At 40.7% G+C, this 72089-nt stretch overlaps 5 protein-coding genes across 5 annotated transcripts in view; 2 read left to right on the forward strand and 3 right to left on the reverse strand.

Annotated features, from left to right (window-relative positions):
* The window catches only part of irx4b (iroquois homeobox 4b), a 2586-nt gene extending 877 nt beyond the window's left edge, over positions 1-1709 (forward strand). The window contains exons 3-6 of the mRNA XM_073463567.1: positions 9-121; positions 489-645; positions 867-1020; positions 1132-1709. Coding sequence (XP_073319668.1) covers positions 9-121; positions 489-645; positions 867-1020; positions 1132-1709 — 1002 coding nt within the window. The remainder of the gene's footprint in view (positions 1-8; positions 122-488; positions 646-866; positions 1021-1131) is intronic.
* An 8364-nt stretch (positions 1710-10073) lies between these two features.
* On the reverse strand, positions 10074-11732 carry ndufs6 (NADH:ubiquinone oxidoreductase subunit S6). Its single transcript, XM_073463587.1, has 4 exons — positions 11557-11732; positions 11210-11263; positions 10664-10786; positions 10074-10208 (listed from the first exon to the last, which is right to left on the reverse strand). The coding sequence occupies exons 1-4, from the start codon at positions 11698-11700 to the stop codon at positions 10140-10142; spliced, it is 390 nt and encodes a 129-aa protein (XP_073319688.1). The 5' UTR covers positions 11701-11732; the 3' UTR covers positions 10074-10139.
* A 4301-nt stretch (positions 11733-16033) lies between these two features.
* lpcat1 (lysophosphatidylcholine acyltransferase 1) lies at positions 16034-38818 on the forward strand. The gene is made up of 14 exons (XM_073463390.1): positions 16034-16205; positions 24880-25019; positions 25212-25426; positions 26217-26329; positions 26549-26609; positions 30442-30500; positions 32278-32312; positions 32825-32879; positions 34193-34275; positions 34409-34534; positions 35435-35588; positions 37218-37316; positions 37393-37534; positions 38427-38818. Exons 1-14 carry the CDS (start codon positions 16119-16121, stop codon positions 38555-38557), a joined length of 1500 nt encoding a protein of 499 aa, XP_073319491.1. The 5' UTR covers positions 16034-16118; the 3' UTR covers positions 38558-38818.
* Positions 38819-42469: 3651 nt separating this feature from the next.
* Positions 42470-46465, reverse strand: LOC140993445 (uncharacterized). Its single transcript, XM_073462881.1, has 2 exons — positions 45673-46465; positions 42470-42834 (listed from the first exon to the last, which is right to left on the reverse strand). Exons 1-2 carry the CDS (start codon positions 46412-46414, stop codon positions 42686-42688), a joined length of 891 nt encoding a protein of 296 aa, XP_073318982.1. The 5' UTR covers positions 46415-46465; the 3' UTR covers positions 42470-42685.
* A 16761-nt stretch (positions 46466-63226) lies between these two features.
* Positions 63227-66630, reverse strand: nrsn1l (neurensin 1-like). The gene is made up of 3 exons (XM_073462929.1): positions 66571-66630; positions 65068-65220; positions 63227-63631 (listed from the first exon to the last, which is right to left on the reverse strand). Exons 1-3 carry the CDS (start codon positions 66628-66630, stop codon positions 63227-63229), a joined length of 618 nt encoding a protein of 205 aa, XP_073319030.1.
* Positions 66631-72089: the final 5459 nt, after the last annotated feature.

The raw sequence follows: 72089 nt of genomic DNA on the forward strand, positions 1-72089 counted from the left end.
AATTTCAGGCGCCACTAGATCCCAAAGACGGAGCTTCATCTGTGCATGTGGGGACCTCTCAGACTGCCTCCTACTACCCCTATGAATATACATTTGGACAGTATCCCTATGACAGATATGGGTAAGTGAAGTTTGTGCTTTTATCTCCCTCTAATTAAACTTTATTTTCTCATCTAAAAACTGTAATATAAAATCAGACATCCTCGGTTAAGGACTGCTGGCTCCCTCATAAAAATATTCTTGGCGAGTCACCACTGTAGTGACCTCATTCTTTTATGTCTCTGCATCACTATATAAGCATTAACTCTAATCTCCTTACTGGGATTTAATGTCTAGAACGGGTACAAGGTTGCATGTGTGTTTTTTGTACATTGTGACGTCCTTACTGTGTCAAAAGTGAGGGAGGCCTTTCTTTCTAGAAAATGTCACGCACTTATTTTTGGTCCAACACAGCTGAATATGATTTGGATTGTTATAATCTGGCTCAGGTATTCCTGTACTGACGGTGCCTCCCGACGTAAAAATGCCACCCGAGAGACCACAAGCACCCTGAAGGCTTGGCTGCAGGAACACCAGAAGAACCCGTACCCCACGAAGGGAGAGAAGATAATGCTCGCCATCATCACCAGGATGACCCTCACACAGGCAGGTTTAAGCAAAAGATTACAGATTTAGTGCACTCAGGATGGCTACGTCCATTTCCTTGTGTTTTATTTACTTATTTTACACTTTCTCTGACACTTCTTTTGTTCCTTTAAGAAATTGTTTTACCCCTTCCTTCCCTTGTCCTCTCTTCACTCCTGTATGTGTCCTGTTCGTATGATTTTTTTTGTTCCTTTCTGACCTCATTCCCCTCCCTCCCTCAGGTCTCCACTTGGTTTGCAAATGCGCGCAGGAGGCTGAAGAAGGAGAACAAGGTGACGTGGTCACCGCGGGCGTGTAAAAGCTCTGATGACCGAGGCTGTGATGATGACAGTGACGAAGCTGAGAAGCCACTTAAAAATGACAAAGACCTTCCTGGTGAGCAGGAGCTAAATCAATCTGTCAGCACATTTTGCATGTTTCAAGGTTTGCTCAGAGTTCGATGAGCATGCACAGACTTAGTGTTATCTGTATGATGCATTATTGCAGATCAACAGTGTGCAGACCTGCAGAGTGACCTCGAGGACTTCGACCTGCTCGAGTCGGATGGTTCTGACTGTGAACCGAAGCCGCAGTTTCGTTCTGAGGACGATGGCGCAAACAAAAACACAGACCTCCCACATCTCACGCACAACCCAGACCCACTGCACGGAAAAGAGAGATTGTCCCCAGACTGCCCCAAACTCACACCGGTCCAACAGCAAAACAACGGCTTCTACCCTAATCCAGACCTTCGAAGTACGGACACCAAGCCGAAAATTTGGTCCATCGCCCACACTGCTGTGTCTTTGGATGCCAGCTTGCAGCCAGAATACCCTCCCTGTATGATGTCGTCGACCGGCTCCTCCTCGCCTGGGTATCCGTCAAATATGGCGCTGACAAAGGCAGAGAGGCAACAGGAATCGCCAGTCGCCACGCTCAGAGAGTGGGTGGACGGAGTTTTCCACGGTCCTCCTTTCCAACAGCCCAAACCAGCTGAGGTGTGGAAAGGCTTAAACGATGGCGTGATAGACAGCAGACAACCCGGACAGTCCTTTGAACTTGTTAGGTCTGCATCATCTTTGTAGTCCAACCAACACGTCGTCAACGGAATATTTCAAAGACTGCTGGACTTAAAACAAAAAGTCTATATTTTGTTGTTGTGACTTGACCGCTCGCTAAGCACCAGCCAACCTAGTTACTGTTGTCTCACCTGTCAAGCTTTCTATTCTCACACAGAACGTATGCAGTTTACCATCAAAACTTTTAGTAATTTTTTAAATAATGGGTTCTTAATTTCAGGCCTTTTAATTCTAGTCAACAACCGCCTGAAATGTTAAGTTTTGGTGCCAGATTTTACTAACTCTAGCTATCTTGCTAATTAAGATAACGTTATCTCAATGAGTCCATCAGAAAACCTGACTTTTTAATGTTTTGGCTCAATCTTGTGATGGGGTCTTAAATATGCGCTTGTTGGCTACATACATGATACTGTGCTAACTGACCGAGGCTATAAAGCTTCATGTCCCAGGCCAAAGGTCAGGATATAGTCACCAGCTGATGATCCATACAGAAAACTAACCAATGCATCTGGCAAATGTGACGCTATCTCACATAACGTTAGCTTGGAAATCCAGTAAAAAGCAGGACAGAGCTGCTAACGTTAGCCAAAACTTTCAAAGCATCCAGGTGTGACTTCTACACAGTGGGAAAACACAACACAGTGGATGCGATGGTCATGTAACGCAACAATGCAACCCCACAAATAACGTACTTCAGGCTAGTTAAGAAGAAGTTCACCCAAAAATGAAAATTCAGTCATTTTTTAGTCGCCCTCGAGCTGATGGAAATGTGGGGGAAGTTTCTTAGTGCATAAAACATTTCTGGAGCTTCACAGCAAAACAGCGTTGTAGAATTTTCGTAAACAACTGAAGTAGATGGGGACTTTTAAAATGTTAAAAAAAAACATAAAATGGCTCGGTACAACTCGTCTGGCAAAATTCAAGTCTCCAGAAACCTGGAGATCCCACATTGATTTGAAAAGACACCCGTTATAAAGCCAGAATCTTAACTGTAGCTGCTAAGCTAAAAGCTAAAAGCGCACACCCCGTCTGAAGTGGGTGCATGAGCTTGACCCTCGCATCAAGGGTGTAAATAATATCTTTTCAAATCAATTTGGGATCTTGGGGCTTCAGAGACTTGGATTTCCCCGGACAATCACTGTGGAGCTGTTTTTATGTTTTTTTTTTCCATTGTATTATGTTTTAAAACAAGTCCCCATCCGCTTCAGTTGTTCAGCAGAATGCTGGAAAGCTGTTTTGCTGCGAAGCACCAGAAATGTTTTTTGGACTACGAACCTCACTTTCTATCGGCATGGAGATGAGTACACAATGATGGGATTCTAATTTTTGGGTGAACTTATCCTTTAATGATGATTTCTGGTTACTGCAGGTAAGCTAGGTAGCCGGACATGCTAATTCAAACACACTGTTTGATCTACTTGTTAAACTTTTGCTCTTGAGTTTAGTGTTTGAGTGTATTGCAACTCAAAGCAGTGCTATGTACACCACTTCAATATGTGGAGAAATCCAAAGTTTGGCAGACCTGTGTGCCCAGTTACGGTTGCGTAGGGGTTTAGCGAACGGTCAGTTAACAATTTATGATCCTGTTTTGGCTTTTGGATAGGCCCTCACCCTTTTCCAACAGACAAACTCTTATGGGCCCCGTCAATGGTCAAATGTCTTCGAGCAACTGTCACCACACGTTCCTGCAGCAAGGTTGTACTGCTCTCACACATGAAAAATATACAATATTGTACACTTGCACTATAGCCTGCACATGCACTGAGTCACAAAAATAAAAGGTGTATTCCGTAACATGGGAAGTTCTCTGAATGTGCCCTCACATCAGCCGTCTGCTGTGCTGCAGCCGCTGCTATCACTTCAGATGATTGTTCAGGAATAGTGGAAAATACCTCCGCAGCTCTAGATCTGTGTGTGTGGGAGTGTTTGTGTGCGTGTGTGTGTTTTGAGGGAGTGAAAGGGGGGAAGTGGGTGGTATTCAGCCGTGACTAATGGAAACACACAGAGGAGGGTGCTGCTAAATTGTTAAATCGATGCCACTTCCACCTCGGCTCCAGATATAGCTGCAATCAGCGATGCGTCCCTTTTCATTAGGCGGCTTTTGACTTTGTCAACCTGGGACTGCAAGAAAATCCACCACGCACAAAATGCTTCATAAAACCTTTTAAGTAATTTTAAGTAAGTGTCACATCTTTATCCACTTCGGTGACTTTTTCATACAGCCAATAATAAGAAACATCATTGAAATAAACAGAGAAATATGGCTGGCATCATTAGGCCTAAATGTTTTTATGAAAAATGCATTTCCATCAACTTGAATTATTGAAGCAAACTTCTCAAATTTAGCAGTGAAAACATTTAAACCAACACTTTCCAAAACAAAGCACAACAAGAGACAGTGAGAAGTTATTTTTTCAGCCCCCGTCTTTCTCCTCCTCCTGTTTTTCGATTTAGGAAGAGTGATAAAGTATTTATCAGAACAGAGGAGGGATCTGCCTGGGCTTTGTATGGAATTAACCATTTCAGATTAAATAATTCAGGATGAATTCAACCGAGAATTTCATTCTGTTTCTGCCTCATAAATAAGTTAGATTTAAGATGATAAATAATGGCATCTGACTTCTTATTTCTGTAAAGTTTTCTTTCTTCCACTCGCTGTCCGACAGGATCTCATTGTGGCTGACTGCAAGTATATTTTTTTTACATTTTTTGCTCAAGCTTTTCCTTTTTTTGTATCCAAGTTTAATGTGCTGGAAATTATACAATTTTGTTTCCTTTTGACAAATCTTGAGGTGGGTTTGACTTCACAAGAAGAGGTGGCTGTGTCATGAAGGATATAGAATGGCAGTCAGATAAGAGGTTGACCCAGTGCTGAGTGGGGTTAAGAGATATAAGGTTATACTTGTTCGCACCCTGAGCTGTTTGAGACATGACTTGTCCCAGGGGTGCAGAGCATGGGGAAAACTGCAAAAGCACATATATACAATGCAATTTAGTGTTCAGCATAAAATCTGATCCAACTTTCATTCATAAAAGGTCCGTGCTCACTTGTTTTCAGTATTAAATCCAGTGTACTATCCTTATCTGTTTTTCAAAATAATGGCATTTTCTTAGAGAATCCCTCAAATCTGTACGGGTGTTTTGTACAATCATGTAATTATTTCACTCTCTTAAAATTCTCATTTAATCGATAATAAACTTAAAAGTTTTTGTTTAGTTTTACATTTTAATAGTCAAAGCAGGCCAAAACCTAAACTTTAAAAGTTAAGTAGAATTTTAGTTTAAAACAATCAACAGCCCAGTTAACTCAACAGTTTTGACAGTTTTGACGTTATGTTGAAGATGTCTGTGCATGGTGTTATGCTAGTTATGCTAACTAGCTTTTCCTAAGACACTTCCTTCCGATAGTAAACAACAGCCAGCCCTCCCAGCTCCCAGTGCAGGCAGAGTTGTAGAGCTAATAGAAGCGCTAGCTACATGGCTAGCTGAACTAACTTGCTTACGGTAGCTACAGTTAGCAGCAGTTAGCGATTACTCCGGTACTCTGCTGCCCCCTATTCGTTTGGAGTATGCCTTTAATAACTTAGGCAGTGAAAATGAGCTCTAACATACAACTTTTTTTTACAACTAACATATTACCAACTAAAAACAAATGTAAGTATGGGCTGGACATGGAGTAACTTTATCACTCATGTGGAGCATTTCTGACTACCTGGTCAATGTTCATCTCCTTTTGGTTTGTCCTGAGAAAAGTACCCGGCTGCTTTTTTTTCAGCTGCTTAATGCTCCTCTGTGCTCATCAGTCTGTCGTTACGTTTGCCTGTCTGCTGTTTAGTGGTTCGGGTCAGTTTTTAGAAACTTTAGAACTTTTCCCCTAAAAATAGCTGCAGCCAAAAAAGATTTTATGAGAGCGGACCAGTGAAGTTGTGGGTCTCAGGACGAGCTGTATGGATCCACGTTACGTTTTCTTTCACTTGTTTTTTTTACATTTTAAAACAAGTCCCCAGCTACTTCAGTTTTTACGCAGAATATTGCAACTCTGTTCTGCTGTGAAGCTCCAGAAATGTTTGGTGGACTACAAATCTTCACCTGACTTTCCATCAGGATGAGGGTGAGTAGATAATGAAAGCTGCATGACATTTTTTTGTTCATAATAGCTTTACAAACACTTTGACTGAGTTTAACTCATCTTTTATGTCGTTGTTTAACCTTTATTAAGCCTTTCTGTTGCTTTATTTGGATTAGTACAATTCTATAGTCTTATTAATGTTAATAAGAGTCATATAAGGACTTTAAAAGGCCTAATTACTATTAACTCATTATTATCACATGGATATTTTGTAAAGCGTAACCTAAACTACACCGAAAGGTTTTCCAAATCAACCCTCTTAGTGAGGTGTTGAGTGTAAAAATGGTGGTGTGAACTTTAAAATGAGTAAAGATGTAACGTCAAGTAGAATTATGACACAAAATACTGATTATGATTTACATTTCTTCCCGAGAGGGTGACCCTCCATCATCTCTCCAACTCTCTCTCCATCTTTCTCAGCTCACCTCTCACATTTCCCCCTCTTTACCCCTCCAGCCATCGCCCATCTCTTCTTCTTCTTTCGTCGTTTCCTTCCCATTCCCCGTCCTCCATATTCCCCCTCGTCTCTTCTCCTCCCCCACCTCCCACCCACCCCACCCTCCTTCCTTCCCTCCACTCATCTCACCTCACCTCTGTCTGCTCTCGACGTACAAGTGAGCCACTCAACAGCCAGTCTGACACGAAGGCCTGCTCCCTGGGCCATATAATGTGATTAAGCCTCAGTGTGTTGGTGTGCAGGTCGGGGAATGTTAGAGCCACTGTTTACTTGTCTGGCTCACATCACCGGGAATTATTTAGCCTTTTTAAGTCTCATGGGAGAATTGACGAAGGCTTGATAGGACTTTTTATTTCACTCCGAAGAGTAACCCATGAATGTTTTGCTTAAATGACCCGTTGATATTCTCCATTCTGCACTCTGTGACCCTTTTTCTCATTCACCTCTACTTTTCAAATTTCCAATGGAATGTCGGCACAGGAAGTATCGACAACTTCAAATTACTCCTCTCTGCACCATCCGTCTGACACCTATTTCCTTTCAACACCGTCTGTGTCTCTGTCACATACTCAACACACTCACACACACGCACACACACACACAGCCTGGCATACATATGCGCACAGTTCTAAGTCTCTTGCGTCTTGTCACACACACTTTGGTTTCCGGGCCTATCAAAGTGCTGAGTGCAAACTCTCTCCTCCAAAAACTGTCACATGTCGCCAGAGGTGTCTCGCTCCCTGCGGAAACCCTCTGAGCTCCTGGCACAAGAACAACTCATTATTTCCATGGTAAAGGTCAGGAGCTCTGTCACCTGACTCTAAAGTGGAGCTGAGTGGAGTTGCCCCCCCAGACAATGACCAAAGGTCAGTTTTCTGTTTTGCCTCTCATACAGTAAGTGTGGATAGGAGAAGCACGGGCTGCTCCCAGATCTGCCTGTGAGCTCCTTTTGGTCACAGTGGCTTCCAGACATGGAGGTTCAGATAATTGGCTGCAGGGAGCTCCATAATGAGCCTGAGGGCCTGTAATATGACACATCTTCAAGGAGAAATGTTTTAATAGGGCAATTACAGCGACGAGGAGGATGTTTTGTGTGGAGTGAGTGATTGTTGTGGAGGGGGCGCTGTGTTAAGGAATTCAATGGCATTTAACTCCATTATCTATTGTGTGGCTGAGATTTTCGATATGATCACAGTCTCATCTGAGCTTATTTTGGTCTGAATGTTCTGACCCAACAGTGCAGGTCATATTATGCTTAAGTGCAGTAAGAAAGTGGATAACTGGATGTAGCCACAGACCCCTCCAGTGATTTGACAGCTTAAGGTTGAACCCATGAATGAGTCCGTCTGCAAATTGGTCGAAATCCAGCTTTATGATCTGGAGTTACCTGACGTAGGTGATGTTAAAGAATATCCTCTGACTCCGGCTGATGCATTTAAGCAGCAGTGAATAATTAAACGGTGCGGTTAAATCCAGCACAAAAACACTGCGCTGTTTAATTCAGCACGATTCATATGCTCAGTTTCATCTGAAGATTTTGCCCCCGGCAATGCCTCCAACTCAACCAACCACCACCTCTGAACCACTCAGACTTACCAACCGCAAGAACCAACCAGTCAGCTCTCTGACACTGACCCGGCTCGTCTGCCTCATTTCAACAATACACCTCTCTCCCCTTCAATCATCCAAAGTGGTCTGACTATAGATGAGGTTAACTACAGCATAAGCCTCACTTCCAGGAGTCACCAGGGCCAATTATATCAGCCTGACTACTCTTCCCAACCTGAGCTCTATGGTGTGGAAAATGCAGTTCCACTGGCTGCATCACTGGGGACAGAACAGGCTAGTGCTGTCTGGAGCCTGAGCCAAGCGCAGGCCAATTTGGCATGCAGAGGTCTATGGAGAATAAGCCTGATGAAATATATATATGATCTTCTTCAAACATGTATTGTTCCGCGCTACTGTGTCTTATCAGGCTGGCTCCCTCCTGATGTCTTCCAGGCTTGGCAGAGCGAGACTCTACAGCGCAGATTGTGTGGGACCGATGCACAAGGAATGCTAAGGTCCTCCTTACAGTAAACAGCAGAGACGAGCCGTATCTTGCCTGCTTATTGATGAAAGCGAGTTCAAAGCAGCGCGATGGCAAGAAATCAGTTATTCATGTATGAGATGAATCCCACTCATGCAGATAACAATGGAGCTGAGGACACTGCTGAGGTGCAGTGCAGCTTTCATCAGCTGGTTTATGATAGTTCAGACCAATTAAAGCTTAAAACACACAAACCCTTTAATATACTCTCTAAAAAAACTGTTTGGATTGGGAGGTAAAACTTGAGTTTTATTGTAACAGCCTTCCACCGTTTGTGTACTTCACAGGACTGAACACATGTGCAGGACACTGCTGACCTCTGCCTGTCACACAGGGGAACTACACCCACCAGTTCTAACTGAATAACTAATCCAGTGTCCCAGAAATAGGCTGCATTCATGTGCAAGTCGTTGTTCCGACTTCAGTGTGTTCATGATGCATCAGCACGCAATGTGGGAGCAACGTGGACGATGATTTACATTTGACCACTCAGAGTGTTTAAACAACACATTGACAGCCATTTCCAGTATTTGAGTGACAAGGAAGAGCAAAGAAAACGGATCATGTAAGCCATGAAATATATTTCACAAACATGCATTTTACCATCAACCCGTGTGCCAAAATGTTCGTCGTCTTTTTGCTCTGACTTGAGGGGACAGATGAATTTTCCCAGTCAGAAATATGTTTTCCTGGATCATCACAACACCACATGAAAACACTTCTACACGACTGCGCTGGCATTCCCAGGTCCAGTGTAAGATTTAGTGGCATCTAGCAGTGAGGTTGCAGATTACAACCAACTTAACATCCCTCGTCTCACCCTCCACTATAATGTAAATGTGCAGTAAAAATGTGAAAGGCCCTCTCTAGAGTCTGGGTGAGTTCAAATTGCATAGTTTGCAGCTGCCCTTACAAAGTATACAACTGGGACATACTACTTCGTCATGACAGTGCGCCTTGAACTTTGACCCACTTGCTCCTATATGCGTCGCAGCCTTACCATGACATTTTGGAGTACAAAGAATGTAGTACTTACAGTTAAATGTGCTTTCATCGGTCATCGTGGTGTCATTCTGACAAATGAGCTGTCGATTGTTTGTGCTCTCTCAACTTTGTTTATATTTGTGTGACACACTGTGACGTATGTGACATATCTTGCACAGCGCAGAGGACTGTGGGTCAGAATAGCCAGAAAAGCATGCCGGCTTGCATACTGCAAAACAAGACTGGATGTAGTCAGACATCCTGGTATTTTTGGAATACTGCATTTCACATACTTCATATTGAGACATACTAAACATTTTTCTGGCATACTTAATAGTATGGTAGTATGGGTATTGGAACACAGGGTCTGTGTTTGGTTAGTTCATTCACCATGGCGGACTGCATGAAAGAAGAACTGCTCCTTCTGTAGGCTCATTTAAAGGTCATAAAAACACACATTTTTTAGTTTTGATGAAAACACAACTATGAATATTTTATTCCATTTCAGCCAATAGATCCCCCTCAAGCCAACACATTGGAGCTTTTAAATGGGACATGAAATGTGTCACATAAAACCTTTAAAAGAAACATTTGTACATTTTTACCTAATTATGGTCGCATTATGCACATACAGCACTATGTAGTTATAAATAAGTGATGTGTTGCAGCATTGATTTCAACAGGCTGCAATAAGGAGAATGCACTCTCAGATAGACAGACATAATTTATTAACCAATATGGCGATTTATACAGAGAAGCAAAGACAGAAGAAATGTTTCAGTGATGATGCTTCTGCTTGAACTGTAATCCACAGTAGCCACATGTGCCCACTTTTGTGTCTTTATCCTGGAGAAACAAAGAAAGACAGAAAATGATGGAGTTAGTACCTGTAATCTGGGTCATCTGCACCATCTGCTATTAAGGTGATTATAAGAATAATCTAATTATAGAAGACACCATATAAACAGTTGCACATTCTCTTGTCTGGGTAAAGCTATGTTTGCATCATTTAATATTTAGGTTGGATTAGATTTATTATTGTCATTTTAAATCTTACAAGTAAAAAGACAACAAATGCAGTTAAGCATGTCAACAGAAGTGCAAAACAGACAAGGTGCATATGTACAGAAGAAACAGTGAGGAGCAGATATGAAAGTTTTAGGGCTTCACGATATGAAAGATTCAAAATCAAAGCATTTTCTGATGGTAAAGAAACCAAGCCAATAAAGGCACTGTTTGGGTTTGGAATGGACCGAGTCAAATCATTTCATCATATTTGTGTGTGCAGGGCCGGCTCTTACCAGGTTGATGTAGACTTTGGGATGGCCCAGGGCTCCTCCACCTCCATCACAGGACACCACTCTGGCCCCAATGTCAGTCACCGGCTCCTCTGCCACCAATTTAATGGCAAAGTTCTGGTTCACCTTGACACAAACGATTTGATACCTTTTATTATCGGCTTAGTAAAATGTGGTCTATATAGGAAAGAGATACGCCACACAGAATTTACTGAATTTTTAGTCTAGTTTACATTTAATTTATACAGCTTAGTTTATTTTTTGGTGTTGTATTTTTGGTAACCTGTACTGGTTTGAACATAATGTGAAATAACACACAAATTGATTTGTGAGCATGATATCCGTATTTGTCCAGATTAAAATAATCGTATGACACAATATAAACGTGTGAATGGGGTTTAAAACATCACCAGTGATGAACATTGACAGTATTATTGTTTCACATTTGTAAGGTTGTCATACATCCAATAAGACACCTAGATTTGCTAAGAAATACCTTGTTACATCTAATTTAGCCACCATCTGAGCTTTAACTTGCTCGTTTCTTACCTCCTTCTGTCTGCCAACGAATCTGACTCTCCTGGGGTCGTTCTCATCGTAGACCTGAAAAGTAAACACTCGTGTTATGAACTGGAGTAGAGGCGACACATAATGCTGAGGCATCAGTTGTCCTTTCAAACAATGATGAATAATATCTGTCTACACTTGCTGGATGTGTTACAGTCGATGGCCGAAATTTAAATGTGAAATGAAAATGTTATTAGCCAGGTCATATGGAGGGCTGTCCGATATTGGACTTACGTGAATGGACCTACTGGCTAACTGACGCAAGGCTAAGCTAATGTTGGGCTACCCGGTAATACCAATGCGAGTGAATCAAAGACTTCGACGCTTACCTGTCCGGTGTGAGTAATGGCCTCACCGGTGCTGGAAACTTCTACGCTGTAACGATGAACAGGTACGACGGACAGCCTCAAAGGTGAAACGAGCACCTTAGCATTTTTACTGAAGGACAGAAGTCTACCCACTGCGGCCGCCATGTTTACACCAGCCAGTTTTCCCAAGCTGCTTTGCGGAGAACACTTGTGATTAGATTTTACGATCCCCGAATTTTGACTCTCAGGTCCAAAGCATTTCTATATTGTCTTCTACCCCCAACCAGCTTTCCAGTTTAGAACCTACATTTATATATGTTATTAAAGATAGTAAGTAAGTGTACGGTTATTTCATTTGTAGGCTCTACTAAAGGCGAGGGAGGTGCAATCTTTTAAAAGCCAGTGAAGGAAACTGTCTGAGAGACTAAAATGAGGGCTCAATAATCCAAGTGTATTTCTCAAACCGGAAGCAGTTGTATCCCCACAAGCAAGAACAGCATAGCGGTCGTGTTGTGTCGATTAAAACGTAACATTTGGGGACATATGCCCTGTTTTAAAACCTCAAGGAATTTCTCAAAGGTTTGTCCGTGTTCTTTCATTTTGTGGTACCCCTTTGTCGTTTGGGAAACGAATATGTCGACCGTTTTATGTGTGGCTTTGGGTGCTAGCAGGTCAACCCATGCTCGTCTCCTTGGCATGTTGCATAGCTAACGTTATCATACAGTGGTATCAGTCTGTAGTATTTACATTTGTTATAACTTTTGAATATGCTACATGAAAAAGGCCCAGGAAAGACTCCGTGTACCTTTGCAATAGGTCACGATGTTTTGGGAATCTTGCTATATAGGATTTCAGTAGTTCTTGTGATAAACATTTGAATGACACTTGCTATTTATTTTGTTAATGCAGTAATATTTCTGGTGTCGTTGCTTTTAATAGATATCCCAGGATACATTATATAATGTTGTCTATTTGAGAAATAAACACATTTTTCAAATAAAAGTTGTTAGTCACTTACATCATTTTAGAAAAATATTTTCTTTAATGCAGCCTTGAAAACCATAAAAAGCAACACTTAAGTCACATCATAATATGACTTTCCAGACCAAAAATAAAGTTTATATCATAATATTGTTAGAATGATATATAATATTGCATAATACTAACTTTTGCAACTGCATATGAATGATCCCTTTTTATCCACCTCTGCAGCCTTTGCCACCATGGTGCCCCTCCTCTTGAAGCACCTGGCTTCCTCCCTGACCCGCCAAGTGGCCCAGATGACCCAGTTAAATCTGACCTTCTCCTCACCAGCAGCAAGCGCTTACAGATGTCTCTGCACCCTCACCACAGCTCCACGCACACTGCTCCTTTCATCACCAAGAATCAGCTCAATCCAGCCCCCTTCGACTGGCTCCTCTGCTCAGTGTGGACCATCTCTGTTGGGACAGTGTCAGCATCTTCCCTGCATCCAGCCCTCTGCAGGGATGAAAACCAAGTCGGCCCTGAGGAGGCGCTGCAAAGACTGTTTTGTTGTTCGACGGAGGGGGCGTTTGTTCGTGTTCTGCAAGACAAATCCGAGACACAAGCAGAGGCAGGGTTAAAATGTAGAGGGAGTGTTGAGAAGATTGCTTTGAGATCGTTGATATTTAGAAGAAATGTGCTGCAAAAATAAATTGTTTGGCTGAAGACTGTGCACTGCTCTCATCATATGTCTTTGGTTTCCTTATGCAGTAATTGCCAAAAATACATCTTTTTTTTCACTGTCACGAAATGGAAATATAGCATTCACTCAATCATCATTTTACAACATTTATATGGTTAACATAGCTAATATGAGTACGGCGGCAAACTGTTGATTATTTTCTTGATTAATTGGTTAGCTGCTTGTTCTATAAAATGTTAAAAATGTTGAGTAAAAAGGCCTAGGTGACATCTTCAAATGTCTTGATTTGTCTACAACCCAAAGATATTCAGTTTAGGAGTAAATGAACCAGAGAATATTCGCGTTTAAGAATATGAAATCAGAGATTTATGACTTTTTTTCTTAAGTAATTACTGTGACCAAATAAACAATTGTTTAACAAATATTTAACACATAATATATTTGACAAAAAATGATTAATTGTTGCAGCTTTAATTGTTAAATTAATATGAATTTACTATAGCTTCTGAAATAATTGCTATACTTTATTCCTGGTGAATAAATGAAAGCCTAGTCAGTAAAGCTTTGAACATGTACTGTAGATCAGAGTTGCATGCACAACATTGACTTGACGTGTTACATGCATATTCTGTTTCTGTTTCACGTGCATGGGATAGAAATAATTAACTTGGGTCTAATATTTTCTCATACAATCAGATTCCTTTCCATTGTTCTTCCACAAGAGGGAGCCAAAGTCTATGCTACATGAATACAGGATCCAACCTTCCATGTAATACATGTCTAACTACTGATACCTATTGTAAGTTGTCGCTGTTCCCCTGTGTTTCCTACAATTCAGCCTTTATCATCATCTTAACAATACTGACTCAGAAAAACTGTACTGAATCTTGTGTTCAAAAAGTTATCAGGCTTTCATGCTTTTGAGGCCTTTTCAGAAACCGGCTGTTCTTCCTAAAATCTGTGACCTATCTCTGCATTATTGTATGCTCACAATAGCACTTACAGACTGTAGCAAGTGATCTTGCAAGTGAGTTATGCAGCCAATGAAACTCAACTGGTTTGAAAGATGTTTGGCAACAAACACTGAGCGTGCGACTGCCACCCTGCGTGAATAGTTTCCCTGAAGGTTCATATTTGCTGATGGAACAAGGAACAGCTACATACCTGCATGTGTGCACACAACAGGGTGACACTGATCCAATATTTGCCAGTATTCAATGGCATTTCACTGAACTACATGGTCATGGACAAACACATACTAATGGCTTCCTGTGCATGTTAGCCTATGTGCAGAATCCTATTATAAACCCTGTGTGTTAGTGAAATAATGTAATGAAGTGCGTCAGTATTGTTTGTTAGATGGAGTTCACATGTGATAATGACTGATCTCAACTGTGATTCAGTGAGAAACTAGTTCCCATTATCAGCTGCCTGTACAGGTTTACAATGCCAGAAAGAGGCAGAGTGTGTGGAGTTGATAAACCAGTCAGATCCAATGTACAATGTAGACCGGCCAGCTGGGGCTTTGAAACACAACAAAGTCTGTTTATTAAATGGGAAGTTGCTGTCATCTACAAATAAAAGGCACTGTAGAAATTGATGGGTAGATCAAACCACGGGAAGAAAGTCGACTTCAAATGCAAACTGAATCCCACTGAAGGAAAATCACCTCAAACATCTCAAGCACACATTCCACTGACAGTCACAGAGTGCTATTATCTTCATCTTCTTGTTATCAGTGTGTGTCAGGCCATGTGAGCGTACGTGACAGTCACTTGGATGAGTGACATAAATATTTCAGATGTCCAATTCTATTCAAAGGGTTCATGTTGTTATGAACACAATTTCATACTGTTTTACTTTGTTTATATGTGGTGGACCCTGCCACCTTTCTAGCTCCAGTGTTCTGGGGACCTTATTTCCCTTTGTTTGTATTATTATCCCACTATTGTAAATATTAAGATTTGTTCTCCAAAATGACATAGTGCCCCTTTAATAAAATCACATCGTACCATTTCTAGGGCTCTAGCATGTCTGTGGTACACTGTTGGGAGTTTGCGGTGACATTTTCTACAGTGCATAGATTTACAGTTGTATATGTAATGAGTTAAACTGGATGATTTTAGGCATCCAGCATCCTTTATTTGCTGAATCAAAATACAATAAATAATGTGACAAGCTAACAAGAACGAAAACAAAACAAAATAGGGGTACACTTAAATTGAAAACATTTTTTTTAAGGCATTGTAAACGACCATACTCCTCCTGGTGATGACTTTCTGGTTTGTCAGTCCTTTCAGTGTTTCAAAGTACAGTTTCATTTCATATATGGATACAGAACTTAACATATAAAATAAAGATTTGATATAGATTCATGACTTCTGCAATTTTTCATTTAATTCCTCATAAAAAAAGGAAACATGTGACAGGGGCGTGTGCCACCAGCTTTCCGCATTTGGTCGTTGCTTTCAAAATAAAAGTGCCTGTGTGCGTTGTATACTCCTGAATACAACAAGAATGTTTCGGTGTTATCTTTTGGAGGGATATCATTGCAGCCTCAGAGAGGAGAAATGTTTCAGCCTTTTTTATTTCACAGCACGCTGTACATATATAATGGGGCACACTTATTTTTATTGTCACATTTAAAACATAACGCTATTTTGTCTAATGCCCACCACAGGCACAGGAGCTTTATTTTGAACCCCTCAACCGGAAGTCCCGTCGCTCCACCTGGCTAGCTTGTTGTGAACGAGCCCTCCTCCACACCCAGCATGAGTCTCTCCTCTCTGGACCCGGCGGTCAGTCACAGGAGGCTGGGCTGAGGACTGAGGAGGACACACTGGACCTACAACGAACTCAAATAACGTTACGGGAAAATTTTGGACACGACTCTTCCTTGTTTTCGGAGGTGCAGGCCATGAAGTCGTCAAACAGTCGTCCCTCCAGAGTGGGTAGAAACCCCTTCGTCCACAAGCTGAAATTCACCATGAGTGAGAAAATAAAGGTAAGACAATTAAGATAACCAATTATAATTATCTTTTGTTTTGTTAATGTTAAACACCGTTCCCTCTAATATTAAGCTGCTTCCTTTGTTTATAATTCGAATGTACGAGTTACAAGTTAACCTGACTCACCTTGTCAGAGCTGATGGGCCAGTTCACACTCTGGTGATAAAACATGTTAGCATGTATGAAGTTACTTTAAAATTATTTTTTTAAACGTAGGAAAAGTGAAGTTATGTTTTATCTAGAACATGTTGTCCTTTTTTCTGCTTGTAGTCAGACAGAGTTAACTTCATTAGGATCAACCTCAGTCCTCCTACAGTGGAGTTGCACTCTTTATTGTTAAGTGTCAAGGCAAAACAAGCACACAGATCCATGGTAAATCTTAGGCTCACTTCAGATTTTATTGTCAGAACCCCTACTGTAAAATGTAGTGTTTTAGTTTAGATCTGTTACCTGTTTGGCCTTCAGTAGGGTCTGTATTATCCACAGAGATAAGAGCAACACCTGTGCACTCTCACATGAAGCTCAGATTGAGGTGGGAAATGAATAGCTAACAGTTTTGGATCTCACGCGTATCATATTTTGTTCATCAGTTACGTGTAACTGCCATGCTGCCCCATATGCTCCATTGTGGGTGTTATCTGACACTAAGGGGCGAGCCTCTAGTTGATTTTTGATTGACCGGATTTGCATGTCAGACATTTGCATTCGATTTTTAACTAAGCACCCTTCGGCAAGTACACAACACACTCTAAACAACTTAAACCTGTACGTTCAGTCTTGACATGATTGCATTGTTTTCCTGTCATACTGACATGCTGAGCAGGATAACAAGCACTTGAGTTCCTCCCACATGCTCCCCCTGTCAGTCTCTGTTTCTAGCTGTTTCCTTTGATTCATCCACTGGAATGTGCACACATGCACACACATACACGCACACAGTGTTTACACTTGTGTGCACTCAGGTAGTCTTCAGTAGCATGGATCAGTTTACAGGATAGCACAGAAAGAGTGACTAATGGTTCGGGTTAAAGTCAAGGTCAGTCAGGGCTCTTCTAGGTGCGAAGGCCGACCTGCGGACTGATACTTGTGATTGTATAAATACAGATGTTAAAGCGAGGTGTAAGCTCCAAACATGGCATGGAAGTGGTAGTAGAGATACTCTGCTACAGCTGTGGCTACATCCTAAATCAACCGTTCAAATCGATGGTTTGTCATTGCTGGAGGAGGGCAGTGCCTCCTCATCAATCAACCAATGGATCAATAGCTTCTCGTAGTGATTTGTGGGGTCTGCCGACAGAATGGCTACCCTGGACACAAACTGCTATTGTGCCCCATCTTACCTACGAAATGAGTGATTTCATCTAGTTTAATGCAACTCTGAAACTAACATTTTTTTTCTTGTAGAGAGTTCAGAATGAAGTTGAATGAAACAAGTTGCACTCAAAGCAAGTTACACAGTCAGACCAGAGGAGGAAGTATACTTCCTGTGCTCTGCCCGATCAGGTTTTTCTGTTTCTCCATAGCTCCAGGGCCCAGAGGTGCCTGCCTTTCATTGAGAGCTAAACATACAAAGCACAAGGCTCAGGAAATTGGCCTTTATGTTGGTACTGTCGGTTCCCAACAATTAGGCTCCGCTGAGAAAAGTGGTAAACCTTGGCCATTTGCCTTTTTGGTTCATGCTTGAACAGCAGTAAACCATGCCTTTAGACACGGCTTTGTGAAGACCTTTTTACCACTCCAGTTTGGGTTACCAAATACTGTAACTACACTTTTCCCAGCGTAATTCCTGCTGCAAGAATGTCTTTAGTACATGTCTGAGTTTGCAGCAGATTGCAAACAGTTGTGTGTCTGTGCCAGATGACAGCAGCAGTCCAGTTAATGTAAACTGGACCATGTGTGCATGTGTGTGTCTGCTTCACACCTCCCACCGCCTGCTGGTAATGTGGTGATGACTGAAGTGTGTTTTTCCACTTCCACACAAACACGTGTGGAGTAACTTGTTCGCACGCAGAGAGTCCCATGTAAACAAGCATGAGCTGTGCCTACACAAAAACTTGAGTTCTTTCTGTTTCTCTCCTGATGTCTTATTGTTTCAAAATAAAAGAGAAAGTTGTGGTTAAAAAATGTACTTATATTGTTCTTTAAGCTTTAGATTTATATAACTGCATGGCATGTGTGTTTCTAGGTATGTGTCTGCTTTTGAGTCTGTTGGTTTGTCAAGTGCTGCTTGATGCATAAGAACATCCGCCCCCCCTGGCATTTGGTCGTGCTGGATTTTTTTTTTCCTGACTTCCAGTAAACATGATCAGCAGGACTGTAGACCAACTAGGTCAGCAACTGAAACAGACCGACAGACAGTCGCGCTCATTCCAGCTGAGTCACACATTGCTGGACAGTGAACATCATACAGACATGCCTGCCAACTCAACAGCTTGCAGACAAAATATACATTATATAGAGCTGCAATGTGCAGAGATTGATTTAGGACCGTTGTCAAGTATGAATATCTCAAATAATGCTGGAGAAATGGTAAACATGTTTTTTTGCATTTGTAGTATTCTATTCTGTTCTATTCTGTTCTATTCTAATTTCTTCGAGAATGTCAGCAGATCCTAATGATATATTGAAACAAAAATCTAAGCGTATAAAGGTACTGTACATTTCAATAGCATACATATTTCAAATAGGCAAAAACAAATCTTTGATACCAGATATGACCTAATTTAATACCTTTGTTTTGGATTTTCTTTCTTCCTGCCTGACACACAAACGACATCTGTACACCAACAACATGACAAACAGAAGGACAGGTAGAGTGCTTCCTGGGCTCCCATGAGGAAATCAGAGCACACCTTCCTTGATTCATTGAAAAAACAATTAACTCGGGGCAATTAACCTTCACTGCAGGGTGCATGGAGCAGTTAAACGGGTGCTGGGCCACAGTGCACATGGGATTTGGGTGTTATGTGGCATGGCTATGGAAAAGTATTTAATTGTCAGTCAGTGCAGGGCTGGAAATAACTTGATATGATGAAAAGTTACGTAATGTTGCTTTAATATCAAAATGACAATACTTCAGATAAGTAATTTAGTCAGGTATTTTAAATCAGGTTTATTTCTAAAAATATATTTACTTGTGTGTACTGTGTGTGTGTGTGTGTGAAGAAGGCATACATGTAAGTGCCCAGCTGTAGAATGGGCTGAGTGCCTTAATGGCCCATAACAGCTTTAATGTTGCCATATGTACATACAGAGGGTGTGTGTGTTTGTGTATTTGGAGACAATGGGACCATCATGGCTTCCCAGAGCCTCCTGAATATTTAACATACAACAGAATGGCCCAGCAAGTCACTAAACATTACCCTCAGGTCAAAAGACATTTGCTGCTATTTGGTCTACATAAGCATTAGGGGTAGACAATAAGACATTTCCTTTGTTCCTTTAGGCATTTTGTGTGTGTAAAAGGTTATTACTCTTAAAGTGGCTCTATGTAACAATTTGCACCAATATACATGTATTAATCACTTCTTTTATTAGCCATATGTGAGTGGATGGTAACATGACGTGAAAAATGAGACCTTCGCCGTCTCTCTCGGTTGCCTATACAAGCCTGTAGATGATTTGTTTAAGTTGCTTAATGCTGCTGGACTGGGAATCTTTTGCCACAGTCCAGTGGATGTGACCTTATGCACGTTCTCAAGTGCTTCATCTCTACGCCGCTCTCCACACCGCCAACATAACGTAAGAAGAAGTTTCACAGAGCTCCTTTAACTTCTGTAAATCAGATGAAAGTGATTTTATCCCCCAAATTTGGTGACTTTTCATTATAATTATAATCAGTCTTTAACTACTTGAAACCCATGAAACCACAAATATCCAAAATTGAAACAATAAATTAAAGATAAAAAATATATAATGTGATAAATGAATTATTATCATTACTGTGAAATGGCAATTCAACTGTGGTTAGCTGCTGCTTTCATCTGAATGAGTCAGCAGCTGATTGTATCACTATCTCTGCCTAGTTTGTCTGTTAGTTTGATGGACAGACTTAAACTGTGATTAAAAGTGGTCTTATGAAAAGAGAAGTCAGACGGGGTAGTGGCGTTGTAAAATAAAAAGGAGGAAAATGGAGATAAAAACGACCTGTGATGAACTCTGTTATTGTGAAAAGCAGTAGAATGAAATACCATTTAATAATAATAATTTCAAGCGGTGGGTTAAGTTTTTGTGTTACTGAACTCTTTATATTGAACTACTTGACAAACAAATCTGCTTATAGGTTCATTGACTGTTGTTAGAAGTGTTCTTTCTCAGAATTTTTTCACTATTTTTATTGTATTGTCACTAGTAAAACCATAAAGTGGTACTCCGGCAATTTAACAGGACACTTCCATTAAAGGGCAGTGCTACTGCATATGTTAAAAAGCAATATAAAGCCATTTGTGGCTCCAGAGGGGGCTGTGTGAAGTCTGATAAAATGCCTGAAGTGATGTGGCTACTAGCACCAGAGGAGTGTACCAAGCAAGATTCATGGTTTACTGAGTTATGTTGATGCTAAAGCTAGTGTTGTCACGAAGGTGGCTGTCTTTTAACCTGGATAGATCACCACTGTAACTAATGCTTCACACCTTACCTGGTCTGGAGGAGGTTATTCACAGAGTCTTGGATTTAAAAAGGCTAAAAATAGTGCCGTCCCTCTTTTACTGATGATATTATCTATGAACAATATAGATTCTCAGTTGAGGGAATATGCTATATGCAGACTTGCTGAGCTGTACGTAAGTAATGCCAGTGAACAAAGCCATGCCATTACATCAGCACAAGCTGTGGCCTATGCGTTGCATTGTGTTTTTTGCCACGTGATGCAGAAAAGTTTACACAGCATCCCATACACTAAAAGAATGATGCCACAGCAACTACATACCGCTTTGGATTTTTATTTCTTTAATCTTGGTCCTGATTTGCTACCAAGTCTGTTTTACACTGCAGATATTGTAGCTAATAGAACACCGATTAAAAAAGTTGATTAGTCTGTTAGTCAGTTTGATCACTGATAATATGCAGTCACTAAAATTGATTCATTGTAGGACAGTTTCAGACCGAAATGCAGTTCTTAAGGATAATATTTAAATAACAAGTTTCAAGTTTAAGAGCTTGAAGGGGCAGTTGTCACATTAGATAGAAACCACAGTCATTGAGAGTGCACTGAGAGGTAAAATAAATACATTAAAATGATCAGCATTTTTCTGCCAGCCATCTCCTCTTGCCTTATTTGCCTTTTGTGACAGTGTTGCTTTTTGCTGTAATGATTTAAAAAAATCTAGCTCTCTATTATAACACCCTGCTCCTCTAAACTGTAGTAGGCGGAACGTGATTGGTGCATTTAGTGTTGAAGAGGAGTCAAATGACGCACCAAAAGCCCCTTTTTGTGGGAAACAGGCACCGAGCCGGAGGAAGAAAACGTGGGTTAACAAAGAAAGTTGACACCTCTGTTTTGATACTCTGCTCATGCAAAAAAAAAAAAAAAACCTGGCCATGTTGCACGTGTTTTGAGTATAGCCCCACTGAATCTTCAACCAAACTGGCAGCAGTAGAGATGCATTGTGGGACATGTAGGCACCAGCTTTTGACAATGAAGAAGAATGTGTGGAATGAAAAATCTATGTGCAACCTTGCACGTAGAGGAGGCTTTTGAGGGCTCTGTAACAAATGATCGCACTCAAGATGGTACACGTGAGTCCAGCACTGCAGAAGCATATTTTCATAGCAAATTTCAAATCATCAGTGGAGGATGGTACTCTAATAAAACAGTAGAAATGGCTCACCACTACCCCTCCCCAGCTCATTGTCATGCCACCTCCTGAGAAAATGTCAGTGGATCCTCCCAGATGGATTCGTTAAGCTCTGATGATGAGTGCACTGTGCGTCAGCCATGGGGGTGGTGAGGCAGGGAGAGGCGTTAGAGCATCATAAATCACCCCCATTACTGTTTATTTATTAATACAGCCCTGCAGTGTGCACCTGGGCTCCTCTGGAGAGAGAAACACACAGGACAGAAGGGGAAGATGGGACAGGAAGAGAAGGGGGTTAGATATGATTCCCCAGAGTGGTCACAAAAGGCACATAAATGCACAGTAGGAGGAAAACAGTTGAAGGGAGAGCAGCATGATAGATGAAGGTGTAGCTGAGCAAATAGACATCACATGGAGAGTGAGAGATTGATGGATGTCTGGATGGATGGATGGATAGTTGAGGAGAGGAATTCCTACGGGATTGGAGATTACTGTAAGGCAGGCTGGGGGGTTGACGAGAGGGGTGGGTGGACGAGGGAGCGCGATGAAAGTGCGGGATGAAGAGATCGACCCGAGGTCGGACAAGGGGGAGGACGGGGCTTAGAATGTCACACAGTGTGAATTTACACTGGCCGCTTTGACTTTGTGACCTTGTTAGTCCACACACACACACACACACACACACACACACACACACACACACACACACACACACACACACACACACACACACACACTCCACATCTCTCTCATTACACAGTAAGAGAAAAGGCATGACAGGTCAGTCAGCTGACTCCTCATCTCCTCTGTGGCTTCAGTGCACTTCATTTCAGTGACAAGACTCAAACTGTACTCTATGACCAGAGGCTGAACTCAGCCTCATACACTGTTTGCAGAGTTGTCTTATCTTATTTCCTGCCTTACTATTTATACAGTAAAACCTCACTGGTATTTTATGCAAAAGCAAAAGTCCTGGTCTGATAATGCCAAACTGTCAGGAAACCCCTCCATCTCTGAACAAATGTATTGTTTACATACATTTGAGATGCATCGTGCTTATCAAGAGGCTCCTGACAAATCATTACATTTTACCAGCTATTTGGTGCTGCTGCCAGAAAACAAGCACAGAAAAAAGGCCAATTAGACGCAAAAATATACGCCAAATACAGTAAAGAAATAAGAACCAAATAAAATGCCAGCAAAGAGCCATATATATTTCACAATGATGGTTCTGAAACTGGCATTTCAACACAGATCTACATAAACTATTGTAACCTGGCACAGTTATTCACATGGGTTGGGACTAACTGCCTGGAGGTTAAACATTCCTGATAGTGTTTCTGCTGCTCTCTCCACCCTGGTGAGGAGACTGATCCCAGTATCACCACAGTGCTACTTCTCAGTGAGACCTCAGCACTGAAGTTGAACATGCAGAGATACTTCCCAACTAGAGCTCTGCTGCTCTAAAAGTAGCAAAACCCCTGATACCTTTGTATTACTGGTAGACCGATTATCAGCCCTAGGTCATTATCGGGGCTGATATACATCATTATTATTCTGATTATTGGTAAAATGATCACAGAGCTACTTTGGCTCTGATGCAGCATCCTCTCACACAATGTCCTGCACCCAACAGCATCTGATTGGTAACACATCACAATTCATAGCCCATAAACAGTGAATAATCTGAATCTGCAAAGCCACTACTAACTAAATGTGTCATATATATGTTGTGGAGAGGAAGTATAAGTAGCAGAAAATGGAAATAAAGTACCTGAAAATTGTACTTAAAAACAGTACTTGGGTAAATTTCATAACTGGTTGTTTTAAAATTTTTACTCCAAATAAATATTCGTCCAAAATATACTTTTTCAGTTTCCCAAATTTCTAATTATCAGTATCAGTATCAGCCCTGAAAAAGGCACATCGGTTGACCTCTACTTGGTATATTTATTGCCAGAAAATTACTTTTGATACTTAAGTACATATAATATCAGATACTTAAAAGTTTTTGGGTACTCTTTACAGATATAAACTACTGATATATCCAATAATTTACAATATATGCACATCTGTGATACATTCAGGCATGTTTATAAATGTTTCCTTTGAACATCAACTGTTAATCTTGAAATAAGAGATTAAATAACTTGCTCATAATAAGACAAGACTTTATTTACCCTGCACCATTTTATTGAATGTAGATGGGTAGTGATATACATGAGGATGGAATAGGTTGATATTGGAGAGCAGGGAAATGTTTGTGTCCAAGAGTTGAGTCCAAAAAAACCTCTAAAACTATTAAGTAGTAAGTAACATTAAAGATAAAGATGGAACATAGTAGTATTTAATAACACTATGTCAGTGTAATGCAAAAATCTTTTTAAAAGAGCAACTATGTCAGGGTTAAAGGAAAGCTTCAAATCAATAAGAATACAGAGGCATTTTATATATTTACGGATCTTTTAATTTACTGTTCGTTTATTTATTAAAATGATTAGATTCCAATCAATCTAATCGATATTTCCGTGGTAGGTATTGCTACATAAATACATACATGTTGGACGTGTAAGCCTGTAAACTCGAGGGGTTCCTAACTAGTAAGTAAGTGTAATTAGAGCGTGGCTGTTTGTGTGATTGACAGATGGTTGTTGCACAGATGGAATGTGCCTCTCCTCCTCTCGACCCTGTCGGACTTGCAGGCATATTATTCTGCTGAACAGGAATGTACAGTATGTTCAAGACTTAAATTATTGTTTGACAGCTGGCTAAAAAGCCATAGGAATGTCAAGTGTTTGTACAGTGAGTAATAGTTTTTGTAGTGTAGAATGGTAAAAATGTGACTGTTCATATCTCCCCTTCTCTGTCTCCTCAGATCGGACTGATGTCTGTCACGGTGTTTCCTGTGCGGCTGCTGCTCGTGTCCTTCCTCATGCTGCTGGCGTGGCCCTTCGCCTTCGCAGCCTCCCTGGGACGCTCCGAGTTTGTCATGGAGCCACAGTCGTGGTGGAGGAGGTGTGTGTCTGGGGGATATTTGTGTGTGTGGGAAAGTGTTAAAGTGTATGTGTGCTACTAAGCCATATGGGATTACACAAAAATGATAAACAGAGCTCAACAAACAAGCCCCATGTCAACCACAGTCATGTATCTGCATGTATCTGCTGATTGTTTTATTCACATCAAGTGTCTGTGTGTGCCCTTCCTCAGGTTTGTAGACGTGTGTCTACGAGTGATCATGCGAGCCATGTGGTTTTGCGGAGGTTTCCATTGGATCAAGGTGAAAGGAGAGCGGGCGGCGCCCTCTGAAGTTCCCATCCTCACCGTGGCACCACACTCCTCCTACTTTGATGCCATCCCAGTCACCATGACCATGTGCTCCATAGTCACCAAACTGGAGAGCAGGAGCATTCCTGTCTGGGGCAGTGAGTGTTACACATTTTCATCTCCTCTATAATCCACAGATTAACAAAAGAAATTCAAGTTACAGTGCAGTTACAGTATGTGCCATAATAACATAAAACATATTTTCAATTTAAGGCAACCTGCTGACACACAATGCAAAATGCTGAGTAGAAAGTACCAGACTGTGATAAGAGAAGAATGTAAAGATGTCATATATAAGAATTCTGTTGTGTAAAAAGAGCTGTGTACTTAAATTGTCCCAATTGTTCCAGCCCAATGAAATCCACAAGTTTACTTGAGGTAATGATGCGTTTCATTTGGTCGCCTGTTGCGAAAACATCTGGGATAGAGTCAGAGAGTGAGGAAGGATGTCGGCAAATGACACCAAACCCAATGAGAATAAAACTTGTGAACATTACCTTTATACAAATCTGGTCTTTAAAATAATATATGGGTATATTTAAGTGAAAATCATAAAAAAAATAAATAAAAAAATAGTGGAAATGGTGATCCTTAATTGTGATCATGTGAATAACATGGATCTTTGCCACTCAGTGTCCTCTAATTTAGTTCTGATCTGAGAAGTAGTTTCATTGTGATAATTTAGGTCTGGTGATACATTCAAATGTCTAAATGTACCTAACTACTTAATTATCCTAACATGATTCCTAATTCCTACATTCCTAAACTAATGCTCCCATTTATTAGCCTTTCTTCTAGTTGAAATGTTCTGAATGTTGTCAACATTTTTGTTTTCTCTCTTCTTCTGGCCTACATCCAAAATCTGTCTCCTCACCAACGTCCTCCCAGCTCTGATCAGTTACATCAGGCCAGTGTTTGTGTTTCGGTCGGATCAGCACTCCAGAAGAAAAACTGTGGAGGAGATCAAGCGGAGAGCCCGGTCTGGAGGGGAGTGGCCTCAGGTAACATACCTGAGAACACACATGATGCCATATTGTACATACACACAGAGAAACGTGGCTCTAAACTGTGCTCACACTGCATGGGAATGGAAAGGTGATGGCATAAATACAATGAGTCACACACAGTTCACACAGATCAAGGCCAATTTAAAACAATGAGTAAGGGTCAGATGCATCTGTGTTTGTATGTAGACCTTAATGAGTCTTTGTTTATTACAGATCATGATATTCCCGGAGGGGACATGCACCAACAGGTCGGGTCTCATCTTATACAAGGCTGGTATGTGAACAGCTCTTTTTCTGCTGTAGGCATCATGAAACTAGTTGGAAGATAGCCTTTGTGTGTGTGTGTGTGTGTGTGTGTGTGTGTGTGTGTGTGTGTGTTTCTCATTTCAAATGACCCTGTTGCAGTGCAATTTTATTGAAAACGTGTATTTATCTGAAGTCTTTTAAGTGTCTTTTAAATGTCTTTTCTCCTAATTGAGGCTATATCCATCAGTCCCAGCTGTACTATGTGTTTATTGCCAATCAGCAAAAGTTAGCATACTAAACTAAGATGGTGACAACGGTAAACATTATATCTGCTTAAACATCAGCATGTTAGCATTGTCAGTGTGAGCTTGTTAGCATGCTTATGTTAGCATTTAGCAAAAACCTTTGCCACTGATGTGGTTGCAGACACTTACAGGGCTTCTCCATTGGAGTCAAACAATGTTGCGTCCATTTGCCTTTCCATTATCAATTTAAGCTTGCCAAGTTGTGCTGACAGACCAGCATGCTTGACTGCCCCTAAGCATGTTGCGTTGACATCAGATGGGCGTCATCAATATTCAGGGACAAATGGTAGCTTCTTTTTCCTCTTCTAGATCCATTTCATCTTCTTTGTTTTTCATGCAATAATTGGTGAATGCCAGGCAAAATCAGAGCAACAAATTGTTGAAAATCCATAATAATAAGTAGCTGCCTACCAACATCCCTTGCACATTCCAATAGTAAACTGTGCTAGAGTACGCTGGTTTTAATTTCATTAGTGTATCATCAATTAAAGACACCACTTCAGGAGGGAATCTCTGCTGTAATGGAGATGTAATTTCCTGTTGTTCTGGGCTGATGCTCCATGTCAGACCATGTGAAGCCAAGCGAGCACGTGTTTATGGAAAAGAGCCATTAGGGCCCTTATCCACATAGCGTTGTTTATGGGTAGAAAAGAACTGTCTGTGCGCTCAGGAGCGCTGAGATGAAGCGCTTGTGCACTGAGAGAAAAAACGCTGCGAGTGTCTTGTCTCTATGACAACAATATCTTGACAACCACCGCTGTATGATCAAGACTGTCCCTATGCGGTTTACCATACATTTGTGTTTGGGACATCAGAGCAAGGAGGATGTGGGTGCATAGCATGATCCATAGGAGACAAAAATACGGTGAATATTATCACCTTGGCCAGGACAAAAAATAAAAGGGTGACGGGGATGTCACCAGCGGCGTTCTGAACAGTTGAGAGATTTTAAACTTGTCCAGACACTATAACGGTATAGCAAAACCTCCACAGATTGGTTATCACACAGACATAATATTAACTGTTCTTCTCGATGGGACTGATACAAATAATATGGCTTGTCTGACTCTGTCACCATAAATATTAAATGTCCTTTTATCACAGATTGTAGTGAATGAGAAATACGTTGTCATTAAAATGTTATCAGACAGAAACCAATCAAAGCAGAGCTCCAGGGTGTGACTTTTTTGGTCTCACGTGCACCCAAAAATCTGTCAAGTGCAACTAAACATTTTTCCGGTGTGTCTCAAAGTTAGAGGTTTATTTTTTAAACAACTGACGTTATCGCAAGTTCTTGTTCCGTGAGCTTTATATGGAGAATAACATGTATTTGCACCTTTTTTCCTGTTTACCATCATTTACATAATGTGTTAAGAAGTTAAATTGAAACGTATTAATGTGTGCACCTAAATTAAAAAGTTAGGCGCACAACTGCAACCTTTAGTCCTGTTCAACCGACACATAATTCCAAAGTGTAACACAAATTGTGAGCTACCTAAAGTCCAAATAAGGGTCGGCATTCTCCAGAGAAGGTGACACAATGACATAATGGTCCAAACCACAGCTCAGCTCCGTATCTGGCTGTGCTTCTTGGTTCTTTCCAGCCAGCGGCGTGTCTGTGTGCTAACAGAGAGATTGCGTGTGATCACTTTGTTCAGTATTCATTTCATTTAGTGTGCCTGGACTTGTGAATGATTATTTATGCATGAAGTTGACTGCATGGCTGCCAGCTCCAGGTGTAGATGTCTGAGCAAATTAATTTCATGTTGGCCCAGCAGGTTTGGGTTCAGCGTCTTGCTCGGGGACACCTCACCAGGACACATAACTGTTGCACCCAATCTTTTTTTGGCTTGTTTTTCTGCTCACGTCCCAACGGTGTGTGTATTTGTGTGTGTGTGTGTGTGTGTTATGCTGTCAACCATTGTTCCGTGCTTGCTCTGTCTAATCCCCTTTCTTCCAGTCTGTAATTCTGTCATTCCCAGTAAGCCATGTTGGTCACACTCTGTCCTGCTTTGTTTGAGTGTGTGTATGTGTGTGTGTTTGTCCAGCTTGATCTGTCTGTTGTGTGGCACCAGTCCTCTCTGGATGTGTCTCCTCTAGTTATGTCTCTTCACTGGCTCCGAGCGCAGCAGAGCAGCAGTGTGTGTGCGTGTGTGTCTGTGTGTTTTTAGTGTGCATGGTGCCACCTGTGCGTGACACGCTCTGAAGATACCTCCAGTCTTCAAAAGGCCTTTTTAATAGAGCCGTCACTTTCATGTTCAGCCTTCTCTCGCTGTCAGTCCCCTTGCTATAGTCACGTTGTTCACAGGATGTAGTGAGTGGTCCCTCTTAACGTTCTTTCAGTCTTATATGCAGCTAGACCAAAATGTGGGGGCAGTATTGTTCTATTTAAATCAGATGTCAGCCAGTCAGCCATGTTTGGTGATGCAACAGTACAGCTGCTCGGAATTCATATGTTCACCACCTTCATACTGGAGGTGTTGTGTTAGAGTGGTATAGTGAAACCAGCCTCCCCCTGCCTCAAAGGGTAACTTCACCAATTTTTCCGATTAAAATGTGTTTTTTTTATTCATTCAAGAAAATATTCAAAATATTCAAATATTTACGCAATCTGAAAGAGTAATTATCACCTTAAAGACATACATCAGTTAAAGCTGCACTAATTAATCATTTTGTTGTTTAAATTATTTGTTTGTTAAATAATGTAGTGAAGTAAAATCGCTTTGTGTAATGTGAAAGGAAAACTTGATACAACCAATAAAGTGATGAAACCACAGATAATTATTATTGCTCCCTCAGAGGATTTTAGCGTCTTTCAGCTCATTGTTTTGGTTTTACAGTCCACACATTTACTGTTTTGGTTCACTGTTCTCATCAGCCTTATTTTCAGCTGCACCAGACAGCTGTTTTCAGCAAAGACGTCATGATAAACACTCTCTGTCCACCACCAAACTACAGACAGACAGATCTAGCAACCAGCTAGTAAACATAGCGGGAGACCAAAACAGAGCTAGAATAAAGGTGCATATTGGACAAGCCTTGACCTGCTAATGTTGCTCTGTACCTGCTAGATTTGTAAATAGGCAACTGTTATGTAACGCGTTTAGAAAACACCTTGATATCTTGTCGTGCTGACCCCAACAGGTCAAAAACAAAACAACTAAGCCATTAAGGTCTAAGCTTTAGTTCCAATGCTAATATTCTTATCCCATCCTCATCTATTCAGAGCTCAGACAGTAGCTTGAAAAGGGCTTTGTCCAGTAATAAATACTGTATGTAGCTTCTGTCAACTCGTCTGTCATCAGCAGGACATTAAAGAATCTCTATAGAGAGCTTATCTGCCAGGGCTGGAGGTTATCCTGAGGTTAGGGGCTTGTCACTCATCCAAACAAGTACACAACTCAGACCTCTCTGCTGTGTTCAAGCCACTTAATGTCTGTAGACAAGTCTGTTGTCAAAATAATGTAGTACTTGTAGTCATTTATTTTTGCTAATAATATATGCAAGTAAATCCAGTTTAATCTCACCACCTCCTTCTTCTCTTGTGTCTTTCAGGTGCTTTCATACCAGGACTCCCAGTGCAGCCTGTGGTGCTACGATACCCAAACGAACTGGTAAACATGCTTTCTTTTAATCCTTTACAGTTCCACCTTCACACATAAATACACTATAATGTACCTGCAGGTAAATTTACTCAAATATGCTACTTAAGACAAATTCAAGGTATTTGTATTTTACTTGATTATTTCCATTTTATGTTGCTTTCTACTTATACTCCACTCCATTTCTGAGGAAAATATTGTACTTTGACCCCACTACATTTATCGGACAGCTGTAGTTACTAGTAACTCATCGGATTCAAAATTTTCCTTCCCCTCCCATCCAGTGAAAACCATGTATCTCCAACTTTTTGGATAAATGGAAGGATGAAATGTTTCTTTATGGGTTGGGGTAACTTCTCCTACTTCTTTAGTTATGAAAACAATAAAAAAAAACTTAAGCTGGAAAACACATTGTCACAAAGCCAAAAACAGGCTGATGCTTGAATTCTTGAGATATGTGGTTCCAACTGGATTGCACCGCTACAAACATATGATGATCTCATAGAATATGATGCATCGCTGTAGATTAAACTACTTAACAGTATATAAAGTAGTTAAATGAGCTCAGCCTTAAACATCTGCAGTAAAAACAACAGCACTAAAATGTAACGTACACATTGATGCAGCTGTAATATTAATCCAAGAACATCATGTCATTTTAAAACGTTTTACTGCATGATGAGTACCTTTAATTTTCATACATTTTGCTGAGAACACGTACATGCTTTTACAAGTAAAACTTGAACTGAACTGAACTGAATGCAGATAGTGGAGTATTTTCACAGTGTGGTATTAGTAGTAGGTAATGTATCTGAATACTTCTTCCACCACTGCCATACACACAAAGCTGCACTCAATGACACACACCTGTGATGTAATGGTTTCTTTCCCTCACACTAGTACGTGTTCCTCTTGTGTTGAACGACTTCATGTTCTAGTAGGATGATATTTCATCCCCCTCTTTCTCTCTCAATCTATCTCTCTCTCTCTTACACTCACTTAGGCACACAAACACACACACATACAGACACACACAGGTATCATGTCTCTCACTCTGCACCTCTCCTCGCTCTCTCATGAATTATACACTTCTTATTACTCAGTATTTCTTGTCTGTTTCCCTAGAAAGCTTTTGTCACTGTTTCCCTCTGGGCTGACTTTAGTCACTGTGCTGACTTTAGTGCCAACGTGGCAGTGCAGGACAGTTGAGTGTGTCACAGAAAACCTGAATAAACTCCACTAACGAAGTATTTATATTCCTGTCCAGACCACCACCAGAAGTGTTTCCATTCCATCTGTTTCCATCTGTTCATTTAGTCGGAGAGAGACTTTGAAACTTTGAAACACGTAATCTTTTGAAATCTGGTTTTGTTGTAGTGTTATAATGTTTGAAATTGTTGTTGTTGTTGTGCAGTGAATATGTATTGTCATTTTTTTTATTCTGCAGTGTTAATTTTCATAACAGAGATGTTGTCTCTGTCTCCTGCCCATGAACTACAGGTGTAAATTAGCCTCTAGCTAACCGCTGAGAAGCTGTGCACTGTCCCTGTCAAATAAACAAACAAATAAATAATACATTCACTGCAGCATTAACAATCAATCAGCAATAAAGAACAATATGGATAAAGTGACTGTGTCTTCAGCCATCCTCAGATGCCACAGACACACACAACAGAGGGAAATAACAAACAGCAGTTCCAGGAAGTTAGAGAAGTTGTAGGAAATTGACTCCATGAGACGTTTGTGTGTTTGTCCTGAGCCATTTCCTCTTTCTCCTTCCTCTCTACAGGATACTGTTACATGGACGTGGCAAGGGCCCGGAGCGTGAGTGTCTCTGTCTTTCTCTCACACACCCTACACTCTTACAAACATCACACGCACACACATGGCTTCTACTGCCCTCTGTTAAGTATGTAGTTCAAACACAAGTGACCTGTTTTTAATGAACAATGAAGATGCTAAGATGCTGTAGGGAAACCTTCAGCATCTCCAGTGCAATCTCTTCAGTCTTGTGTCCATCTATTATATTACTTTTTATCTTCCTGATGATAATCTCTCAGTCGCAGTGGTGAGCACCATTACCGCAAAGCAAGACTGCCTTTCTGTCAGGAGTTTGCATGTTCTCCCTGTCTTTTGATTTCTCCGGTTTCTTCCACCATCAACAATTTGTTTAAAAGGGTAATTTTCCTGTCAGTGCCCTTGACCTGGCACTGGCCTAGTATTGGAGTTGGTCCCCAGGTGGCACACAGTGGCTGCCCACTGCTCTTCAGGGATGGTTTAAATGCAGTAACAGTTGTACTGAATAGGATTGTGTGTGAATCTTCTTGATTTTCCAGGTTCAAAATCCTTTGGCTTACTCTGTGCCAACCTCACAACCCCTTGGAGATAGAGGTGAGTGGTATAGTGAACCAAAGTCATGCTCACAATATTGTCAGTCTTGCCTCCAAACTTAGAGACATATTAGCCTAAAGGTGTACTACACTGGAATTGGCCCCTCTGCTCACTTATTTGCAGTTGAGTTATTTGCAGTTTTGCAGCTTGTCTGAGCTGGAGATACTGCTTGACTGCAGTAAAGACAGCATCCTTGAAGGGACAGCGTTAGTGTTTCCTTCTCTAAATATCTTCAATTCTGTTTTTTATCATGGCATAATGAAGAAAAGGATTGTTCAAACAAATATATGCTCAACAACAACTAAAGTTATGTCATCCTCTATGTCGTTAGAAGAACATCTCAGAAGCTCCAGTTAGCCTGCTGTGATGTATTAGGATGTCACTTATGACCGCACCTTGCTAAAATCTCAGATGAACAGTAAATCTGCAACAATGCATTGTGTCAACTAGCAGTTTTGATAGTCTGCTAGTCAACTAGTCAATTACTCTGTGAAACCACTATTGTGAGGACACTGTTTGTATATTCACTGCAGTCTACTATTATAGGATCATTACATTTGTTGTAATGGACAAGCCAATACTTCAGCAAGCTAACTAAGTTAACCTAAAGTCCCAACCTCACACAACCACTGCCCAAAGGAGGCAGCCCAGGAATGTCCCAAACACAGTCAAATACTAAGAAAGTTAGTCCATTTTAATTCAATCAAGCTTAATCCAATATCAAACTCGATAGCCCTGTTATTTGTAATAGTGTAATTTATGTTCAGATCTAGGTTCTGCATCAAATTGTACTCACTCATAGATACCAGACACCTATATTCAGCTGATTTTTTTTTTATCATGATCCATATATTATTCCCAGGGAAATTAACAAAAATGTCGAAAAATGTCCTATCTTGCGATGTTAAAGAAGTTGAGAAAAAAATGTCTTGATCCGTCCCAAAAGTTAATGGGGTCTATTCTGGGTTGAGACCCATTCTCCTTCCAAGTTTTGTGGAAATCCCTTTAGTAGTTTTTTAATAATTCTGGCGTCAAACCAACCAACAAATTATCATGGATGGAAACATAACCTCCTTGACGGATATAATAAGAAAATACATGCAGAGTGCAGGGTCTCTGCATATACAAACAGCACCACACACTTCTAGTGGGTGATAAATGATGATTGAGAGGGATTTTTTTTCCAGTCTACTTTGGTTTTTTTAGGAAAATCCTGCATAGCATTCCCTCATGTTATTCTATGATTTATTATATAGTGAGTCACTGCACAGTTACATGACAGGATTAAGTTGACACTCTCTCTGGTTCCTTAGTATTTGCCTATTTACACTCCATCAGACGAGGAGAAGCAAAACCCTGCCCTGTTTGCCAATAACGTCAGAAAGCTCATGGCCAAGTAAGTGTGTCTTAGAGTGTTTGCACGAGTGTCTCTGATCTGCGTCAGATTGTCTACACATGCTTGTTTTGGATCTCCATAACACACAGACATAGGTAAAGGTCTTCATAAACCTGTCCCTCCGTCCTGATAGGGCGCTGGAGATGCCACTCACAGACCTGTCGTTTGATGACCGTGAGATCAGCCTATCAAAGGGCCCACTGGCCATATATGACTCCAGCAGCCTGCTGGAGTTCAACATGCTGGTGCGCCGCCTCGGGTGAGTAGAGGGAGACTGGATCAACTGGTTGGACTGGGTGGGCTGTGGGTGTGAGCCAGGACTTTGGGGACACTGAATATGAAGAAACACTGACACCTGTTGGTGACAGGGCAGAAACACACACAGGAGGATAGATCATCCTGTAGAGTAAAATGGTTCAGTTAATTAAAATCTAATTAAGACAGATTAGGTGTTATATAGTACAAATGTTCTGCCAAGACTGAATGTTTTTAGAGATGCAACAGTTTTCTGCAAACAGGTTTTGTAACCAGGTGATCCATTCAGATAAAATCATCAGATATCTGCGAGCATATCATGTGATTATTTGGTTAATTAGAGAAGATATGACTGATATAAAACGGTAATCCTACAGGTATTTAATTAAAGAGTGTTTATAAAAATCATCTGACATCAGCATGTCGTTAATTCAATTGAACATTTAAGTATAAGGATGCCCAAATGAAATCAATTTCTTTTTCACTTTCTTTGCTAATTAGCTTCATTTTGGGAGCAGTTATCTCATTAAAATAAAAGGTCTAAGTATGAGGTGATTAGTATGTACAACCAAAGATAGCAATCCTTTGATCAGACTGAGGGTGATGGAATCGACTCTCTTCATCATATGTGTGAAAACATAGTGACACAGCTGTCTCTTCACCACACTGATAATTTTTAACAGCGAATCAGAAGAAGAATCTATGGAGTCAGAATGAAGACAACATCTTGATGTGAGGGAAATATAGCAGAAAAAAACAATGATTATTTGTACATTATTTAAAGATAAAATATATAAATATATATATTCAAGGTGACAAACAATGTTTTCATATATGTAAGCCATGTGGTGAACACTATTATCAACATTGTTTGTGTATTCACTGATGCACTGTGCATCAACAGGCTGAGAGCAGGCACTACAGAGGAAGTGCTGGAGGAGCAGGCCAGAAGAGCCAGAAAGCAGCAGGGAGAGCGGCTGAGTTTGGAGGACTTTGGCCAGTTTCTTAACCTGCCAGTTACAGACACACTCACACAAGTCCACAGCCTCTTTGACAAGGTAAACACACACACAATCAATAGAGTTTTTTTCAGGCATGTACATATAATAACAGAGATTGCTAACTAGTATAAGAGAACATATGGAGCAGTATAAAAGTACAGATTTAAAATACATTCACATGCTCCTCGGATGATCCCATTGATGGGAAGTTGTTGTGGATTTTTTCAGCCGACAACTGATAATAACCTGCCTCTCACAGCTGATACCGATAATAATTCCACATTTTTGTATTTTTGAAATAATAACCTGTAGTTTATGCATCCCTGAGGGTAAAAACACTAAGATGTAGCAGGCAAAAATGGATGATTTATTATTCAAAGCTATAAATTCATAGACTTTTCCCTCCTCTCTGAACACTTGCGGAACACGTAAAGCAAGTTACAATTGTGTTGTCTTCTTCTGAACTTGAAAAACAATGTGTGGCTCTGCACAGGTTCAGCAGCTCTACGTTAAGAATGCAACAACAGCATTTTTGTTCTCCCTCTTCTTATCTGTGTTTATTGCCAGCTGGCAAACCAACTTTGCTGTGTGTAAATGCTGCACTTGTTAAGTCAGCTGAAGCAATTTGGCTTTGTATCATTGGTTCTATTTATCGGCTTTAATTTCATTATCTGCCAATAACCGATATGTAAAATATCCATTATCGTGCTGATAATTTATTGGTCCGATATATATCATGCATCCCTAATTAAAATCCTTAAATTAATGATAGAGATCCTCAATCTGACCTTTGCAGAAATCCAAAGTTTAGATAAAATACAGAAAAATAAAGCCACTTTTTAAAACAGATCATACAGAAACAGGAAAAACAATTTAAACCACCTTAGAACACCCCAAATTTAATAAGTATAATTTATATAAAAAATAATTAATACAGTCGACATCTCAAAGGCTGAGCTTAAACCATGTAGAGTTACACTGGAATAGTTAGCAGGTAAATTAAAGGTGGCATGTAGGTGAGTTCATTACCAGCAGCTGTGAGAATCTTTTCACAGTTCACAGTTGTGAATAATAATAATAATAATAGTGGCAAATTTGAGCTGATGGTATCAATTACCTTCTCTTTCCAGTTTATAGAAATCCCACTTAGATCTGAGAAGTTTCCTACTCTCACACCCTTGACAGGTCCTTGTTTGGCCTTCCTACCTCATGTTTTTTGGTCTTTTGTGTGATGAACTGGCTGAGGTTTCAGGTGCTCTCTTCTTTAACTCTTTTTTAAAAGAGCTTCAGAGTTAGGACCCTGTGTCACTGATTCAAAATACCCAATGGCCTGAAATCACTGCTATTACTTTCCTTTCATATCAGTTTCATGTGTTGAACTGCTCTGACAGTTGCGTATCAGCTCCCCCTTGTGGAGAATCTGCAGCCTGCTTAGTGTGCATTTGCCTGACTGTGACTTTAGATTTTTAGATGACCAAACTAACTTTATTAGAGTCTCAGAGGTGAAGGCATGAGAGAATTTAGCCGATCTTTGAAGTTCGAAGCAGAAGTTCTTTGCCCAGTTGAGTTTACAGGATTGGATTAGATTGAATTAAGGGTTCAAAATTTGCATCAGGTGACACTGTCATATCTGAAACACATTTGTTTCTTTGCTGCTTCTACTCACTAAGATGATTTTGTTCCCAGATTGGAGACGAACAAATAGACGTCAGACTCTATGTTATTGCTCTGTCTACCGTCCATCGGCCATCAGAGTCAATGAAGACCCTCAAATTGGCCTTTATGGTGAGTAAATTTACTACTGAAACTGGGTTGAAATAGGATTGAAGTCATTGCACTAAGAATATGTGTCGTTCTGCAGATGTATGAGAATGAGGATAAAGGGGAGGTCCGAGAGGAGGATCTCGCCGCCATCTTGGAAATAATGTTGGGAGTGAAAGAGGTGGAACTATCAGGCATGTTTTTATCGCTTGACAATGATGACCAAGAAACGATGACATACGGTAAGACCCAGTGTTTGTCTGTCATTAAGCACTTTTCAACTTCAGTACAAAATGATGTGAGACCATTGTACATATGAGAGCATTGTGGAGATGATTGACAGCATCTATCAGTGCGTGCGTCCCTGCTTCCTCCGTGCTGTCACCGTCACATTTGATTTCTTCTTGGCTTCACTGAAGAGGACAAGTACCGTCTGCCGTGATTTTCCAGGGTCCTTTACATCCACCATCTGCCTTTTCTAGAAACTGTCAGAGCTTCTCTGTACACTCTTTGTTTGTCAAGCAATTTCTCCTTTTAAACATAAAAGATTCCAGCAGATTTCCCATCTGGACATAATGTAAAATGAAGTATACAGACGAATGGAAGCTGTTAATCTTCTCTGTAATCATCAGAGTAATTATACTGATGGCTCAAAGTGAAAAAATATTAACGCTGTTGTTAAAATGCTTCACATTGAAGCATAAATTTAGGATGAAGGATGGAGCTTCACAGCAAAACGGTGTTGAGGTAGACGGGGACGTGTTTTAAAACGTTAAAAATGAGAGAAAAAAAATCCTCAAATGGCTCCACACAGTTCGTCCAGAATGATCCAAGTCTCAGGAAGCCCAGAGATCCCAAAATGATATGAAAAGTTTTTTACACCCTCAACGCAACCCACTTCATACGGGGTGCATCCCAACACTTTAAGCTTAGCAGCTACAGTGAGGATTTCTACTTAAAAAGGATGTAAATAATATCTTATGAATAGTATCAGCATGAATCAACATTGTGTGAACTTGTTCAGAAAGGGCTTGAATGTAACGTGTTAATTAATGTCAACAATTCAGGTTTAATGTAATAATTATCAACTAATAGCATTTAACACCATTTTCTTTGTTTTGCCTGCCTTTCCAGATGAATTTCATCATTTCTTAGAGCATCACCCATACTTCGTCGAACATTACCTCGATTTTAAAAACCACCCGCGCAAGTTCTGCATCGGCAAACGAGAGAGCTGCAACGGCCAGAACAACAAAGATGACTGAAGAATGGACTTATACCCAACAGCTCTATTAAGCTTCTCTGTCTGATGTAACAGCATCTCCACATGCTGCAACTCGCCCACCACCTCTGTGCCTTTAACAAAGAGGAGTAGAAGGAGTAGTTAGGATCTGTCAGGATGGATCAGTGCAGCACAGCTGAAGGAGTCAGAATCTCTACTCCATCACTTTTCTCAGTTCTCTTCTGAACTTTTTTTTGCCTTCTTTTATTTTTTTTATCCCCGTTGTGATATTAAGAAAGATGTTTTTTCTCCTCTGCAAATATATTATTTATTTTAAATTTATTTTCTTATGTATGAAGTACAGATATTTAAAATATTGATTGATAAGAGATGGGGAGTTTTCAAACCTTTTTTTTGAGTTTGTTTTGAAGGTTAGCGCTGTTGTTTGTCTCAGGCATATGGACACTAGCACACTGCCCTGACATGCTGCTTTTCATTTACATAGTGGGCATAGAAACTTAAAGGGGAGCTCCACCAATTTTACACATTGAAATGTGTTTACAGGTCTTGGGGGAGTACTACTCCATATATGAAAAAAGTAGTGTAAGCTTTTTGTGGCTCCAGAAGAAGTTGTATGTACATGTATGTTTTTAAACTGTCGATAAAGAGTCAAGCAGTGTTATAGGAGTGCAATGCTAGACCGGTGGACTGTTTCTCAAAACCTGGTGCCTACATTACCCACAATGCAACGTAGCCACCGAAAACATCACTACAGCTTCCTCTGGAGCCACAAAAGGCTTTCTACTTTTTTTCACAGTTGTACTCCCCAAGACCTGCAAACACACTTTAATGTGAAAAATTAAATGCTGGGATGGGATGTTGCACCAAACTATGTAAGAAAATCCAAAAACTGGATAAACGCACAAAAAAACAAAGATCTGCCAGAGAATATTTAGTTAAAGCAGCTCTGTCACTGCCATAAATATACAAACCAAAAAGATTTTTAATTCATACACCTGTTTTGGTTATTGTTTGAATACCAATCAAATCATCTATGTTTTTTTTTTCCATTTATTTATTAAAGGTGCACTCTGTAGTTTTGGGGAAGACATTTTAATCAGAAGAGAAAGATCTTCATTGATTTTTATTTTAGGCCTAAACAAACTAAATAAACAAACTCTCTTTGTTTTCATGACTGAATAAACAAACTGACCTTAAAGGACAACACAATTATGTTAAAATACTGTTTTACTTTTTTAAATATGTGGCGGACCCTGCCAAGTTTGTATTATTTCCTCATTAATATTGTAAATATTAAAATTCTGAGTTACAATTCTTCTTTGAAACAACATAGTGCCCCTTTAAGTAATATCAAGAGAAATATGATTGCTTTTTTTTGCTACATTTTAATGCCCCGAAAAAAGTTTTTTCTGCATATTCAAGGAAAATGATTTTTTAAACCGTCGAGTTTTTCCAAGAAAAACATCTACAAGAGGGATTGTTAAGCATTTTTGTCACAGCAAATCCATCCTTTAAACTTGCGACAGATAGATACTACACATGCAGGATCTTCAGTTTCCCAAGCCTGTGCATTTCTTCACTGGTTTAAATATGGACCTCGGATGGTTTATGCTGGACTGACACATTTTGTACCTTTTGACTGCATGTTCCTGTCATGTTTAATTTCGTAATTAAAAGCAGAAATCTGCAGGCTTCTTGTTTTTATTTCACAAATAAAATGCTGCCAGTTTTGTGTTGTTTTCACCCACTGTCTTTGTCCACTAGGGGGAGGTCTGCTTTCACACTTTATCCCCAAGGTGTTTTGACTCTTTGACTCTCACAGACTGACTTGCTGTACTTCTTTAAAGTAAGTCAGTGGTGCTTAAGTTTCATGAAGCACTCCTTTTTAAAATGATGTGTATAGCCTTATTTATTCAGTTGTAGATGCTGTCATACTTTTTATGTTCCAGTTCTTTGTGTTTCAGCACTTGGTAATCATCCAGTAAATTTCAGGCTTCACCTCTCTGTTATTGCTCTCACAATGGTTCCTCTTTTCTGAGTCCACATGGTGGTGCTAGCTCCCTAAGCTATACACACCAGAGAGCCCATGCACCGCTGCCCACCTGATGGACAGGAAAAGCATTACCTCATCCCTTCCTTTCATTCCTTCAGGTAAAAATAGACAGATTAAGCCTGGGCTTTGATGAGAGAAACCTACAGAGGAGGTGTGGAAGCAGAGAGAGAGGGATAGAGATGGAGGAGAGAGACTAAATGGATCGTTCTGCTCCAAATCCAATTCCTAATAGCTGGAGGGAGGGCGGGTGGGAGGAGGGAGAAGAAAACAGTCAAAGAAAGAGGAGAGGGAGAGGGGGAGTGGAGATATCACGTCTAACAATTAAGACCTGCCTTCAGGGTCTAAAGAAGAAGCTTTGTTGAGAACATATAAATTGCTCATTGAGCAGTGCCTCTCTGCAGTCTCTCTCAGATACTCTGCCTCAAAGGAATCTGCCATAAAAGACGGCAGCTGCAGCCCGCAGCCCACCACATAGGAGGCCTGGAATCTGTTCACAGTATTTGGGGATCCATCTCCAGCCGTCATTCTGGCCAAGCAAAATCCCCCCTACAGTAAACACAAACCTGGATCTAATCCCAGTGACTGTAGTTGAGGAAACATCACAGTACTTCCCCTTGTGGTTACTGTACTTTGCGGGGTCAAAGATCCAGTTCAGCTAACAGTTTATTTTTGTTGTACAGGCCAAATGGATGAGCCTCTTGATACCCGATGCCTGGAAATTAACTTGTTTGCTTTTCTCTGAGCCAGGTTGTGGAGGCTGCGCTGGCAGTTAAAATACTTTGAATCAAAGTTTTATCTTATATAGTTTATGCTTAATACAGAATACTGTGATATAACTGTATAACTTTTATCAAATGGGACCTGCAGTCTGATACATCTACTAGAGTTATTTCCAACCAGGGATACTTGTAGCCCAGGGGGTAGACATATGTGGAGGAGTGATTACTTTGAAAAATATAAATTATGATTTCATTAAAAAAATTTTTTTCCACATATTAAGTGAGCGCATAACGACTAGAGACTAGTCAGCAAACAGAGATGTGGATGTTATAATCCACATGTGAAAAATAGCCATGAACATGAGTTCAGTCAGGACCACTTTTGTCAAAATAATCTTTATTTACTTGCACAGTTTTATTTGGCGGTATGATACTGTTCTGGGGCCCCCTGCTCTTCCACGCGCTTGCGTGGAAAGCCTGAGGCAGGAAGAGCACCTTCCTGCCCTTCACGAGCCATCATGAACGGCATAAGCAGGGAGCGCAGCAGCAAAAGAAAACCCAGACAGAGCAGAGCAACCAACATGAATACAGGAGGAGCTGGGGTGGAGGTGGGTTGCGAAAGTGCCAGCAGCAGAGGAAGCAGGAAGGAGGGTCGGGCGAGAGCAGATTAAATACCCCGCTCTTAATGCAATTTCCCAATAGGGAGCGGGCACGCAGAGTCAGCTGAGCCATCAGCTGATCTGCGCCGGTGATGACAGCTATGCAGTTAGAGCTTGACGTCGTGGCCTGCCAGAACTAACGCTACGCTCAATTTCAGTCAGGACCACTTTTGTCAAAATAATCTTTATTTACTTGCACAGTTTTATTTGGCGGTATGATACTGTTCTGGGGCCCCCTGCTCTTCCACGCGCTTGCGTGGAAAGCCTGAGGCAGGAAGAGCACCTTCCTGCCCTTCACGAGCCATCATGAACGGCATAAGCAGGGAGCGCAGCAGCAAAAGAAAACCCCCAAAACGACCATACCGGCAAATCCTGGAACCTCTGCTACAAGAGATGCCAGGAAGCTATCTAGGATGAAATAATTTGTATACAATTTAATAGGGAATAAGCCACACGCTGCCTCTTAATAATAACGATGATAATACAATAATATAGTAATAACAATATAATAATAATATAATAATATAGACGTAGCCAATCATGCCTATGAATGAATATTTATTATATCAAGAATTACAGTGAGAGGCTCATGGCTTTTTGAGCATCTAGGATGGCTTTATTGCCAGGACGCACGTAACGATTAAAGGCAGAAGAAGACCACCTGCCCATAGCTTTCAGGGTGGCCACAGGAGCGACCATTGCTGCTGTCGTAGCTGCTCCTATGCGGAACGAATGAGGAGTGTAGCGTTCCGGAGGGAGACCGCAGAGTTGGCAAAGGAGGCGGAGGCGAGAGGCGAACCAGGCTCGTGACAGGGGCTCCCCTCTCTCTGTGACGAACAGCGGCTCCTGAGGGCTGGCTTGGGCACGGCTTTTCAGATAGCGGACCATGGAAGACAATGGACAGAAATCAGAGTTAGTTTGAGAAATGATGACAGATGTTCCCCTTCTATCTCTGTCAGTTTTAGAATGTTTTAAGAGGATACAAAAGTAGTGACTGTGAACTGATACATCGCCTATGGTGAGGTCTTGTGAAGGATCAAAAGATCGTGAGCGTGTAGTGAATTCTCCGCACCTTAAGAACCCGTAAAAAGCTATGAGGAAAACAGTTTCTAACAGTGAGTCTGTATATGGACCAAAGCACCCGTTCCTTAAGTGAGTGATTAACTTGTGCAGAAGTGGAGGAGTAAAAGGGAGACGGATGTCATTGCCTTGAGGTTTCTCTCTTTTAAAGCCGTTTAGCAGAAGCTTAATGGATGGATTTTCTAGTAAGCTGTTGGAGGACGGGTCCAGGCAACGCAGGTGAAACTGGACACCTGCGAGGAGGCCTTTGATGGAGGACGGCTGCATTTTTCGGGACTCAAAGCAGTGAACCAGAAAAGCACATACAATGGGAATACTTATAGGAAGAATAGCAACAGAGAAAGAGAAACAAAATGCTGTGAAATAGGACCATGCAGAGTCATACAATTTTAATGTAGACTTCGCTAAACCAGAACGCATATAGCCAGCAGCTGACAGCATGTATTTTTGCAAGGTGCTGTCTAATCTAGCACCGCATGGTGAAAGGGGGGGCAAGGCAGGCTGGAGGGCGCAGCTTCCGGACACAGTCTGTGGAATTTCTGAAATTCAAATCGAGACAGAGCATCAGCAATATTATTATCCAATCCTGGAATGTGCGCTGCGCGGATGATGAAGTTCCCCAGCACGGATTCCCAAGTAAGGCGTCTTACAAATCTGTTAATAAATGGAATAGATGAACGCCCTTTGTTGATAATGTGGACAGCTGCTTCATTGTCACAAAAGAAAATAATTTTCCTCCTGGACCAGGATTTCCCCCAGAGAAGACAAGCTATAACGATTGGGTATATTTCCATAAGCGCAGAGGAAGAAGCACTAGCTGGCAGAGATGACAATTCTTTTGGCCATACATCAGCAAACCACTGATTATCAAAGAACCCCCCAAAACCCACGGAAGGAGCTGCATCTGTGAATAATCTAATGGCCAAAGATGATTCAGTATTGTCGTTATAGAAAAATGAAATGCCATTCCATTTCTCGAGCAGCAAAGACCAAAACCGGAGCTCTGATCTGCACCCTTCATCCAGAGTTACTGTGTCATGAAGCTTTTCAACTGACTTTGAGAGGTCGAGAAGCCTGGATATGAATGAGCGGCCCTGAGGAATCACGCGCATGGCGAAATTGAGATGACCTAGGAGGGAGAGCAGATCTCTTTTTGAAATGGACTTTGAAACCTGTTCCTTCATAATTTCTCTGATGCGGTTTAATTTCTCGAGAGGCAGGGAAGCTTGCATGAGGACACTGTCTAGTTTGATACCTAGAAATTCGATGGCTTGAAGTGGACCTGAAGTTTTCTCCTCAGATAAGGGGACTCCCAGGTTTTTGAAAGTATCTTTAAGAGTGATAATTGCGTGGTCTGGCTTGGCATGAGGATAATCTACGAGCAAGAAATCGTCTAACAGGTGAAGCACGAAAGGCAGCTTGCAATTGTTTAAGAGAATCCAGCAGAGAGCTTCAGACAATGTGTCAAAGATTTTTGGACTGCTGCGACACCCAAAAGTGAGCCTAACTGCAAAATACAATTTCTCTCTCCATTTCACGCCGAACAGATGCCATTGGGAAGGGTGCAAAGGCATGACTTTAAACGCATCTGTGATGTCGGCCTTTGATAACCATGCTCTTCTACCTGCTTGTTTGATGAGCTTAATGGCATCGTCAATTGAGGCATAATACAGAGAGAACGGCGGGAGTGGAATGAGACTGTTAATACTTTGGACTTCATCATGATGAGGAGCTGATGAATCTATAATGAGACGCTTTTTACCAGAATATTTCCGGGTAGCCACACCTATGGGGTTTATGCGAGATACGGGGAAAGGGGATTTATCCAGAGGACCGATCATAAAACCCTTCCTGACTTCTTTTTCCAGCAGAGTGTCGGCAACTTCAGGCTCTTTTAAAGCAGACTGCAGATTGCTACAAGAAAAAGACAATTTAGGCAACCACAATAACCCAGCCATGAATCCTTGAACCAGTCCGGTAAGCAAATAATTGACAAAGCAGCGGTTCGGATGCTTCTTTAGAGCCTTGCCCAGCTCAGCCACGTTGACTGGGGTTGAAGGTTTTATTTTTTCTTTTCCTTTCTCACAAGGCGGGTTCGTCGGGGGCACACAGACTTTGGATGACTGTCCCCACAATAGCTTAGTCTCATCGGATTGCGGGACTGCCGGTGGATGAACTATAGCCACGGATTTGGGACACATATTGGGAGAGTGCGAGAAAGAGCCACAAATGGAGCAGGAGAGAGCTTGGCGACCAGTGCAGTGCCTGCTGATTAGAGCCAGGTCGACTACGGACCAGTCCAGTCTTTGGTTAAACCTCTGAATGAACATGGCGGCCTTGGCAGAGAATGATTTATGATATTCATAGAACAAAGTTCCACCGTATGTTAAGGCAAGATCTGCAATGATGGCCAGATAGGTGTCCAATTCTGCTCGACGGGATGGATAGACCTCACAGATTACATCTCTGAACACACCAAAAGCAACAGTAAATTCTGCTAGAGTCAAGGTCTTTGAAAGTCTAGGGTCACTATCCTTTAGCATCACAGACACATCACCACAATCTACCACACGCTTGTCACTAAAATCTGAGCACAGCAGGATTTTCACTAAATTGACATCATTACCTGCAAGGATCTGGTTTCTCAGATTGAAGGAGATGGCAGCAGCAGGAGGGTAGAATGGCACACCGGTGGAGATTGGGACTGCACTACCCAGAATCCTGCGCGGGATAGAGATGCCGTCGAGGGGCGCCGGAGTGACGTCACTGAACTGCGTCGCGGAAGAGGCAGCAGCAGCAGCAGGTTCCCGGGATGTAAACACGGCGGCCTGGAACGCAGAGCTGGTGGATGGAACGGCGGCGGCTTCTAAGGTCTGGATCCTTGAATTCATGCTGGAAAGGGAAGACTGAATAGAAGACAGCGCTGCCAGGATGGCGTCGTTTGCCGGAGCTGAGGAGGCGACTGCTGTGGCCGGGGCTCTGGCTCTTTTGGCCGGCGGGGCAGCGGCTGGAGTCGGAGCGACTACTGAGTTCTGGGACCAGTGTTTGCGCTTTGGCTGCGCTTTCCGAGGAGCGGAGACAGGAGGAGCGGAGACAGTAGGAGCGAAGACTGGACGCTGAACTACAGGTGGAAACCCAGCGCAGTTCAGGAACAGCGCAAACAGTTCCCGGTGAGACGCTCCGACCGGAGCAGAAACATCATTGCAAAACAGGAACTCCAACAGTTTAGGAATCGGCCAGTCATCGATTGATGGTGCGATTTGGCCGGTACCCTTTCCTGCTATGCGAGAGCTTCGACGGAGAGAAGAAGGAGCCCTCTCCTCGTCGATGGCTTCCTCTGATTCAGAGACTCGGTGAGGCTCCACCATGATGCCGTCGGATTGCCACGGGTCTTCATCATCGTGGACGAGGGGCGACGACATCGGGAGCAACAAGGTAAATACGAAAGTGAGCAAAATGTTATTCATGCGGGAGCTTGCGAAAGTGCCAGCAGCAGAGGAAGCAGGAAGGAGGGTCGGGCGAGAGCAGATTAAATACCCCGCTCTTAATGCAATTTCCCAATAGGGAGCGGGCACGCAGAGTCAGCTGAGCCATCAGCTGATCTGCGCCGGTGATGACAGCTATGCAGTTAGAGCTTGACGTCGTGGCCTGCCAGAACTAACGCTACGCTCAATAAGTTCATGTGTGACAATGTCAATTTCACATGTTGAAAATGTCATTTGTACGTGAATAAAGCCAATCACTTGACCAATTCACATGTGATGTGTTTCCATTTTCACATGTCAAAATAGCCAATTGCGTGTGAAAATGTATGAAAATGCAGAATTCACATGAGAGGCACCGTAGTTCTCATGATTTCACTTAGCATCTTTTGTTTCATGTGGAAATTCTGATCGATATGTGAAAAAAGCCCAATCACATATAAACGTGTAATTCAAATGTGAAAATGTAAATTCCACAAGTTGAAATTTTCAATTGTTTTATAAAAGTAATGGATATGTGGTTCTTGACTTCATCTGACAAAGTTGTGGGTTTACATTTGATAAAACAGGTTTGGAAGTGATTTGAGGGACCTTGAAAAATGATGGGCAACATTGACTGACCCACTGATTGCAGCTATAATTTCTTTGTTTCACTATTTAATCCCTGTTCAGCAATTAAACCGCATTTCATTGGGTTCACTGTGACCTGATTCTGCTTAACTCTTCACTCTAACAGTGTGAAATGTATTTTGAGACCTGGGAGTGATTGATGACACCTCTGAGCAAACATGTCTCCTGTCACTCAGGTTCAGGTTGTGGTTTCACAAACATCTCGTCTCCTGCTCAGGAAATAAGTCTGTCACTAAACATATGTCACAATGTCTTACACAACTGTGAAAGATTATTATTTCATTTTTATTTACAAGGAAATGAGTGCAGTCTGTATTTCAACTGGGACTCGCTGAAAGGGAATGCTACCACCAGGAAAGAAAAGAAGAACAAGATAGCAAACGCAAATATGGCACCTATCCTGTCCGATGAGAATTGCTTGCCTGGGGCATAAACCAAAAAAGTTTCCTAGCAGTACCACTCTCTTTAAACTTTAAACTATTAATTTGATTTAAAAAAAACAAACAAACAAAAAAAAACCTCTTAAATCCCGGTCCATTTGCTCCAAAGCTGAGCTAACTTCATCTGCTGAGGAGGAGCATGAGATGTGGTTGAAAGCTTGGGGTGAAAATAAATGTAAGTAGATTTTGAGTTGAATGTGCAATTTGTAAGAATTGGCCACTTGTTTAATTCACACAACAAATAGGGGGCAGCATATTACTGGAGTCACCGCTATCTGCTGCTAATTGTAGCTGCCGTTAGCTAGTTAGCTCAGTTAGCCGTGCAGCTATCGGTCCAGACTCAGTTCGGAACACTGGGGAGGTGTTGATGTCTATACCGCTAGCACAGGAGCTTTGGACCAGGACAAGCCGGGGCTAGCTGGTTAGCATGCTGACTTCAGTACATGTCTGCAACACATAGACGTCATAATGTCAAAACTGTTATTTCTTCGCATTCTGTTGATAATTTTCATTAGTTTTGGATTATTTTCAGCTAAAATTTTAAATATTGCACCTTAAAAAGAAAGAAATTAAGGCATTAGGGGTAAAGTAAGAGGATCATCATCGATGTCATCCTTTGGGGAACAAGAATTTCTGTACCAGATTTTGCGCCACTCCAAGATGGTAAAATATTTCAGTCGATAAGTGAAACATTTTACCTCAAGATGGTGCTAGATGAAAAGTCAGGGAATCACCAAAGTCATTGGGATTCATCCTCTGGGGACCATGAATGTCGGCACAAAATGTCATTGCAAACCATCTTTTAGTTGCTGAGTTGTCTCAGTGCTGATGACAGTAGTGGACAGCCAGACTGATAAAACGCAGCCTACTGACAGCGCCACTCCTCCTCATGTGTTTATCTTTATCTTCTTCAGCTCTTTCATCAATGACATACTGTTCATTTCACAAAAGTAGTCAACACTGTGGCTTTAAGGTGATTGGCTGTTAGTTCAGCTCACATTGTTCTGGTTGGGTGTAAAGAGCAGCACGACATCTGTGGGCTGCTTGTGGAGGTTTTACACTCTTACTGTTTGGGCTTTTGGCCTCACACCACAGACTGTACTCCACTTTTCACTCAGGAGAGCTTTCTCATGAATTACCTGCTCCAAAAACAGAGTGATGTAGGTGTTGAAGAAGTGATGCATGCTTGTAATAAATTCTTCTGACTCACACCAGGAAACAGGTACCAGAGGCAATACTGCTTTTTGGGTTGAGCTTTATTTTGCTTTTTCATTCCCCAGTTTATTTCAGTTTTGTGTTGCAGTTTGATTAGGTTTAGGCAACAAAAAATACCTGGTTAGGTTAAGGCAACAAAAATACTTGGTTAGAAGTAGGAAAACATGATTTGGGTTAACAAAGGCCCTTTGATAACATTAAACGCGTGTTTGAAATGATAATTTCTCCAATGTGCATATTTTCTTTGTCTCAAGTCGCAATGACAACTCATTACAATCATTCATTGGCATCCTGCTGTTTGAGTCACAGTGATTCTACTTGATCAACATCCCACCAAGAGGAAGGTACCAGAGGCAATGCTGCTTTTTGGGTTTGGCTTTATATTGCTTTTTTATTCCCTTTTACATTTAATTTAAAACACACTAAGCTAGCAGTATTAAGGTGCTCAGTGAGTGGGTTTGAAATTTTTTTTTAAATTGCCCTTTAAACCCATTCAAAGAGGTACCCAAGTAAAAAGCTGTTGAAAATGGAAACCTGCACATGATGGCTCTCTGAATGCTACATATTGATGGTCAATGGTTTGAACCCATAGAATATTGCCATACAAGTATAATTCATCCTTTATGGTTTTCCCTCCATGTTGCATATATGTGGCATTGAAACATGCACTTGATCAAGAAAACCCTCACAATAAAAGACACACTGCACTGTATGGAGTCCATTAGCCGTCGAGACAAGCAGGGAGGCAACACTCGTGTTCAGAGATGGAGAGATGTAAAGAGAGCGAGATTGTGGCTGAAAGGTTCAAGGCGAGTACCAAGAAAATAAATCAGAACTTGGCTGATGCGATTGTCAGTGTGCAAACAGGATGTAGAGCCTATCAGGTAGAACAGCCTGTGAGCAACATCAGAGAGCAGCTCTCTGTAGAGGAGAAACACTGGGACAAGGACAATTACTGTGATGACAAATGGTGTAAATGGAGATAGGACACTACAGGCCTGGATACAAACACTTTGAGTGAGGTTGTTGAAGGAGCGGGCCTGTTTTTCATGTTTTCCTCCATACAAATGATGAATCCTATACATTACTGCTGACTATTTTGCAAACTATGCTACAATGTTCAAGATTTTTGAATAACAGCTCAGTCGCCAGAACAACATGTTGGTATTGTACACATCTGCAAACCAAGAACACTTTAAAAATTGTACATTTCATACATATCAAATCATTTCTGCAATACTAACAAATATCATGTATATAACATGTATGTGACAGCTGGACGAGACCGGTGTTCAAGACCACTTCAAGACCTTGTTTCTACAGACCAAACTGGGTATTTTTAACAAGGGTTGGGACATCTTTTCCTAACCCTAACCAAGTGTTTTTGGTGCCTAAACCTAACCAGAGCGTAAGCACAGCAATTCTATTCATATAGGCCAAACACAATCACATTGCCTCAGTGGGCTTTACAATCTGTACAGTGAGCGCCAAGTGGTAGTCACAAAAGAGCAATGACCTCCACTCCACCGCTGTGACAGATATAGGAGATAGGAGGCATCCTTTGGCTTCCGTTCATTCCTCTACAGTATTAACAACAATAGAGAGAAATGTGTTTGCGTGTGTGTGCAATTCATCCCATTTAAAGGTCCAATTTGTAAGAAAGTTGATTTTTGAGTGTCAAACCTAAAGCGTTTAAAAAGCTGGGAATGAGGCTCAAAAATCCATTTTCTTACAAGCTGGACCTTTAATGTTAAGTCTAGTGTACATGATGATCTGATCTGTGACTCAATGGAGTAAGGATTGAGTGTGAAAGTTAATTTGTTATTTTGAAAACAGTAGTTTGGAGAAAAAAAAATATTTTGGTTGAAAACATTAAAGACTTCACTAAAATGATCAACAGAATGTGGAGGAATTTGAAGTTATGACCTCTATGTGTTGTGTTGCAATGTTTGGCCCATCCATGTTCAAAGCTCCTGTGCTAATGCAGCCCGGACCAATAGCTTCACACCTAACTGAGCTAACTAGCTAACAGCAACTACAGTTGGCAGCAGTTAGCAGTGACTCTGGGAATATGCTGCCACCTATTTGTTGTGTGAATTAAACAAGTGACCAATTCTTACATATTGCACATTTAACTCAAGGTCTACTTAGTTTTTTTTACCACGTGCCTTCAACCACATCTCATGCTCCTCCTCAGCAGATGGAGTTTGCTCAGCTTAAATTTCCAGAGCTAACTACATTATCTAACGCTGAGAAATCTCCACAGCTTTGGAGAAAAAAGGGAGCAAATGGACCTTGAGTTAAGAGGGTTTTAAAAAGAAATCAAATTAATAGTTTAAAATTTAAAGACTGTGGTAATTGGATATCACACTGTAAGCAATGAATGAAAAAATTGCCTGGAGTGGTAAAGAAATAGATTTAAAAAATCAGAAAATTTACATTTTTCCTTTGGAAATAGTCTGCATGTATTAATGACCAGTAGTTAAAGCCACTGCTTAGAAAAAACAAAAAACAATCCAATTTCCACCTGGATTGTCTAATTTTTCTTTGAACAAAAACAAAACCCATCAAAAAATTTTGAAATATGATATCATCAAAAAAGGCCAGTGTATGGGCTTTAGTGACATCTAGCGGTCTCACCCATGCAAAAAGACACAAAGGCCCTCTCTAGAGCCAGTGTTTGGTTTGTCCGTTCCGGGCTACTGTGGATACATGGTGGTGCAACATGATGAACTCTGTGGAAGAGGACCCGCTCCCTCTGCAGATATAAAAGGCTCATTATAAGGTTACGAAAACACAACGATTCATAATTTCAGGTATTTATACACTAATTCAAACCTAAGCACGCCACTACATCACGCTCCTCCCTACACACTGGACCCCGACATGTTCTTTTTAAAGAATGAAGCTGGTGTTATTCTATATTTTAATCATCAACAACATGACATGGCTTAGTCCAAAATTCCATGCTGGCATGCTATTTAGTACACGTCTTACACTTTATCTGAAATATGAGTGTATGCAAGCAATGGACACTACCCCAGCATGAATATTCCACAATGCAGTGATGACATGGCAACATTAACAACAACATAACACTTGAATTTGAGAGTAGCTAAGGTTTCACTTTGCCATGCAGGATACATCTTTTAAATGAGTTCATCATCGCTGTGGGTTACAATGGTAGGCGTCTCCAATCAGCATGGAGGCTTCTGAGGACGTAACATGATACTATTGAGCAGCGCATCCAAGAAGATACAGTTCATGCTACTGTTGATTCACACAAAAGTAGGTTGAACAATAGACATTCTGACTTACCTACCCTGTTTGTGTCACCCTTCCCCAAGCTCATATAACAAACTACCCAGACAAATAATGGGTAAAATATCATATCAGAGTAACTGCTAACTGCTGCTAACTGTAGCTGCTATTAGCTAATTAGCTCAGTGAGCTCAGTTAGCCTTGAAGCTAGTGCCCCAATTACCCTCTGCCCAGACTGGGAGATGGGAGCACAGGGAGAATGTTGTTGATCCTCACTATCGCAACAAACAGCTAACTTTAATAGACGTCTTTGATATATTGGTCAAAACTGTTATTTCATCACATTCTGATGATAATTTTAGTCACTTGAGTGTTTTGAACTAAGCTTCTTACATACTGCACCTTTAAACTGACTAATTGTTTTATCCAATAGAATAACATCTGTTTCCACAGAAAAACATGATGTTGAATTGATCTGAAAGTTTCAAGATGCATCACATTATACATTTCCATTCATCATATCTGCTTTATTCAACTCATTTCAGTCTTTGATTTCCAAAAACAGTTGCACAAGGCAAATAATACACTTGTACCCACTCTACTCCCATGAACATTATGTGCTGTACTATCTGAACAGAGAACAATCTTTTGAGTCCATTTAACACAACCAATAGACCACTTTACAAGCTGTTAGAAGATGTGATGTCAAATGTTCCATTTCTGGATGCACTGAGTGCAAACTGAGTGAGTTACATGATGAACAGAGAAACAAAAAGCTTTCATTTTTTCCACATTTCTTGTTGGTATTGGTAGCTCTGTGCATCATGCTGACGCATATTAAGGCTCCTTATCAGCTTTCCACTGACTTGACATCAATGTGAATGTCCTGTATCTCTCTGGTATTGAATATTATAACAGGTATGGAGGTTTAGTAAAGCTGATTAGAAAGCGGATGCCGGTCTAATTTATCATATCCAGTTAGCGGCGTCCCATTCCCATCCCGCTGCCAAATGGACAGGTCGTCATTTTGCCTGCAGCAGCCTGTCAGTGGGACTGAGGCCTGTGTGTGGTTGAATATGTTAGTGTGTGAACGTCCATCCTGCCTTCAGCATCAGCCCTTTTCACTGCAGCCATAATTACCACTGTCTGAGGGTAACCAACAGTGGCGGATCTCATTATGCCATGATATGGGTCGCGTCTGCATATACAGGCACGCATACAGTGCCTATTTACATATGAATGTATCCCGTTTTGCACACACACCCACCAGCAGGCACACTCGTCTATCCACCCACACAGGCACACACACAAACACAGCATTTACATATAAAAGCGTTAATGTGTGACACACACGTTACACAGTGCACACACACAGCAGCCTATTCATACATGCACCTCACACATATGGGCTACTCATAAATTTAGACACTTCCGTCAGAAGGCCCTCGCCAGCCGACAGGGATATGAACCCAATATAGCATCCCAGAGATAAGCCAGTGACTCTGGAAGCAGAACTAATATTATTTGCACGGTGTCGAACGTTTATCTGGCGCCGCCTGCAAAGTGATGGTTCGGTGTCACTTTTGTTTAATAATGATGTGCCAATAGTAATATGCCTGCTGGCTGGAAACCTATTACAGTTCAAAAGATTATCCAAATACAATCTAATTTGGAATATTGCATTTTGACAGCCTGTGACTGGAGGAGGTGGGATGGTAATGCGATATTTTCTTTCCTTTTTAAAAATTCCAATTAACATTTTTAATGCTCAACAAACCAATGGTGACTGCAAATATGCAGAGGTGTTTGACTGTGCCAAATCTCCTGATGGGTTTCAGACAAAGGAGAGGGAAAAATAACTTTTGCACAATGCAAACTTTTGATTAGGTGAGTGCCATGTTTGGACTCTCCCGCCAGTTGACTTTAAATTGACATTGTGGAAAAAAGGGATAATCTTTAAACGCACCGTAGGAGAGGAAACACTGTCAAACTGTTACACCCTGTAAACACAAAAAAATCCTTATTTTACATTCATCATTCTTATCAGGGAAGACAGAGTCGCCTTGTGTTGTCACACTAAGTGGAGCAATTTTACATACTACTACTACTTTAACATCACATATTTACACTCAGCCTGTAAATTAGTACTATGGAAATACTGCTTATTGGCTTATACGGCTATAACTCTTAAAGGGGCACTATGTAGTTTTGGAGAAGAAATTCAAACTCAGAGTTTAAATATTTACAATATTAATGAGGTAATAATACAAACTCAGGAATATTTATTTTTTCCATAACTGAATAAACAAGCTGTTCTCAGAGGAAAACAAAGTCCACAGGACACTGTTTGAAGCTAGAAAGGTGGCAGGGTCCGCCACATATAAACAAAGTGAAATTTCTTTTAGGACACGATAATGATCCAAACTGCTCTTCACCACCAATCTGACTTTATTAAGAGCTGTCTGCGCACACCTGCAGCCTTGAATTTAGCTACCTTATTATCACCTTCCTCTCATAAATACTTAACCAAGATAGATCAACACAGCAGATGAAATTGGCAAAGATTTTTTTGCTAGTTATTAAAATTAAGTTATTAAAATTGAAATTAAAGTCCACCTCCGATCATCTGACGTTGTTATACATCATCGATATCTAATGTTTAATGTATTCCAAGAGTTATTTTGTGATAAAGTGTTTTAATTTACTTTTTTTGTTCATACTCACTTCCCCTCAGCTTGCCTCAGCTGCGGCACATCTTCAGTTAGTGATTTCCGGCTTTTCAGTGACAACCTGCAGAGAGGCAGTGAGTTGTTGCCTCAATCACAGAGGGTGTGTGGGCATATTAATATCACGACAGGAGAATCATAAGGTTTCATCTGACTTTTTAAAGGTTTTAAGATCTTCAGCTTTGAATCTTTAATTTTCACTACCCGTACTTTTTGTCCCGCAGTGCATCTGTCATTTTTCTTCTTACATTATGTATCTGTGTCAGGTGTCTTTAAAGTGCAGTGGTAAACACAGTGTAAGTTGTTAATTTATGCACAGGTTGCCTGCAGGTTTGTTGTTCAGCCTACTGTTCTATACCTAACAATGACAGACAACAACATTTGTATGAAACAAACAAACAGTAAACAATTAGTAAGTATTGGATTGACAGAATTTTAATTACACAAGCGACAATCAAGACTGTCAAAACAAGCATCAGTCACATCAGTAAATGTCCAAAAACAACACATGTTAAAATAACAAAGATCTCAAGCAATTGTAGTCATTTTTTCCAAGGTGAGCGAAGCACAAATTCAGGTGACGTTGTACTAGAGCTACAAAGAGGAGGCCGGGGTTCATAGATGGAAAATCAAACTGTTGTCTTTTAACCATTCTCTAACCCTAAAGGTCATATTGATAGTATTTAAAAAAATAATACATCTACAGAGTTTGTAGAGAGGTGTGGAATAACACATCACATCACATCTCCTTAAAGAAGTCATATTATGCTAATTTCCAGGTTCATACTTTTATTTGGGGGTCCTAGTAGAATCACTTTACATACTTTACAAGCACATTATTTTTCTCATGTGGTGCATTGCTGCATCAGCCCTCTTCACACTGTGTCTTGAATGCTCAGTTTTAACTATGGAGTGAGACATCTCGCCTCTGTTCAGTCTTTGGTGAGAGTTGCACATGCGTGTTACTTAAAGGGCAGGATGTAGCCAGTCATCGGCAAAGTAGGGCGGGTCATGCCGAGCAAAGTAGTGTGATCTAAAATAACGCTGCTACAGCAGTAACAACTGAATGTCTGCTGACTGACTGGAGTATATAGATCTTAAAATAAATATACAAAAATATATATTTATATAATGCCTGTTACATAGTGACGCACATAAGTTACAGAAGTAAAGGCTCAACTCCAAACCAGGTGTTTCAGGCAGTTCAGGAGCAGTGTTTTCTGTGTGAGAGTGTAACTCCCTTTGGCGTGGCTTTTTCACTTTGCAGACCTTTACATGCACAAAAATGCTACATAACACAATAAAGTAAAGGCAAAACCCCATAAGGCATAATATGAGCTCTTTAAGAACATTATTATGATTATGAATTTGTGCTCCGATTTATTCTCTCCCTGCAAGAGTTTCATCCTGATGCTCCCAAACGCACTGCCAGCGCTTCTCTGCTAACCACAGGCCATAACATGCTGACGTTTAGCAGGTATAATGTTTGCCATCTGAACCATCTTAGCTTATCCTCTAAGCATGTTAACACTATAAAAAAGCTGATAGACTCATATTGATAAAAGTCACTTTCATGAGTTCATTACACATTCTTAACATTTGACTTTTAAAATTGTCTTGTTCATTTTCATTCAATAAAACTTAACTGCCTTACAACTGTAGCTACATCACTTTAAAAACAAATCCACAATGATGATGAGGGTTTAACCTCACGCTGCTCAGTGTAACAGAACGTAGGCTGAGAACAAATCAACATTAATTTACTGTAAATGAACTTTATGTTTGTTTTTCATTGAATCGGTCGGGTTTCTTAATGAGAACCAGCTGGAATGTTTATTTACTCCATGAACAAATTCAATTATGTGGAGTTGTATCGTTGACATTTCTTTGAAATAAACCTTTCACTCTACATGTGTGAATAAACAGATATATCAGCTATAAATATCTGCACTTTTTTCTTCTTCTTAGCAGATTTTCCTTTTTTCTTTTTGATGTGGGAGGATGTGCTCCAGCAATCAGACTTCTGGCTGATGAAACAGGGTGTTGGTCTGCCCACCAGATCTCGTTTCATCTTCAGAGCCCTCTGACATCAACTAATCAAAGGTTGATTGGCGGTGGAACGTAGAGAACTTCATCTTGAATGTACTGGGAGTACATCTGAGGCCTGATACTGTCTAAAATGGTACATGTTGTACTGGAGAGCCAGAGTGCAGAGCTCCAAGGACTCTTACAGTAAAATGATACTGGAGAGATAAATTCACTAACTGACAAGACTTTCTCCATATTACTATGCGCGCTGTCAACTTCCTGCGCGCGTACAGTACCAGGCCTGCACTTGAGTATTTCACGGTGATGGACTGTATATTGCGCTGCTCGGATAAGAACTCGCCCATTGCAAATGCTTAGATTGAGTTGTGGACGTGGGGGGAAATAAGATCTTTTCATGTCGTGATGTGTGAGACATCAGCGTGGTCAACCATAACCATTTCTAGAATTCTGATGAGTTCATTGGCAATGTGATTGCCTGCTGTTGCTTCACTTGTAATGGAGCCATGTGCCTGTTTAGTTCTTTTATAAGAAAATGCTAATTTCAGCCCGAAGGCAAGCAGTGACAAATGAGAGTGAGGCTCCCTTTGCTACCTCTTTGCCTCTCTAGCACATGACTCATATTCCCTGTCCAGCTCTTATGTTCTTCACAACGGTCGTATGTCTGACATTCAGATTTAATAACATTTCAATATTCAGTCTTTTTGCCTCATCACACTTAATGTTAAAGATCATTTAAATTGCACCGAATGTGTATGTATGTCCTTGGCTGGTCACCAAATGAATCCATGCTGCATAAGATTTTGAGGAAAGCACATAAAATCCCCCCAAGAGGGAAACAGAACACACATGAGCAGATACAGATCAGTGAGATATCATGAGACACATAAATGCACAAGGCAACAGATGCCATTGTTAGTATGGTAATAAGAAACATGCAGAGGAGGAGAAGGAGGTGGGAGAGGATAAGAGGAGCGGGTAGCAGGTAGTATTAACAGAAAGAGCAGCAGCAATATGAATGACTGTCAGATGTATTTCACCACACAGTCTTGTATTGCATAGTGGCCATTAAATTAATCTTGGATCTTTTTCCAGGACGGAAAGCAAGAACATTTCTCCATCTTGTAATTGATGCTCTTTGATTCTACATGCTTTTTTGATCATGGCTCCAGGAACGGCAATATTGGTCCAGCGCTGGTCGAGGTTAAAACGTGTCAACAACCTTTGGATGGATTGCTATGAAATCTATTACAGACATTCATGTTTCTCTCAGGATGAATTGTATACACTGTGGTGTTCTCCTGACTAATAGCATTCTCATCAGCCTCCAACTTGGCTTTGTATTTAATGCTAATTAGCAAAAAATGTTAGCATTATACCTTGCTTAGTAAGATGGTGAACATGGGAAACATACCTGAAAAACATCAGCACGTTAGTATTGTTAATATGAGCACGTTAGCATGCCCACATTAGCATGTTAGCTGAAACTTAGCTCAAATAAGCACTGTGCTGTAAGAAACCTGGCAGGGCCACAAGTTAGACTCATATGCCTCCTTTCCACACTGTTTTATTTTGTCCCCATAATCACGGACCTATGCCTGTAGTGTTCAATGCAAGGAAACACATTTCTTTACAGATGGATAGACATGTCACCTATATGTTGTACAGCTAGCATGCTGCCAAAGTTAGCTAGCTAAATACTCTGTTGTATTTTTCACTTATAGCCTACCAACTATACTATTTATGCATACATTAATAAAGTATAGTAAAGTATAGTAAGTAAGTTAGCTGATTAGTTTACGCTAAGTTCCAGTGGAACCAAGTGGTCTGTCCGAAATCCCATGTGAAGGTTCAAGGCATACTCCGGACCGGAACTTATTTGTTTTAAAACATAAAAACATAAAATGGCTCCACTGTAGATGCTGAGCTAAAAGGGTTACCGCGCGGCGCGGAAGGTGTTGACATTATCTTTTCAAATTAATCCGGGATCTCTGGGCTTCTGGAGACTTGGACGGTGATTGAGACTTGAAACTTGTCATGGAATGAGGGGGTGTAGTGATAACTGAATCCTCAGTTTTGGGTGAACGCATCCTTTCAGCTGACACAGCTGTTATTTACACAGTGTTTAACTTTTGTTTTCCTTAAAAATCAGTTGGTAATACGTTTTGACTCCATGACAAAAGCTAATGCACTTTAGCTGTTGTTGTTTCTCACTTGACGTTTAATTGTGTATTTATGTATTATATATTTGTTAATTGTGATTTTTCTGTCTTTTTTTTTAACTGGTTCCCTTTCACAAAGATCTTTTATCTTGGTCAGCCTTCCTGGCCAAATAATCATTCAATTAAAAATAATAAAAATGGACTGATTTATTTTTTCCACATGACTGGCAACAGACCGCTTTTTATCCAAAGGGTGCTGGCTGTGAGACATTCCAGCTACAGCAGATGAGATGTTACAGTATTATATCAGTGCAGCAGACTCCCAGGCACCCAGAGATACAGCACCCACACACACACGAACACACTCGCCGGGATGGATGGCTCTGCCAATCAGCCGAGCAGACTGCAGCCCCAATCCTCGGCAGTGCGCTTCTCTCCCACAACGGTGTGACTCACACCCGGAGCTCTGCAGCCAGTGGAGCGTATCAGCCTCCATCTTCGCAGGAAACACTGCCACGGCTTCCACTTTTCTATCTCATTATGCACTTACATACACTTGCTAATAAACCCGGCATGCTCAAATCAGCCGTGCAAACATGCACTAAAAGTGTGCAGGGAGCATGTTGACAACAAGGACAGAAAATAGTCCTGATGCAATGCACAGGCATGATGTGTTCATGATTTTGGAAGACAAGGTTTATGTAAAGAATTGGCTATTTAATTTAATTAAAAATACATACACTATACATATACTGTATATATTGCAACATATTTTATGTGGATGAAATATAATATTTTATCATCAGATTAATAAAGGATTGAAGGTATCAGTCCAAATAAATAAATAAACAAACACTGTACAATCAAAGGTTTTGTAACAGACGTCACCCGGCCCCATTGAGCACAGCATACAGCTAAAAGTGCTGCAAAACAAATACGATTCTGAGGACAAGCTGTGACCCGGAGTACGTGTGTGTGTGTGTGTGTGTGTGTGTTTGTGAGCGTACAAGCTGTCTCGATTGTAGAAGGTTTGGTGTTGCTCCTGTTAGTGTGTGACTCGGGAGACAAGACGAGATGAGTCACACTCAGAGCTGTGACTCATGTCCCCAAAGTAACACGATGTACTCATAAAGATAGAAACACACACACACACACACACACACACACACACACACACACACACACACACACACACACACACACACACACACACACAAACACACACACACAACCCACAGCTACACCTGTGTACACTGCAAATTATATACATTTCATACTGTACATGTAGGACTCAGCTGGCACTTGTTAGGTGTTTCATGTTCTGTGTATTATTGACAGTTCTGCATATTTTAACATCTTCAGTGTAAAAAGTTCAAATGTGACAGGATGGAGTTGCTCAGTTATGAGGTTGGCTCAATGTAATATAATACAGATTATAATATCTTATAACATACTGTACAAATATGATACTCCATATTGTGCCAATACTAAATGGATTTTGAACATATTTTCACAAAGACAATGAATCCCTTGACTTTTCCTCAATAGTCTTTACCAGGTTGATGTTTGTGGTTACACATATTGTATGGATTGCTTTGAATCTGAATCTGAACAGCTGTTATATTGTTTAAAAATGGGAATAATAGTTTCAGAAGTTGTCAGACACAGACGTCATAATCAAACACTGGAGTGGGGTGAGGCCAGGGGTTTTTACGAAAGCTATTTAACACCTGACAAGAACCTCTTAAGAGGTTGGTCGTCAACTTAATGACATGCAAACTTTGTGTTGAGTGCTAATTAGCGAATATTGGCATGCTAATAGGCTAAACTAAAGCATGATGAACGTGGTTGACTCAGCTGAAACAATGATCCAGTAAAGACAATGTACTTTTTATGAGTATGAGTTTCATCTGAGTTGGACGTGTCTACAACCAAAAAGGAAAAGTCCTCTTTATGTAGCTGACTGAAGTTTTTTCCTTCAGGTTTATTAAAATCTGAGACTGTTCTTCAAATCAATGGTTCCCAAATGGTGTTCAGTGAGGCAGGTCAGGATGAGCTGTAGGAGTTTGTTAAGACCATAGATTATTATTGTAATATACAACTTTACAACAAGTAATGAATGAGCTTTTAATTGACTATATCAGTAATATGTACACATTAATTCCCTAAAAACATCCTTTATAAATCAACCAAAAACTAAACATGTACAGAGGGATTAGATAACAGTGTTCTAAAGGTTATTTTGCATGGACATATATACATTCGTACCTTGAGGTTTTGGCTTGTCCTTTGGTGTGCTTTGGGCAAAAATAGTTGAAATAACAAAAACATTACTATAAACAACAACAAAACACCAACTTCTGATCAACCCATACCCATTTCAGGCTTTCCAGTTAGTACCATCCACTTCCAGTTGAAGCCATGCCTATTCCGAGTATGTATAAGGATACAGATAATTTAGTTGGTTGAACAGATACAGATAATGGTGTACTCTCTCATCTATATCCAACATATGTTTTATCCACCTACTATTGAGGAATATATCTGGGTCTTTAGTTGTCAGGTAGACAATCTTTTCACCACCCACTCTCCCAAAGTGTCTATTTTCCATTACGCAGCCTCAACCTGGAAACTGCCAGCTTTAATTTTACATAGGGGAGCTGTAAATTGTCAGCACTACATACAACCTTTTTATCACAATAAATGATTTGGTTGAGTAATAACAACCAAAACATCAAATATTAAATATTAAATATAAAAAATATCACTTACTGTGAAAGATATAGGTTTTTATTCTTGCCACTGTGGAACAGATTGATAAAATGGACCCAAACACTAACAGAGACTAACACATTGAGGTTTGCAGATCACAACTTTATTTTGGTCATTTATTTAGTGACACTCGATCCTCATTTTATTCCATTATCTTCATCATAACCAAAAACACAATGAAACAATGAAACATCAATAATAACATCCAGCTGAATCAGTGCAGTAAACCTATCATGATTATTTTTTTTTTTCTAACTTGTGCGCTCCATTATTCAAACTAATTGAACTAAACTGGAGGACCTGATCAAACAAGTAGCCTCTAAGGTGCCAGTGCAAATTCACTCACCTCAGCGCTTCAACACTTACTCTCCACTACTGACTGTAAACAAAAAATCTGATTGGTGTGATAAAATACAGAGAGGGGGAGTGCCGGGCCAATCAGAAAAGAGTCTTTGTTCGGAGTTGAAAATAGAGCACTTGAAGCCCAACTGTTGCCTGGAGACACAGATTGCAGGCAATTAAGGAGCCCGATTACAGTGGAGAGAAAATAGGTGATATTGTCAATGGAGCACGAATTTGTGCATGTGTGTGGGTGTGAGGGTGAGGGTGGGTGAAGTGCATGTGACTGTGCATGTGTTGAACACATGAGCATCAGTGCAAATATGTGAAAACGTAGATACAGAATTATTAGCGATTCGTTTTCATCCTCAACCTGTTTTGCATGTGAGCACCTTTCTGAATGTCCCCTGATCTGCACGTGTGTTAACGTACGTGCGTGGATACATAGCGTTTCTACATGATCCATTCATTAACACCTTGTCTATCTACATGGAGAGCTGGTACTACCCATTTAAAAAAAATTACTGATAAAAAATACTGAGGAAAAATACAACAAGCACTATCAAGAGGGAGGTAAAGACATCAAATTTTCTACCCTCAGTCATCAGGATTCAGCTCTCTCTGAGTGTTGAGGTGGACATTACTCACTGTATTGTTAAAATACAACACTAGTGTACTGCACGAACACAGTCTACGGTCAACAACTATATCCTGATCCTGCAGTACGAGATGTTTAACAGAGTCACAAGGTCCCTGGCTGAAGTCTTGGGGCCTCATTTATACATATAAGTATTACATGAGTAAGATAAATAAATATTAGAGGAGACGTTATGCTGCTTCTCAAGTGCCTGAAGCGTCTTATCAGTAGTCCCGCCTTTAACTACATGACTTCTTGACATCGCTACATCACCACAAAATTTGGCCTTTTTGAATCCTGTTCTGTTCAGTGTTCAGACCTTTATATCTGAAAAACACCCTCATTTGAATCATTTGCATGCTAAAATGACATCTGTTTCATAAAAAAAAAAACACAATCCAACCAGTAAAGCTGACGCCCCAGGACGAGGACTGCAGCCTGTACACCATGTAGCTCAGCAGGGATCTTTTTTAAGAAGTGGGCTGCACATTTTCCACTTTGGACAGTGTGACAGGAATCTTCCCCTCCTCTGTACCTGGTGGCTTAGTGACCACATCCCCTGGAGCCCTACACTTTGGCTCCGACTCTCCTCTCCGCTCCCCTCCCCCCGGTCTGTGGAACAGCCTCTCTTTGCAGTTGGCCCTGGGGAGGATCCAAACCACGGCCCCCATCGCCGCCAGGGCCGAGCCCAGACAGGACAGCCCGATCCCGGCCGCTGTGCTGAGGTGCAACCCCCTGTTGAAGCTCACGGCCTGGGTGTCCACGAAGAACAGGTCTCCCTCACCGAACGACTCAATTTTGTGGGGAGTGGAATAACCGACTGACAGGCTGGCAATACCTGCAGTCAGGATCAGCAGACCCAGGGCCAAGGACACCTGGAGGGGGACGGAGACAGAAGGCTGAAGTGGTGATATGTGCAGCCATGGTCTTTTTTTTTCTTTCCACAGCGCTGTGTTCTTGTTAGGAAAGGTCATTTTGTTGTTTGTGATGCAGAAAAAAGCCAAATTACCAAATGGGCAGGGGGCTTACGTGCAATCCCTCACCTTTACAAATACCACCACACCACTGCTCGCAGTTCATCATGCAGACAACAGTTTGAAATGCACTGTTTGCACTCTGTTACACCAGACAGAGTTTTAACACCGGGGAAGCTCAGCACTGGGAGGTGAAAACAATCACACGGTAAGGGCTGGCAGGGAAGTGGTGCATGAAGAATATAGCAGGTTACTTTTGGGAAAACAAGCTAAACAAATATCTCAAAATTAGGGGGGATAAAAAACCTTTTCCCTAACCTGATATTCATGTATTGATGAAAAGGCTTTTACAATCACAGTTAGTCTAAAAACAGCACTTAATCAATTGTACTGATTGATGCAATTACCAAGGAAGGGACTATGAATGGATCCACTTCAAGCCAGTCAGTCACACAGTAGTAACATCATCACAGTTACAACAGAAGGGACTGAACATAAAATAAAAGATGACGATTCATAACTATGTGACCTTCTGACATGAGGAAACATTAATCGGAAAACAGTGCCTCCATATTTAGACTGCACTATAACTGTTGTATATGTTCTAAATCTTTAAACTGTATTTTCTTCATACTCTGTAGATGCTCTAAGTAGTTTGTTTACTTCCAGAGCTGCAGTCTGAACACATGTTAATCAAGAGAGGAGGTGTCACAACCCGCCTGTGAAACCACAGAGCTTTGGTTCACACGTTCACTTTGCAGTTCAGTGATGATATGAATAGAGATAAAAAAGGTTGAAGGCATGCTGGGAAATAATGGCATAAAGAGATATATTTATGCAAAATCAGCCACTGACTACACTATATAAGTGAACAGTTGAATGAAGCTCCTATGAGGGTACCTGACCCCCCGTGTCCTCAGGGAATTTCGCATATGTTTCAAAACAAACCTGCAGAGTAACGCGCATCACTTCCTGTGTGCCTGCAGGATTTCTCATGGGACGTGACAGATACCAGTGGTGGATTTAATCTCTATTGTGTTGTATCAATCAGTGACTGATATTTATTTATTCATTTATTTAAATGAAATATCAGAGTAGGACTGATTGAGGAAATTAAAAACAATATTTCTTGCTGCTAAATAATGCAAGAAATTTCAGAGAGAACAGAACAGAGACACTTTTTGTACGCCTACTTCTGCTTTTAAAAACTTAATTTAACTTACAACTGCAGCAGTTACTGAATTGAACATAGAGTTAGTAATGTGAAAGGTTATACGACTCAGAATCAGACAGATTAAGTGGTGATGAGTAAAGTGAACAAGAGGAAGTTCCTCTACCTTCCAAACAGCTGAGCTCCACCACAGGGCTGACCTCTGGCTCTGGACGAACCCTCGATCCTCCGGGTCTCTCTCCCACATGGAGGACGAGCACTCCTCGTAGAAGTGGTGCAGATAGGAACGAACCCCAAACTGAAGACAGCTAGAACCCGCCTGCGAGGTTATTGTGCACAAATTACACGGGGAAAAAAAAAGTCCTCTGTGATTCCAATTGGCTGCATCTCTCTTTCACGTTTAAAGAAATGATAAACAACACTTCAAACTACGGCCCACAAAGTGTTGTATAATTATTTAGTGCATATGGGCATACCAGTAGGAATATGTTAATAGGAGGGAAAAAAAGGTTAATTGATAAGGGGATAACAACTTTGTGTTCATACGCTGTATTTTAATTAAATAAACCCTGTTTTCCCACTTTTTGGTCTTGTAACCAAGCCAGAGTGTGATGCTGCGTCCACTTGCTCCGCAGATGGTTCTATTTCCCGAGTTGGGAAGTTGTTCTTCCAACTTCAGTGTGTTCATGTGCTTCATGTCAGAATGTCAGAGCAACATGGGCACCAAAAAGAAGTCATTTGCATTTTATCGCTTAGAGTGTTTAAACACGTTGACAGCTGAAAGAGCAAAGGAAACAATACAATGACTCATATGAGGTCAACTAGGCAACTCATGTACCAAGATCTTCTCAGATTTTCCGCATTGTTGGTCCAACTTCAGAGGGCTCTTTCCAATAATTCCAGCAGCACATGAACGCGCAGTAACTGTATTAATTAACAAACTTAACACTGTTCTGAAGGTATTTCCAGAATCTTCGAATCTTCGAAACATCTAAAAAAAACCCAAAAAACTGCCCATCCAGTGCACGATGATTTTAGTTTCTCTTATATATGTTACAGTACCAGGGCTGGTACCAAGGTGAGTTTTCCTGTTTTCCAATTTTCATTAAAACATTGTCAGCAGCCATTTTTGTCTCTCTTTCCCATCAATGTATGTCAATGTTGGTTTGTGTCCCTCTGTCAACGTGGGTGTCTGTGTCATCGTTTACAAAAATCTGTGTTTCGGGAAATGGAGAAGCTGAAAGGATTTTTCCAAAATGTCTATTTTCAATGACATAAAACACTGGAGATCCTGATCCCAGCCATGTATGTGCGGACAGGGCCTGAGCGAAACAGATGCTTTGCTATGTGACTCCAGCGCAGCACTAAAGCTGATACACCAGAGATGCAAACTGGGTCTAGTGCTGATACTGCAACAAGGTATATGGGCTGTAAAATAAAGCAGCCCCTCGTTACACCCATTCAAAGTGTGCAGTGTGGTTTCCAGTCACTATTTCACTGGCATCCCGTACGTACAAAATATTTCCACTAAATTTGTGGGCCATAATCTAGATCGTTAGCGGAGCATATTAGATGTCCTCTGTACTTCTGACTAATGTTGATCATAAGACTCTTTTAGCTGCGATAAAATCAAATAAAACTCCCATCACCCGGAGAAACTGCAGCTCACCTCACTGCCGGAGGACTCTCCTCCTGAGCCAGAGACACAGGCCTCGGAGCACAGCGCCATCACACCTCACACACCTTGTACACCTGCAGTAGAAGACACACACACACACACACTCAGAGTTCTGTACAGATTGATATGTGTACATGTCAGCTGACAGGCTGTTGCCACACAAACACTGTTTATCTGCTGAATATGGATTCCCCTCAATAAAAGCCTCCTTGGTGGTTATAAATCCAGCCCTGTGTCGTCGGGTTGCCCCAGTTATTGTTGCTGCATGCGAGCGATTGACGGCTACTGTGGCCCTGAGGTGGCTCTATTACCACCCACGGATGAGTCACACATATGCGAGTGCGTGCGCGCTCCATTCTTCCTCATACGCATATGCACACATGTCCCTCTGTTGTTATTCTCCTGAGGCGGTTTGATTGATTTCTTTCATTCCCTGCCTTCAAACTGTTCCTCTTCGCAGCCACACATGCCTGATCTCAGTCGGTACGAGACGGTATGTTTAACCTGACTGAAACATAATGTAGAAAAACAAATCAGCAGTCACTAGAGGAGAACATGCTGCTCAGGTAATGTAACGTTTGTACGCTCATCCAAGGGCAACATCTTCAACCCTACAGGGTGAGCTGTTACTAAAGGTGGAATTATCAGTCATTGGAGGTCCAGTGTGTAGGATTTAGAGGCAGAAAAGGATGTAATACTCATGATTATGTCCTCTTCCACAGAGTCCGCAATGTTGCGCTGCCATGTTTCTACAGTGGCCCAAAGCGAGCAAATCCTATGGATTGAATAGTCAACATCTTTACGTCCAGTATCTAGCTCTTCTATATAAATCTATGGGCGCGCAAGATGCTACTAAATCCTCCATACTGGACCTTTAAATAAGCTTTTTGTGTGTGCATGTTGTTGGTGTTGGTTTGCAGTGCCTGGTCTCCTGTAAATCATGGGGATATAAACAAAACTAATACAAAAAGCCCAATAAAGTTCTAATGCCATTAAAAAGCGCGCGCGCGCGCGCGTGTGTGTGTGTGTGTGTGTGTGTGTGTGATGGTGTCAAGCTGAAGAAAAGCTTATTCAAACAGGTAAATAGATTTTTTAATTTCAACAGGCTGTCATAAATTAGCCCTAAATGAACTGTTGCAGTGTGTGCTTTAACCTCACTGAGTAAAGCTTTTAGAAACATTATTACATTTTCTTCTGAAAGGAGTCCTGAGCGTGTCCAGACTTCATCGACTTAAAATCAATTTTTTTTTTATAATACTGACACCTCAATTATTTTTGTCTGGCTTAGTTCTTCTTTCCAAAGGAAAAGATCTGACCTTTCTCATTGTATTCACGCTGAATGTCAACACAATTAGAAGAACGAATTCACAAGAAAATGAGGAAGTCCATAATAACATCATTTCAATGGATAACGTCGACTTCAAATGACCTCGCTTCTAATGATGCTTTTAAATGAATGTGTGGAGCAATGATTAGTGACTCCAGGAGATTAGTTGAGTATTCCCATTCAGTGGGAAGTCCCATTCAGCTTTAATACATTTCAGTGGAAAATATTTGTACTTTTGTTTTTTCCCCCACTCAATTTATCAGTTTTAGTTACTGGTTACTTCTCACAGAAATAGTTACTTCTTATAGAACAGATGACAGATTAACAATGTCAACCTTAGCTGCAGTACTTTTACTTGTAAAGAAGTAATTCTATGTTGTTGTTTTGGTGCTCTTACTTTAATAATGTAAATGCTTGTTCCTCCACAAAGTGACTCACAGTATGTTATTTAGCACTTATGATGAATTAGTTAGTATGTTACCAGCACATCTTAGAGCTGCTCAGAATGACTTTCTTTCATTTTTTTATTAATATTATTTACAGTTACTAAATACATTTACTCCTGTACTGTACTGTGCTAAGTACTAAGTAGGTACTATTTTGGGGAACTTCCATCTTATGCTGCTTTATACTTCTACTCCACAACAGTTCAGAAGGAAACCTATGTTAACTCCACTTATTTATCCAACAAAAATAGTAACTAGATAGTTCTGAAAATCAAGATTTCACATTAAAAAATGATAACTGGTTCTGTCCCAAAAAGGCAATATTGTACACTATTTCACAAAAAAGAAACATTACAGAAAAGCTAGAAACACAAACACAAATTTGTATAACAGAACTCACTAATCATCTCAGACCATCAGATTTTTCTTGCGACCGTCTGAGGAGGGCCGACTAAACTGCCTCACTTAAAGAAGACCTATTATGTGCTTTCTTTTGTTTCCCTCTCCGTCAGTGTGCTATATTGGTTCTTGTGCATGGAAAACATCTTGAGAGTTAAAAAGGTGAAAGCTCCTCTCTCCCACAAAAAACACTGCTCCTCAAACGTCTCGTCAGTAGTCTCCCCTGTAGTTCTGTGACTTCTTGACATCACACTACGTCACCGTGTCACATATTTGCACAATGGATGCCTAAAGGTAGTTTGGCACTTAGGAATTGATTTAACACAGCTACTCTGTTGTTGTTAGCGGTTACAAATCAGAGCAGACTGGATATTCAAGGGGGGGGCCTTAAAGAGACAGGAGCTAAAACAGAGTGTTTCAGATGAGTTGGGAATGAGACTCAAAAGTCAAATGCTACCTATGCGTCACTGTTAGCTATGCAATTATGTAATATGATAACATGACACTCAGTTTTATGCTAAATGAATGCTTTAAGTAAATTTCGCTGATAATACGCAGCTGTATTTTTTTTACTTAAGCAGGATTCTCTTACTTCTAGTTGAGTAGTTTTTTACTTCAGCATTGGAAAATAAGGTCCCCAGAACACTCTGCCCAAGCTGTTTAATATGCAAATATGCTTTCAAATACATTTGTGGAGCACTGACTCACATTATATTATATCTATCTGTCTATCTATGGCTTATAAATGGCTTTCTGATTATTCCATTTTCACAGGACACATTAAACTCTGGCACAGTGTCCAGTCCTGATAAATAAACACTAACACTGCAGCTCTATAATAGAGGCTGTTGAAGCAGAGCACTGTCCATGGTGCTGATAAGTTTGCCCCAACTTTCCTCCTCACTCACAGGCGCCTTAAATCCAGATTGATTATAAAAAAAGCTGCTTTATTCTCTCGTTTCATTTGTCTTATTTGATACTGAAGCACCCTGAAAATGCATCAGGGTTCCCTCACTGTCCCTGAAGGACACATGACATCACATTTTCTTACATGCTAACAGCCTGCTCATAACACAGCACATATTTTGATACAGTCGCTCACATCCTCTCAGACCAGGCACGATCAGAGGACACGGACACAAACTAACAGCAGCACTGGACTGTATGTGAGTCATCGCGGCCGTGCTGCCTCAGTTCAACTCTCACTTTTCTCCGTCGCACTTCATCTACAACCACTCAGTTTGCCCCTCATCCACCTCCACACCTGCAGCCTCCTGCCCTCACTCTGACCGAGTTCAGTCTTACCCCCTGGCCGGAGTGCTCGCTCTTCTCACTGGGGATCCATGTGCTGTCGGACCGGTTGATCTCCGGCGCTGCTGCTGATGTGAATCAGCCGAACTGAGACACTGAGCATGCGTGAAGATGGAGGGGGGAAAAAAAAACATGTGTAAACTCATGACAGTGTATGTCTGTCTGTTAAACCATCCACTTATATTTCTTTAGACACATCTCAATGACTTCTAATATCTTCTATCAGCCTGATAACACACAATTTATTCTTTAAAAATATATCTGATCATATATATCTTTTCATTTTTATTACCTGAAGAAGTCATAACCATCTGAAGAGTTAAAGGGGCAGTGTGTAGTTTTCAAGAAGAAATATAGACTCAGAATTTTATTATTTATAATATTATTGAGGAAATAATACAAACTCAGAAATATTTATTTTTTCCATGACTGAATGAACAAGCTGTTCTCAGAGGAAAATCAATCAATAAAGATCTTTCTCTTCTGATTAAAATGTCTTCCCCAAAACTTCATAGTGCACCTTTAATTTTCAAAAACAGATAAAAAAGCCATTCTTAAAATAAATAAACCAACACCAGTTTGATTGATATTCTGGTAACACTTCATAGTAACGATCAGTAATAAATGTTAAATCTACAGTTAATTAAACGTTAGTCAATAGTTATTTCCCTGTTAACAAACAATGAATTGCTTTATAAACCATTCATTAAGCAATTGCTCATATTGAAGTTGCAACTGATGTGTATGATATTTTGTAAATGGTTAATAAATACTCTGTAGTTAATCTATAAACATTATCCTGATGGCAATCATAAAGTTACAACTGATGGTTATCAGCCTTTACAATTGCTTAATGAATGGTTTATAAAGCATTTCAGTGTTTGTTAAAGGTGCAATATGTAAGAATTTTAGTTGAAAACATTCAGAAATTAGAATTAGAAACATAACTTTAGTAACAGTTCTGACGTCTATGTATTGTGTTGCAAAGATTAATACTGAAGTTAGCATGCTAACCAGCTAGCCCCAACCAATCCTGGTCTAAAGCTACTGTACTAGCAGTGTGAACACCAATATTCCCCCTTCCGGACTGCTAGCTCCACAGCTGAGCTAACTAGCTAACAGCAGCTACAGCTAGCAACAGTCAGCGGTTACTCTAGCAACATGCTGTCCCGTATATGTTTTGAATTTTTACAGGTGGTCAGTTCTTACATATTGCACCTTTGACAGTGAAATAGATATGAACTAATGTTAATTAACTGTACATTTACCTTTAATTAAAGAGGGTTATTATAAAGCTGAACCCTTCACTTTATTAAACTACATCTCCATAGAATGTCTGCAAAGATATAGTAGTCAGGCGAAATTGACTTCATCCCTCAGTTCATCATCTTTATCATCTACACAGTACAGAGATCACAGCAAAACTTTAAAATACTATATGAAAAAAAAGTAAAGTAGGCTATAAAACAGAATATATGTGTCTATATACCACAGAAGATTAAAGCATTATCCACTCGACTCATCATTTGGAACCCCATGGATTCACTACCCGCCTAAAGGAATATTTAGTGGTATTATATGAAAGCCAGATTAAGACTGCCTATATATTTATTGCGGTTCCTGTAGTCGACCAGCACTGTTGTCAGTTATTCAGCTGGGATGTGATGTTTGAAATTTCTCCCCTCGGTGCATTCTGCACCTGTCTAGATATTATCCCTTTGAAGTTTGTTTAGTCTGACGGGCTCTTTGGTGTTTGGCCCCCGGTGATTTTGAATTGGTCCAAACTTTTCTGGAGTGGCCTCATCTTGACCTCTTACTAGGGACAACACGTCAGGCCTTTGTTGCTTTGAGTTTAACTATTCTTTTATTTTTTGTATAATCAGTCTCTTGTGTGTCCCCTGAATGGGTGTAAACTGGTGCAACCCTTTAAAGCAGATAATTAATGTTCTTGGTGTTAGATTTTCAAAAATCACACAGGAGCGAAATGTGCACATGTCCACATACTGTACTTTGTTTATATTTCTAAA

Source organism: Pagrus major, chromosome 3 (genome assembly GCF_040436345.1).
Source record: "Pagrus major chromosome 3, Pma_NU_1.0".
NCBI lineage: Eukaryota > Metazoa > Chordata > Actinopteri > Spariformes > Sparidae > Pagrus > Pagrus major.

Coding starts and splice junctions, on each gene's coding strand:
- ndufs6 (XM_073463587.1), bottom strand. CDS start 11,700: ATGGCGGCCGCAGTGGGTAGACTTCTGTCCTTCAGTAAAAATGCTAAG. Junction 10,787..11,209: donor TCGTTGGCAGACAGAAGGAG/GTAAGAAACGAG, acceptor GTTTGTGTCAAG/GTGAACCAGAACTTTGCCAT. Junction 10,209..10,663: donor CCAAAGTCTACATCAACCTG/GTAAGAGCCGGC, acceptor TTGTTTCTCCAG/GATAAAGACACAAAAGTGGG.
- lpcat1 (XM_073463390.1), top strand. CDS start 16,119: ATGAAGTCGTCAAACAGTCGTCCCTCCAGAGTGGGTAGAAACCCCTTC. Junction 32,313..32,824: donor ACGTGGCAAGGGCCCGGAGC/GTGAGTGTCTCT, acceptor TTGATTTTCCAG/GTTCAAAATCCTTTGGCTTA. Junction 34,276..34,408: donor GTCAGAAAGCTCATGGCCAA/GTAAGTGTGTCT, acceptor CCGTCCTGATAG/GGCGCTGGAGATGCCACTCA.
- LOC140993445 (XM_073462881.1), bottom strand. CDS start 46,414: ATGGTGGAGCCTCACCGAGTCTCTGAATCAGAGGAAGCCATCGACGAG. Junction 42,835..45,672: donor GAGAAACCAGATCCTTGCAG/GTAATGATGTCA, acceptor CTATCTGAAAAG/CCGTGCCCAAGCCAGCCCTC.
- nrsn1l (XM_073462929.1), bottom strand. CDS start 66,630: ATGGCGCTGTGCTCCGAGGCCTGTGTCTCTGGCTCAGGAGGAGAGTCC. Junction 65,221..66,570: donor GAGAGTCCTCCGGCAGTGAG/GTGAGCTGCAGT, acceptor ATAACCTCGCAG/GCGGGTTCTAGCTGTCTTCA. Junction 63,632..65,067: donor GGAGCTCAGCTGTTTGGAAG/GTAGAGGAACTT, acceptor GTCCCCCTCCAG/GTGTCCTTGGCCCTGGGTCT.